The 68,685-nt window shown below is 50.6% G+C and overlaps 5 protein-coding genes across 10 annotated transcripts; 3 read left to right on the top strand and 2 right to left on the bottom strand.

Moving 5' to 3' along the window:
- The first annotated feature begins 8,578 nt into the window (after positions 1-8,578).
- PRELID3B (PRELI domain containing 3B) lies at positions 8,579-18,201 on the top strand. The gene is made up of 6 exons (XM_030841491.3): positions 8,579-8,815; positions 12,697-12,865; positions 14,024-14,113; positions 14,553-14,623; positions 14,744-14,846; positions 16,387-18,201. Exons 1-6 carry the CDS (start codon positions 8,784-8,786, stop codon positions 16,504-16,506), a joined length of 585 nt encoding a protein of 194 aa, XP_030697351.1. The 5' UTR covers positions 8,579-8,783; the 3' UTR covers positions 16,507-18,201.
- An 873-nt stretch (positions 18,202-19,074) lies between these two features.
- On the top strand, positions 19,075-23,056 carry ATP5F1E (ATP synthase F1 subunit epsilon). Its single transcript, XM_030841497.2, has 3 exons — positions 19,075-19,235; positions 21,325-21,451; positions 22,907-23,056. The coding sequence occupies exons 1-2, from the start codon at positions 19,204-19,206 to the stop codon at positions 21,446-21,448; spliced, it is 156 nt and encodes a 51-aa protein (XP_030697357.1). The 5' UTR covers positions 19,075-19,203; the 3' UTR covers positions 21,449-21,451; positions 22,907-23,056.
- A 3,892-nt stretch (positions 23,057-26,948) lies between these two features.
- On the bottom strand, positions 26,949-28,213 carry TUBB1 (tubulin beta 1 class VI). Its single transcript, XM_030841496.3, has 2 exons — positions 28,138-28,213; positions 26,949-28,027 (listed from the first exon to the last, which is right to left on the bottom strand). Exons 1-2 carry the CDS (start codon positions 28,196-28,198, stop codon positions 26,949-26,951), a joined length of 1,140 nt encoding a protein of 379 aa, XP_030697356.2. The 5' UTR covers positions 28,199-28,213.
- A 13,399-nt stretch (positions 28,214-41,612) lies between these two features.
- Positions 41,613-51,181, top strand: CTSZ (cathepsin Z). The gene is made up of 6 exons (XM_030841744.2): positions 41,613-41,881; positions 42,337-42,500; positions 45,954-46,133; positions 48,217-48,367; positions 48,759-48,921; positions 50,019-51,181. Exons 1-6 carry the CDS (start codon positions 41,739-41,741, stop codon positions 50,127-50,129), a joined length of 912 nt encoding a protein of 303 aa, XP_030697604.1. The 5' UTR covers positions 41,613-41,738; the 3' UTR covers positions 50,130-51,181.
- Positions 50,642-62,017, bottom strand: NELFCD (negative elongation factor complex member C/D). 6 transcript variants are annotated; one of them, XM_030841742.2, is made up of 15 exons: positions 61,901-62,017; positions 57,710-57,825; positions 57,372-57,481; positions 56,423-56,532; positions 56,002-56,109; positions 55,365-55,517; positions 55,010-55,140; positions 54,172-54,337; positions 53,746-53,880; positions 53,198-53,337; positions 52,356-52,470; positions 51,927-52,022; positions 51,708-51,848; positions 51,278-51,407; positions 50,642-51,180 (listed from the first exon to the last, which is right to left on the bottom strand). In XM_030841742.2, the coding sequence occupies exons 1-15, from the start codon at positions 61,985-61,987 to the stop codon at positions 51,146-51,148; spliced, it is 1,773 nt and encodes a 590-aa protein (XP_030697602.1). In that variant the 5' UTR covers positions 61,988-62,017; the 3' UTR covers positions 50,642-51,145. The 6 variants fall into 6 exon arrangements, with proteins under 6 accessions (XP_030697602.1, XP_060140558.1, XP_060140557.1 ...); XM_060284575.1 differs by having other exon boundaries at positions 51,927-51,989; XM_060284574.1 differs by having other exon boundaries at positions 55,010-55,137.
- Between the last annotated feature and the right edge of the window lie 6,668 nt (positions 62,018-68,685).

Genomic DNA, 68,685 nt, shown 5'->3' with positions numbered 1-68,685 from the left:
GGACACACTGTTTTATTTGTTTGGGAGGAGACACAAGGACACATGGTGGGAATGGAAGCTGACGTCCCTGTGTTGTCTCTTCCTAAAGGTTTTCCAACCTGACGCCCAGGGTGAGCAAGCCTGAGCCCACATGTTACCAACGAGGTTGGCCACCCAATGTTCTGGTTTTCACCTTGGCTGCCAATAACCTAGTTTAGTTTTTCTTTCATGAGCTGACTGAACCACCTAGTTTAGGCATCGTGGCAACATGAAAAGCAAACACCTCCCTGGGAGGAGCTACCTGCGGGCCCACAGGTACCTGTGGTCAGTATTACTGACTCCAGTGCCTTGGAAAAGAACCACTGAATACTCCTCCTGGATCCATATTCTAGAACCTTCTACCCACATGCTGTGAAGCTACTCAGTGTGGTCCACAGTATCATGCGGTCCTTCTCTGAAGGGCACTGAGTCTCAGTGATGAAATTATGTATTTTTTAAAATGGTCCAGGTCAGTCATTATAAGATGTTTCATGGCAAACCACTGACTTACCTTCCATTCTTCCATTTTTTGTGCTTGTTTTTCATACAATTTCTTGAATGTACATAAAATGTCCCCCTTCTGCAGAATGGACCTCTCAGGAAGACCATAAGAAAGCAAAGAGCTGACTCTACCCCAACTTCTGTGAATAGAATCCAGCAAATATTTATTGGACTTCCCCTTATGTTCAGAACATTTTAACACACCCACCTTCTTACAGAATGAATAGGGGCAACCAGGCGGGTCAGACTGCGATTTCACACATCCCAGCTCTGCTGTGGCTGACCTTGCCACCTCCAGCCTGGGGAACGAGGCAAATACATTACACGAGTTTTGTGTTGTTGTGTCTGTCACTCCTGTCCCCATGCCACAACCTAGTGATGAGAAAACAGTGCTGGCCAGTGGAAGGCACATGTGACAGAAGAGGCACGGCCATCTCTTTGCCTCCTTTTTCTGGCAGGAATAAAGTCCCTACTTCCTTTCTTTACAAGATGTCACACTGGCCAATGAGGGGATGCATGGGATGGGCCCCGAGCTGCCTTGGAGAAAGACAAGATATTTATTCATCCCAGATTTCTGCCCCGACACTCGTTACTGAGCGGGTTGGAACCCCCGGGATTGAAAGAGGTGCTGATTCGATCCTTTGAAACTGTAGTCAGCTGGACTGCTTTCAGGAAGTGGATCGTGGCTGTAATTGCTCTCTCCCTCCGTGTTCATGCTGTTGGCCACTGAAATGTTAGCTCTGAAAGGTCATCCAGATAGGGTCAAGTAAGAATAAGCCACACAAAATGGAGCTTGTCTGAATCCGTCCCAGGCCAGTAGGCGGCTGCATTTGTAATTCCCTGTTTCCAAGGTCCCCTGTGGATGAGGGTACTTGGAAGGGGAGCCCCAGACAAAGCCTAGTCTGCTTCTCGCTTGGTCCGTTTGTCTCCAGCAAAATGGAGGAGACTGCCAAGCTCCACAGCTAGCCAGGAACCAGGCTCCAACGGTCCCCCCCACCACCTTTTTTTAAATTGAACTATAGTTGATTCGTCTTTTGTAAACCTAGAGGGTGGGTCTCAGTGCAGCCTGTCACCCCTCTCTCCCGATGGCACAGAGCTGAGCTATGTTGGCCGTGGTCACCAAACAGCAGGTCACAATCTGGGTGACTTCAAATAAGAAATGTCCTTTATAAGAGAAAAAAAAAAACGGGAAACGCGGCTCCCATCTACGTGCAGGTGGATGCTGCTAAGAGCCTTCTCTGGTCTTCAGATGCTCGGTGCTTGGCTAGAGCACCTCCTTCCATCTTTTTGTCTCCTGATGTGGTCAGAGGAACCAAACAAAGTATCTTACATGACCATGAAAGAAGGACCGCTAGAACTGTTCATCTCAGAGATGCATGGGATGATGACATTTTTATCATCCCAGGAAGGGTTTCTGGCCAGGTTTTATACCTCTGTGTGTGAGAGTGTTTGCAAAGCAGTCTTTTCAGGGTGAAAGCTTTCCGCATAGAAAGAGAGTGAAACTAATTTCCACATGGACCGCCTGGTTATGAGAAGATAGCTCATAAGACAAATTGGTTTAGCTCAAAGAAATGATCCTTAATTTCTCAGGATAAGGAATTACTGGAATAGTCAAAGTCCTCCCAGGAGAAGGGATTCATTTCTTATGATAGGAACTTAGGGATAACTTGGTTAGATGCTTAGGTAAACATAGAGGGGGGGTGGCGGGGGCGGGGTGGAAATCATATAGATAGGAAGCTCTGGACCGTTACCCAAAATCTGGGATCACTAATATGGGAACAAAATTGCATTTGCCTCAAGATACTTGTTGAATTAGAAGTAATGAAAGATTCCTGAGATAAGGAGGTGCCCTTTGTAGACACAAGCAAGTGGGCTCCAGGGCCCGAGGTCCCTGCAGGCTTCTGAGTCCCTCTTGCTTTCTGGTCTCTTTCCAGGCCAGTGAAATCCCCAGGGAACAGAGGCCACGGGATGTTGAATTCCTGGGCTTGTTGTGCAGGTTGCGTCTTTCCCGCTCATCCCGAGGCCACGCAGATTCTGTCTCTCCATCTGTAAAGTCTGCTTGAGTCAAAGCACAAAGGTGAGTGTGTGTGCAAGTTCCCTACCAGTAGGGCTTCCTAAAAATGCCTCAAGCCCCACCTCCCCTCCTTCCACCTCTGCCCTTGTTTCTCACCCTGAGTGCCTGGGCATCTTCCTCCTAAACAATCACCCTGAGTAGTCCCAGCTCTTGAGGTTTAAGAAAGCCCTCGTTCTTAGTGTACAGTTGGTGCCCAGTCAACCCACTGAATCCACTTACAACCAGCAGCAAAATTTCATAGTAAATAACGAAAAGCAAAAATTGTAGCTAGGACTTTACCCTGGAAAATGAAATATCAAATGACACTAGTAAGTTTATAGACACACACAGGCACATATATACATGTGCATAAATGTAGTGATACATATATATTATAACATATATTTATATATATTATGAGACACATACACACACAGTTTAGGTTAAAATTGTAACTCCATGCAAATTCTTATACATAGGATGAATCAAGTGCTGGGTTTTGCCATCATTTTCCCCACCAAACTGGAAAAAGCACTACACAATATGTTTGAATTTCACAGCCCAATCACAGTGATGGAGATCTTTGCAGAAATATTCAAGGACTTGATTAGTTTCCCCATGGGTCCCTCCTACTCCTTAGCTATTCAAAGCATTGTCTTATGACATGCTTTGACTTTGGGAACCATCTCTTGTCAACTTTCTCTTCTCAGTTGTTAGCTGCCTTGATTCCACAGGAAGTCATCCACTGGTGGTTTCCCATGTGATGTAGGAGGTCTTGGGGGTCACCTGCTCAACCTGATAAAATCCTGCATCTTTTCCCAGCATTGCCACTTCACTTTCCAACAGTTGGTGGTACATTTTCCGCCATAGACAAGCACTGAGAGACTAACCAGAAGACACCTGGGCTCAACAAGGTCTAGGCTAGTGTTCTCAGCAGGTGCTAAGTTTCCAAGCGTTTGGCTCAGGAATAAATATGTTCATGTTTTGATGATTCTTGCTTTCCAGTATGGCCACAGGCCCTCTCATCCCTCTAACAGAGAAGTTGCTATTGTCTGAGTGTTTGTGCCTCTCCCCCCGCCCCAAATTCATATTGAAATCCTAATGTCCAACACAATGACATTAGAAGGTGGGGGCTTGGGACTTCCCTGGTGGCCCAGTGGTTAAGAATCCATCTTGCGGGCTTCCCTGGTGGCGCAGTGGTGAGAATCTGCCTGCTAATGCAGGGGGACACAGGTTCGAGCCCTGGTCTGGGAAGATCCCACGTGGCACGGAGCAACTAGGCCCGTGAGCCACAACTACTGAGCCTGCGCGTCTGGAGCCTGTGCTCCGCGACAAGAGAGGCCGTGATAGTGAGAGACCCGTGCACCGCGATGAAGAGGGGTCCCCGCTCGCCACAACTAGAGAAAGTCCTCGCACAGAAACGAAGACCCAACACAGCAAAAATAAATTAATTAATAAACTCCTACCCCCAACATCTAAAAAAAAAAGAATCCATCTTGCAATGCAGGGGACACAGGTTCGATCCCTGGTTGGGGAACTACGATCCCACATGCCTCCAGGCAACTGAGCCCATGCCACAACTAGTGAGAAGCCTGCACGCTGCAACAAAGAGCCCACATGCCGCAACTAAGACCCAACGCAGGCAATAAATAAATAAATATTTTAATAAATAAATATTTTTTGAAAAGAGGGTGGGGCCTTTGGGAGGTTCCCAAATGGATGAGATCGATGCTCTCACAAAAGAGGCCCGAGACAGCCCTCTTGCCCCTTCCACCAAGTGAGGCCGCAACGAGAAGTCAGCAGCCCGACCCTCCTGGCATCCTGATCTTGGGCTTCCAGCTTCCAGGACTGAAAGAAAGAAATTTCTGCTGTTTATAAGCCGCCCAACCTGTGGTATTTTGTTACATAAGCCTGAACTGACTAAGACAGGAGTCACAACTTTGTACTTAACATTGCAGCTGTGGACACGCACACACAATACAATCACAAGATCTATACAGAGTTCCACCAGCACAGAAGCAGACACAAAGCGTTGGGCCGAGCTGGGGAGAGGCACACCTGTGAGGTACTCGGGGTCAGGGGAGTATGTGCAGCCTCAAGACATGAGCAAGAATCTTTAGGGCAAATGAGGGGAAAGCGCCTTCTGGACAGAGAACACCACGTGCAAAGTTCAAGGGTGTGGAACGTGTGGCCTGTTGAGGGACAGCTAGTAATCGCTGTAGCTGTAAAGGTCAGGTGAGTTGGCGACTGGAAAGACAAAAGATGGAGTCCAGGCAGGTAAACCTGTCTGATCCTAAGTCCAGATTCTAAGAGCCTGTTAGCCTGAGCCCAGCGTTTCTACGACGCTTTTAGAAATGTCAGTAGCGTTTCTACTGACGCTGAGGGCCGGCACTTTTTTGATGTGAGGAACTGGCTCTGTCCTGTGTCCTGTAGAGTGTTTAGCAGCATCCCAGCCTCTGCCCACTGGATGCCAGGTGCACCCCCGTCCCCAGCTGTGACAACCGTAAAGGTCTCCAGACATTGTCATGTGTTTCTCGGAGGAAGTCGCCACTGATTGTGAGCTGCTGGTGTAGTGTCAGCTCCATGATTGTAGCGAGGGCCTAGAATAGGTGATCTGTGGCTATTTCTTGAATAAATAAATGAAGGGAGGAAAGGCAAAAAGGTTGGGAAGAATGTGTTCTCTGAGTGCAGAGAAATATAGAAGAGGATTAACGATGAAGAAGCTCACAGTAAATTCAGAGACAAGGGTCATGGCTGAGAGGTTCAGAGGAAGAGGTCGGTTTGGAGTTTGAAGAGCACAGATGAGGGTTAAAGAGCAGTTAAGAAGCTTGGAAACTGACCCCAATATGAGACACACCCACTCCTGAAGTCTATGTAAGATGATGGAGAGGCCACAGGCTTACTGTTTTGCTTTAATAGTTACGTGTTGAGTGAAAATCAGGAGAGAAAAAAAAAATTTTTTTTTGTATTTGTTAAAAAACTGATATAAGAAACTTAGGTAATAATGGAACAGATGGTATGAAGACAGGGCAAATTGTGAAGATGGCATGAGAATGACTGACTTGGGGAATTAAAGGCGCCGGCGCCCAGCTGAAGTTGAGGCACGTAACTTCATCTGCTTCTCCTGCCAGGCCTGTCTCTGTGCCCCACGAACGTGGCCCTGCTGCCTCTTCACTTCCCAGCCCCTAATGGAGGCCCTTCAGCCAAATCCTGCTCTGCAGCCCGGGAAGAGGCTCCACCACCATCTCCTAAGAAGGAGCTGCCTTCACGGCCATGGGCCTCTGCTCTGAACACCTAACCCCATCCCACCTCCGCTTTAAAAATCTTCTAGTTTTTTGTGTTTGTTTAAATTGAAGTATAGTTGATTTACAATGTTGTGTTAGTTTCTGGCATACAGCAGCGATTCAGCTATATATAGATTCTTTTTCAGAGTCTTTTCCATTATAGTTTATTACAAGGTATGGAACATAGTTCCCTGTGCTGCACGGAAGGACCTTGTTCATCTTCTAGTTATTGTTCGCCTTGTGTTTTGGCTCCTCAGCCAGTTTTGAAGTTTCTCGATGGTAGGAATCCCATCTGCATTCTCCCCAACGCGCAACCCAGGCACAGGGAAGGGCGTGAGGCTCTGGGGATTGTGTGTCATCCTGGTAAGTAAGTGTCATAACAGCCAGTCACCGGGGCTTCCTTGATGGCTCAGTGGTTAAGAATCCACCTGCCGATGCAGGGGACACAGGTTCAAGCCCTGGTCCAGGAAGATCCCACGTGCCGCGGAGCAGCTAAGCCCATTCGCCCGTGCGCCCGCGCACGACAACTACTGAAGCCTGCGTGCCGAGAGCCCGGGTTCCGCAACAAGAGAAGTCACAGCAATGAGAAGCCCGTGCACCGCAACGAAGAGTAGCCCCCGCTCTCTGCAAATAGAGAAAGCCCGTGCACAGCAACCAAGACCCAACACAGCCAAAAATAAGAACAAATAAATAAATAATTTTTTTAAAAAAAAGAGCCAGTCACCTAATGACTGCTAATGACTTGCCTATTTCTGTGAAAGGCACAGTCAGTGACACAAGGCTTAGGTATCTAAAAACCATTCATTTGTTTCCTCTGTGTGTTCCTGTGTGAGTCTCCAGGAGAAAATCTATGTAAAGTCCTGCTCTCCAAACCCAAGTACAAGGTCGGTGGTATGACTTACACACAGAAGAGATAGTTGGGCCTAGATCTCCAGCCTTCCATGCCCCCATCCCCACCACTCAAGCTGTCGATAGACTGATATAGGATGGGGGGGGGGTAGCTGTCATTTTCACAACTTTAAAAAACAGAAATATTGAACTAGGGGGCAGAATAACATTCTCTAAAATAAACAGAATAGGAATCCTGGACGGTGAACAGCTTCACGGAGCTCCGGGAATAGCGGAGACAGGCTGTTCTGTGCTGACGGTTCCTGAACCAGTGTTTTTAACACCCAGCGACATTAACTTCTCAATTGAAGCTAATGACATTAACTTCTCCGTAATCGAGGCTGAGGCTCTCTCAGCAGCCCGTAAAGCATTACCTCCCTAAGAATCCCCTCTAAGTACTGTAGGTTTTGTTTTTAAAGTCCTAGGTACCACAAACTGCACTTAGCAACTACCCAAGCATATTATTTCCTTCCTGTCCAATGTAATTTTTCTTTCTTTATATAAAGGGCCTCGGCTATTTTGAATAATTATCCTCCTTCCTAAATTAACCTGGCTTTTATTTGTTTTTAGCAATCAAATGAGCTAAGAACAAGAATGAGGCAGTGCTTCGAACTAGCTTCTAGGTAACTAGATGTAAAAATTTTCCTCCACAGCCATCATTTAAAACGGCAAATTTTTCTGTTAGGGGGTACAGGTTGTGGAGTGTGGTGGGTACCAGAGAGAGAGGCCTTGTCCTGAAAGCGAGGCCAGTTTGTCCACTGGACGAGGTTCATCTCGTGATGTGGATGAAACCGCATGCCATGCCATCCTGCCCCCTCACGTCCTTCTCATTCATTCATTTACGCAACACCCAGAGATTATGTAGGTGCAGGGGGATTTTTCTGGACAAGTCTGGCAAGACCCTCCCTGTCAGGCGCTTACAGTCTAGTGGCTGTATGATTCCAGTAATTCATTCATTCCGCGAAGAATTATTATTTCATTTTTCAATAACCATTGAGACCTTACTGAGAATCATTATTGAGCAAGGCAGGCAAGATCCTTGCCCTCAAGGGCTTACATTTGAGCGGAAGTTAAACAAATGAACAGGATGATCTCAAAGAGTGAGAAGTGCTAAGAAAAATGCAACAGGATGTGTGTCAGAGGAACTAAAGTTTAGAGGAGCTGCTAAGGAAGGGTGATAAAGGAAGGGCGGGGGCCACTGACAGCTGAGCTGAGAGCCATCCTGTAAACCCCGGGCCAGCTGGCTTTCCACCTGTTCCATTGAGCACTCGTGCTTCCTAACTACACCCTCCACTGGGCACTAAGCGCACTGTCTGATGTTAGCTTCTCCGGTGTACTCTGTGTCTCTTCTCCCCGCCGAGGGGCAAAAACCTCCGGGAGGGCAGGTGGCACGAGCACAGGGCTGACTGCCTGCTTGGCTGGTTGCTTGCTTGGTTGATCGCTTAGCTGGTTGACTATGCACCCTCCACAGCCTGGGGTGAGACAGCAGGTAGGAGGAAGTTTCTAACGTGGCACCATGAACATTTGCTCAACTGAACCCCGAACACACAGGAGATGTCGGTGTAAGAGGGCCGATTGGATCCGTCAACAGTCCTCGTAACGCCAGGCGAGCTCGGGCCAGGCGGGCGGACGGGCTGGCGGGCGGCGCGCGCAGGACCCAGCTGGGCCCGGCCCAACTCTGCCCAGAGGTCGGCGTTCCCGCCGACGCCCGCGAGGGGGCGGACCGCAGGTCGCGTGCCGCGCCTGCGCAGCACAGCTCCCGCGCCGGCGGCCTGGAGCGTCGCCCTCGGAACTGCGCCGGCGCGGTGCGCCTGGCGCTAAGGGGCGGGGCTTCGTTGCGCCGCGCGCAAGGCTGGGGCAAAACCCAGGCCGGGATAGGGCGTGGGGCAGCGCGTCGGGACGTCCCTCGCGTCGGGCCCGATGGCGCGTGCGCATTGGGCGGCCGCCGGGGAGGCTGAGGGGCGGGGCCGGGGCAAGAGTGGCTCCTCTGCCTCGCTGTGCCCTATCGCCGCCCGGACACCGCGCGGGCCGCCGGCATCATGAAGATCTGGACTTCGGAGCACGTCTTTGAGTACGTTTGGGGCGGGGGCAGGTCGGCGGGGGGCATGGGGTAACTGCGGGGTGGGAGGGCAGGCTGGGCCCGGAGTCGCGGCGAGGCCGGGGCGGCCCTCAGGAAGCTTCCAGGCGTCGGGCCTGGTGGGGGGAGCTGGGCCCGAGCGCCTCGGAGTCCTGGGGGCGGGGACGAAGGTCACGACCCTGGGGACGCCCCAGGAATGGGTACCCCGGAGAGACGACCCGTCCGGGAGGGGGCTGGGGAAGGGGCCCTGGCGGCCTGCCTCCCGTGGACGCTCTTTTGCGGGGCGGGGGCGTCGTCGAGCACGAGGTCCCTGACGGCACTGGGGATGGGACGGGCGCCCCGTTGCCACATGGGGCCTTGCAGAGACCTGTGAGTCGTGGCCCCGAGGATCGTGGGCTGTCGAGAGGCTGGTCGCTCCAGTATCTTCGGGTGGAGTTCCTTGCTTCGGAATGTGGACTTAGGGCGAGCTCAGGCGACCGCACAGCGGACCTTTTCCGGCAGCCCGTTGACCTGAGGAGTTAGAATTTACGGCCTTGAAATTGGAGTCCAAGGTCCAGCACTGGCTCCAACAAGCTGTGTGACCTTGGGTTTACGCATTTTCGTCTGAGACATGGAAGACGACGACGGAGGTGTCGTCAGGGCCTGACAGCGCTGAGATGTCTTTGAGGCCATGTTCATTAACATCTGTTGGTTAGGGAGAAATGTTTGGTAAGGAAAATAGGCCTTACACCAGTTGGATGTTGGGAATTAAATTCCCTTCTGGTTCCATGATTCATTGTACAAAAGAACCATGCATTTATTCGCCTGTATCATTTTTGCCTGAACAAATTGTTGATCATTTGTCTCATCACTCTTTATTGACTAATCTTTTTTCTTCTCACCCATTTGAAATGCCACCTTCCTCCTAAGACGCTTGTGATTTATATTTTAATCCATTTCTGAGCTATCTGTTCTATCCCAGTGGTCTGGCTGTTGTTGCCACACTGTTTTAATTTTTTTAGCTTGGCAGTATGTTTTAGTTTATTTCCAGGGCAATGTTTAAAACAAGTTGTAGGCTTTTCACACACTCAGTGAATCAGACACATGCAGGAGTCCACTGGATCCTGGAAGGTAGAGAATGTTAGAATCGGGGCAGATTTCTTTTCTCCCTAATGTTTACAATCTTTCTGGGGGAAAGAGCCTAAGTTTGTAGACTTTCCAGTGTTCTTTAACCAGGTCACATTCTTCACTACTCTGTTTCAGCCGTTGGGATCATGGATGGTTTCTTCTTTGCAGTTCTCTTCCGGGTTTAAATGCTTGAGAAGTTCTTGGCACTCCTTAGAATTTTCTTCCTTTACACTCTTCTCCCTAGCTTGTTTCCTACCCCTCCCCACTCATTTGGCCCTCTTCTTTAATGTTTTCCTCTCTTCTTACCCTTCAGTGTAAATGTTCAGTGAAATTCTGTTGTTGGCCTTCTTGCATTTCATCAGGGACTATTAGTCTTTCTCTTTTTGTTGCACGTTTCTCTGAAATTTGATGAAAGCTCTGGGACTGTCCTCGCAGAAAATAGACATATTCACATAAATGCTCTGCATTTCCTGGGAGAAGAAGCCCTGATCCTGATTCTCCCCAGATAATGTGGACTTTTTAATCAAGGTCCCAGCTGATACACACATTTCTGGCACCCAGATCTGTACCTTGGGCTCCAGTCTTTCTTAAAATCCTTATTTTCAGGTCTTAGCAGGGTATCTCTACTCACATGTCCTGCAGGCTCTTCAGACTCAGCATCCCCGAAAATGAAGTCATTTATCTCCCCTCTCAAATTTTATGCTTTCCCTGTGTTTTCCATCTTAAGGATGTTACTAACTAACAACATCTAAGTCATCATTCTGAGTCTTTCCCATCTTTGATTTTCCAGTGCTTCCTTCTGAGGCCTAGCATGTAGTTGGCATCAGTTGAAGTCATTCATTGATTCCTTCAACAAATATGAAGGCCCTCTAAGTGCCAGGCACTGTTCTTCGGATTGGTTCCACTTTGGTAACTAAATCAAGACACTGTTGCTGCCTCGGTGGAGTTAACAGTGTTCCCCACCTCGTTTTATAGGTGAAAAAATTGGACAGCTCACCAAGCATGACCAGGTTCTACTGACTGACTGTCCTTTGGGGCCATCTTTGAATGTCTTGCAGTGTGAAGTCTTTTCACATGATTTCATTAATTTAGTTAAAGTGAATTACTGGAAGATGGTTAATTGTAATATGCATCCTTTGTGATTTTTGAGCTAGTCGTGTTTTATAGAGCAGTCTTCGTCCAGGCTAAGTCAACGTCAACGTTTTCAAGTTGGCTCAGAGAGGAGAGAATGACTGACTTAGAAATAATGCATAACCACCCCGAAGCCTTGCAATTATTAATTTTTTCAAGGAGGTGGGGGAAGAGATAAGTGCGTGGAAGCCACCTCCCCATGGTATATGACTAGATGGAGACAGGGAGGTGTTCATCCGATTCTCATTTTAGATAGTCCTCGTGGTAGCAGTGAGAGTGCTTGGCCCATCACTTCTGTTTGTGGGGACGGTTTAGCTTTATGAAGTAGCCCCGCTTACATACCTGCAGCGTTTGCTGAATACGGCTTGAGATTAGAACCAGAACGGGGCTCATTTCTGTGTAACGTTAGAGCAAAAGTGAGGGCATTGCGAGCAATGTTACTGGTTGTCCAGGATTTTGCAAAATGAGTGAGGCTGAGATTTTCCTTTTGTCCACGAAAAGTTGTCAGGCTTAGTTCTCTGAAAAGTTGAAGTAGATTACTGCCTACTTGTTTTGCTTTTGTTTTTTTTAACATCTTTATTGGAGTATAATTGCTTTACAATGTTGGTGTTTTGCTTTTCGAAAAATAAGAAGTCATGCTGTGTGGTTTATCGGTAAGTGTAGTTTGAAACACCGTCTCCAGGTCTTGTCTTTCCTTTCAGTGAAGACGTGTAAGATCAGTCGCTTTTAAGGCTCATTGTAGTTAATGAGAAGCCCATTTGAAATGGCTGTCTTTGGTACAGGCATGTTGTCCAGATAAGTTGTGAAGAGAACAAATGCACATCGCATTTTGAATCACCCAAGTACATGCACTTTGACGACTCTAAAGATGCTGCGAGTTCCGTGGTATTATTACCATCTCGATGCTAGATGGCAAGCAAATGCTTATTAAGAGAGAATATTAGAGAGTGGCACATTAGGAGCACCTTAAAAAAACATTTTATTGTATTGGGTGACCTTTTCAAAACAGAAATCAGAATCACTCTTGAGGAAAGTAATGGATAAAGATTGACTGGAGGGGCCAGTATTCTTTATTACCTTATTAGAGAAGAATACATGTTTAATATTATGATATTTAAATCAGTAATGCTTTGGATCTTTTTGTAATTCCTATGAGAATTTGTAGTGCCTATAAGTTCTTTTGCTCTTGTTACTTCTTTATGGCTTCACAGAAGTGGGGTCAGACAAAAGAATAAATGGTATAATAATATTTTTTGCTGTTTGTTTCTGTAGAACATAATTGTAAAACACATTTTTATGAATCAGTAATTCTTAGAAACAAAACTTACATGTGAGAGTGGACACTGGTAAGTGGACAAGGTGACTGAAGAACGGCCCTGTAGCGCCCTGTAGGCTATTTTAACCTGGGCGCCAGCTCTGCCGCATCACCTGTGTGCTGAAAACATACTGAAATCTGCACATGTTCAAAATGCAGACGGAGCCTCCCCAAATCATCTTTCAGTCAGCGTTTCAGAAAGTAGTCTTCCCTAGGTAAATTAAGTAAAGTTTAATTGTAAAGACTAATTGGATGGGTTATAAGAATGGTTTCATTTATATGCGTATTTTTTAATGTTTGATTTTTTTATTCCTGTCGGCAGCCACCCATGGGAAACTGTTACAACAGCTGCAATGCAGAAATACCCAAACCCTATGAACCCAAGTGTGGTTGGAGTTGATGTATTGGACAGACACGTAGATCTCTCTGGAAAGTTGCACAGCCATAGACTTCTCAGCACAGAGTGGGGACTGCCTTCTATTGTGAAATCTGTAAGTGTGTCTTTATTCCTGAAGCAATGTGACTGCTGTAGAGAAGTTTTCAAAACCACATTATAATTTCAAATAGGTTGTGGGAGCCGATTCTGAATGTCATTTTTGCATCAGTTCAAATTGTATTATAATAAACTTGAGTTATGAGTGTATAATGAATTGGAAATATTATTACAGTCTTCATGAAGGCACCCGATAAAACCTCCTGAAGGAAGCCAGCTAATGCTCTGCAATCTAAAAGTTTTATTCTGCTTTTCCTACTTTGCCAGCAACTTAAGATGTGGAAGCAGTGGTCTGGTGCTGGTTGTTAGCTGACAGTTGCTGTGGTCAGTGGTGGCCGCGCCTGTTAAGTGAGGAGCATGGTCTCACTTTGCTGCTGCCGTGTTTGTTCCAAGATCTGTTGCTTCTACCTGTACGTTTAAAAGCAATTCTATGCCCTTGCAAGGGAGCAGGCTTTAGTGAGCCAGTTTAACCAGCAAGAAAGTGGGCTGCCAGTTTATCGTGATGGGAGAGAACCCTGGTATAAGTGGACCCAGTTGTCTGTAGAGATTCTTTTTCTAGAAAGTGGGCCACCTCAGAAAAGTAAAGTACACATTTTCCAACAATTTGCTTCCATTGCACACACCACTGCACTAGATGGTGCGGACGCAGAAATGAGCACGGCTGGGATTGGCTTGGGGTCGGAGCACAGGGAATGACCCTGGATGTGCTGTGTTATCTTCGTCGTGAGGTGGCTGGTTTTCTGTCTGGAGACCGGAGCCACTGCGTCCTCTCCCTTGGGCTGCGCTAGGAAAACACTGACAGACACTCCAAACCTCTCCTTTCTCTACATGCCCTGCTTCCCGAATGTTCAGGCTCACTGTTCCACCCTCAACCTCGGCAGCTGCCGAGTCCTGCCTTGTACTCCGTTCGCTCTCCGCGGGCTGGTTGCTAATCGCCTCTGCTTGTGTCTTGGGCGTCTCATCTCCTTCGTGGTGTATGAAGTCCTCTTACCATTAAACGGGCCTCCTTTCTGACCTTTGTTGCTTTCTCATGTTTTTTATGAAAACAGATTTTTGGTTCAAAATATTAACACATTTTTACCTTCAAATAAAATATTGATACACTTGTTAAGAAATCCTTCTTCCTCTGATTACTAATTCTGAACGTTTTACTTAGCTTATTGGTGCAGCAAGAACCAAAACATATGTGCAAGAACATTCTGTAGTGGATCCCGTAGAGAAAACAATGGAACTTAAATCTACTAATGTAAGTCTGGACTCCCTTCTGTTTTAATTTTAAACTGTTTGGCTTCGTTTTTTCCTCTCTTTTGTAGTTGGTACACAAATGAATGTATGCTCTTCAGCCTGGCTTAGGAAATCAGTACTGAGATGCTGCATCGTCTCTGCCTGTTTGCGCTTAGCCTCAGCGCTCTAAGGAGCCTGCCTGTTATTTCTAGGAGACGGCACTCAGTAAAGTGCACTTGGCATCGTGTGCATGTTATTACTATTATGATGCTTTTGTCAAATGTATTATTTTTTTAATAAAAAGGAAGCAATGAATAGTGAAAACTTCTTTTTACACTAATATCAAAGTGGTTTACTTGCTGCTGTTTTGTATATTTAGCTAGCAAGGTTTTGGTTTGTGAATTAATTTTGGAAATATTTTTGGTTTCCAAGATGATTTGACTTTTTTTTTAATTCTATAGATTTCATTTACAAATATGGTTTCAGTAGATGAGAGACTTATATACAAACCACATCCTCAAGACCCAGAAAAGTAAGTGAAAAATATTTTAACAAACCTATTTTACAGTGTGTTTTAATTTTTTAATCAAATATTTCTTTGAAAAATGAAAATTAGGTCATCCTGAAGCTGTGTAAATGTGTTTTGTTCCAGAACTGTTTTGACTCAAGAAGCCATAATTACCGTGAAAGGGGTCAGTCTCGGCAGTTACCTCGAAGGCCTGATGGCAAGCACGATATCGTCAAATGCCAATAAAGTAAGTAAGGCTGCTCCCCGCTTGCTCTTTGTTTTGTTTTCTGTTTTTTCTTTGGGGGGTGCAGCGCAGGCTTGCAGCATCTCAGTTCCCCACACCCCCTGCGGTGGAAGCGTGGAGTCTTAACCACTGGACCACCAGGGAAGCCCCTCCCTGCTTGCTCTTACTCCTGGGTCTTGTTTCTTGGAAGCGCTGTCCTTGTGAGCTGACTCTGAGCCACTGCAGTGCGAGGTGATGTGGGCAGTTGCTGGCACGGGCTCTGGGGTCCAGCCCACCTGCCTTCACGTGCCAGCTGTAACTCTGACCAGCCTTTCACCTTGGGCGATTAATTAAGCGAACCTCTCTCTGCTTCAGTTTCCTGTCTGCGAAGTGTAGATTAATCACCCACCTTACAGGGTTGGGTGCGAAGAGTGAATGAGATAATATGGGAAGACTGTAGCCCTGGGCCCAGCATGGGGGAAGTGGGGGAGCCATGTAGCAATGCGTCACTGTTGAAAGCATAGATTCCCAACCTTTTTTTCATTAGCTCCCTTCACGCCCAGGTCCTCTGTAGATATTTTTCCCCTAATTACCCCCACCCCATGAAATTGTTTAATACTACAGATTATAGATATAGATAAATGGATATACGTCTGTGCTTTATACGTGAAAACAGTGAGATTTTTCTCCACTGCCCCCCAACTAATTTTTGCCTGATTGAGAATGATTTAAAATAAAGTAAGTTCAGAGAAAGAGATGCCTAATGTACTGTTTTATAACACATGTTTAATATAATCGTTCAGCAGTCAAAAGATATTCATAGATGCCTTCTCTGTGTCAGGCAGAGTGCTAGGCTAGACTGGGGATACAGCGGGGAGCAAAACAAACGTGGTCCCTGCCCTCGTGGAACTAAGAGGAAGGCGACATTAATCATACAAAACGTCATTAGGAAAGGAAAAGTACAGAAAGGTATGACAGTGTTTAATGAGTGTTCAGTAAGTGATGTTTCTGCTGAGTTCTGAATGAGGGGTGGGTAGGCCGTGAGGGGCCTGCTAGGAAGCATTCCAGGCAGAGGAGCTGCGTGTGCAAAGGAGGCCCTGAGACCGGAAGCAGGAAATGCTCCTGTTCTGTCCCTCAAGGAACTGCATAGGGTCCAAGAGAGTGGTTGAAGTGGAAGTCAGGGACCAGAGCCTTCAGAGCCTCATACAGGATTTTGGTTTAAAATATGGACATAAAAAGAAAAAAAAGGAGTTTGACCTCACCCCGAAAGGGGAACCATTCTAATCATAAATAAGTAAAACACCACTGTCATTTAATTGTAGATTCGAGAACATCTTTTGCAAAAATATAAATTAAAATCAGTATATAGATCAAGCCAGTTTCTCAAGGCATTTGATATTTGGTAAATAACGTTAGAGAAAAAAAAGCAAAGGTAAAAACAACCTGTCCTGGTGAGGTTTAGTTACGCTTGTACCGCTTCTTGTTACTTCCTGATGTGCCGTTTGTTTGACAGGTGCCTTTGCTCTCACTTGGTAAGAATAAACATGTTGGATTTTTTTTTAAGGGCCGAGAAGCAATGGAGTGGGTAATACATAAATTAAATGCTGAAATTGAGGAATTGACGGCTTCGGCAAGAGGGAGCATAAGGACACCAATGGCAGCAGCAGCATTTGTGGAGAAATGATAATGAAAGTTGATAACACCCAGTTCCCCAGGTCTCTACAAGCTGGCAGTATATTTATTTGTTATTTAAAAAATACAACTATATTTTCGGTAGAATTGTTTTTTTAATAAGCTGAAGAAGGACTGTGTGACTTGATCAAAACAAAGAGGTGCAGTGTTTCTAAATCAAAGGGATTGGCTGAAATTAGTGTTGTCTGAAATGACTGTCTGATTTTGAGGATTCCAGTATTTATGTAAAAATGTAACAATTTTTGAAAAGTACTTGAAAATTGGTATTGGCTGATCAAACCTCCTTAAGGTAGAGTTTTAAAGCTTTTCATGCATTGGAACTCTACCTGTCTTTGGACCAACCCCAGAACCAAGCAGAGCCACCTCTTACATACCCACCACTGCCCTGCAATAAACTTGGAGAACTTGCATGAGGGAACTCACTTTTAAAGGAGAAACTGTATAGTTTTAAAAAGACATTAATTGTATAAAATAACTTGCTCTGCTATAAACCACCATGAAAAATCACAGTGTTTTAATTTGGTACTCAACATTTTTGGAGTAAAAATTATCATGAAAGTAATAACTGACTCCAACGAAAATATATTTTATTGTGTTAAAGAGTACTGTATTGATTTGCCAAAGTTTTGTAACTTAGTAAATGTATTACCTTCCTTGGATCTGTACTTTATGACTTAGTATGCTGTGTTGTGGGCTGGTTATGTTAACTGAAAAAGTAAAGTCATTACCAGAATTTTGCACTACTCTAAACTTAAACAGAAGAACAGCTGTTCACATCTTTTAGCATTTCACATTTGCCTAACTTATCAATTGCCATGTGTCAAAATTGTGGTTCTGTAATTGCTAAAGCATGATATGTCAGGTTATTTGAATATAATTCCTTTTTGAAGTAACTGTGACCACAAAACATCTTTTTTACGTGAAGAGCTGTACATCATTTGAAATTACTCGAATGATGTCTTGATCTGAAGCATAAATCCCAGGGACTTAATGTTTTTAAATAATACTGTGTCACTGCAGGGGATGGGGGCGGTGGAGAAGAAAAAAGAATAATAGGGTGAAAAAAAAGCATTGACCTAAACTAACCAGTATGTGAATTGCTTTGCAGCTTTTATTTATGGGAAATCCTTGCTTTGGATGCCAGTGGGCAGCTGCAATCTGGAAAACAATCCAGTAAATGTTGTGTTGTTTTGTATTTTGTAGCAGGCAATTAATTATCAACCGTTAAATAAGAATACCTTTGATACTGGGAATTGTTGCATACAGAATATTTTTGTTAAAAGGTGATGAGCTCTTGCCTTTATTTCACAGTACTTAAAGTGATAAACTTCTAGTCAGGTTTCCTACAAAAGAAACCAATTAATACATGTACCTAAACCACAAAAATAGTATACCAGGCTATTTGAAAATTATTGTTTTTCTATTTAAAATATTGTTTAGCTTGCGACTTCTTAGGACATTTGTAAAAGCAAGTTAAAGCCAATAAGGTTTTTGATTATTTTTTGTAACCGGAGATGGTTTTTACAATTAAAATAACATTTCAACTAAACAAACCATTGCTAAATAATGATACTTAATAATAAGTTGCCTTGTATAACTTCTGAAAATTATACTTGTTCTGAAAAGTATAAGAATACCCTAATGATAAAAAGATTTCTAAACAAAATTTTATCCTGTTTTTTTTTTACTCTGATCTAATGACAAAATTCTATAGATTTTCACCTTCCAGTGTAGTTACTTTTCGTTAAGTAGCTCGTAGGTAATGGCTTTTACCTGTTAAAATATAAATAACAGCAGGCATTCGAGAGGACTAAACTGGAGTAGAGTGTTCATGGGTTAGAATTAGACTCTCGGATTATGGAGCATATTATCCTGTTTAATGTTAAAGATGGATCTTATATGAATTAAGAAAAACCTTCCTGTTAATAAAAACTTCCTTTTAACTATGATGTTTTTCCTGATTACAATTTCTTTTTAATAACTAAGGAGCAAAAGAAATGCTTTTCCTTGTAAGAATTCACCTAATTGCCGCGCGCTCGAGCCGGCTCTGCGCCGCGAGGTTGAGTCTCTTAAGCTGGACGCGCTGGGCCTCCTCCCCTCCTCCCTCCGATGTCCAGTTCATTCTCCCCGGCCAGGTTCTGGTGCCCCGGGCCGGCCTGAAACCCTAGGGATTGTCGGGGGGCGGCTCGTTTTAACTGTTAACTCGGGGCGAACATGCTTGAGTGTTGTCAATATGAAGGTCTGGACGCGGCCGTCGGGTCGGGGGGGGCGGTGCGCCCCGACACCGACCTCGACGCGGCCCCGAGTCTCGCGCTCCCGAAGCTACGCGGCCGCGCGTTCCCTCCAACTCCCCCTCTTGCCCCGCCGCCCCGGCCGCCGCCGCCTGAGACACTACGAAAGCCCGCGGAGCCAATAGGAACGCGCGGCCGACCGGCCCGCCCGCCCGGGGATTGGCACCCGCGGCCCGGGCCGCGCGCCCCCATTGGCTCGCGGAGCCTGGAGGATTCTGCGGTGAGACGGCAGAGGCCGTTCGGGAAGGCGGGGCGGGGCAAGGGGCGGTGGGATTGGCAGGGCCGGAGCTCCGCCCCTTCCGCTTCTCAGGCCTGACCTTCCGGCAGCCGGCCTGCACGCTGAGCCGCCCTTGACGGGTCCTCGGGATTCGGCCCGACGCGCCCCCTCTCGCGACATCATGGTGGCGTACTGGCGACAAGCTGGACTCAGGTAGGGCCGGACATCGGGAGGGGCGGACAGCTGGGGCGCGGGGAGGTCCGGGGCGAACCGGGGTCGGAGGTCACGCCGGGCGCGACGGGGGTGGGGGTGGCTCCGGCGAGTGCGGCCCCAAGATGGCGGCCTGCGGGCGGGGAGGCCGGGTTCACGGCCGTGGGATGCGGGCGCGCCGGGGCCGAGCACCTGTCCGCACCTGCCGGGGGCGCCGCCGAGCACCTGTGCGCCGCCTTGAACGCGCTCGACAAGTGCCGTGTCTTCCCGTGGACGGCGCTTCTCACCCGCGGGGCCTTTGTCCTTTAAATTACACTCGGTTGACGTTCTAGAAGTAACAGAGCCACATACAACTTGAGAACTTGAAGGAGAGGAGAGAGGTCTCTGGAGGTAACCACGGTCACCATACCTGGCCGTTCCAGCATTAAGGTGGGGCCTTTTAAAATGGCATATCCATCTTTTATTAAATTAGCTCCTCTTGCTCTCAGGTTTCCTTATTGGTAAAACGGCTGAGCCCTCGGTAAGGTGTACAAAGCTCTGCCACAAGGTGAGTGGTGGCTCTTGGGAAGCCAAAGTATGGAACCCACTGGAGGACATGGCTTCTGGCGAAATGGAGACACCATGGATCTAGGTGTCACACCTGGTTTCTTTGCCTGTGCACCCAGTTGAGCCGCTCACCTGGCTCAGGTTAACACACCTTGTTGCTTGACTAGATTAAGTAGCACCTCCTAGTAGTGACCGTCTGTGGGTATGTGACTGTGGGCAACCCAAGTGTGTCCTGACTTTCAAGGTCAAGCAAAGTTTTGTACAGTTGGAAGGATGATGGCCCCAGTCAGAGGGACCATGTATTAAGCACCTCCTACAAGACAGGTGGGGCAATCCTGCTCTCCACACTTTGTCTTTCCTCCTCCCTGCCACCAGTGAGGCAAATACTGTTATCCTTCTGCTTTGTTCCATTGTTTTTACAGAATAAATTAGCCCAAAAGATGGAACAGCGTAAAATTCACCAGTTAGTAGGAGTGGAAGCAAGAATTGGAACTCCTATCTCTGGCCCAAAAAAACAAACCTGAAACATGAGAAAATAGTCAGCAGCTCCCTCCCCTCTGTCCTTCCTGTTTTCAAACAGTGTAAAAAGTGAGCTGACATCTTTTGGAAAATAAGATGTTGATGGGAGTCCATCTACAAAACAGGAAGCTGGCTGTTAGATATTTTGCTGGAATTGATGATGTTCTCTAAGGACTTCTCCGTTTAATTTAGAAACCTTGCTTGGGAAGTATTTTCAATGGCAGGCCTGACAAGCAGAATCCAATATTCGCAGGAAAACCTTTAAATAATCAGAAGTAGAGCCGTTTTAATTCAAAATAGTTTTTTTTCCTTCTTTTAATTATGTATACTTTACCTTGTAAGAATAATAAAAGAAAAAATTTTAAATAGAGAAATGGAAAAAAACCACTCATACCCTCTGTTAACATTTAGGACTGTTTACTGTGCTGTGGGGTTTTTTTCTCTAATATATGCATCTTTTATTTCAAATTAATATGTATTAAAGAGAAAACACTGCAAAGAAGAAAAACCAAAAATCACCTAACCCCAATTAAGACTTTGATACATTTCTTTCTGCTCTTCTTTTTCTTTGTATAGATTCCTTTTGCATTAGTCATTTTTTTTAAATTAATTAACTTTTTTTTTTTTTTTTTGGCTATGTTGGGTCTTTGTTTCTGCGCACAGGCTTTTCATTGTGGTGGCTTCTCGTTGTGGGGCACGGGCTCTAGGGCGCACGGGCTCAGTAGTTGTGGCTCGTGGGCTCTAGAGCGCAGGCTCAGTAGTTGGAGCACATGGGCTTAATTGCTCCGCGGCATGTGGGATCTTCCCGGACCAGGGTTCGAACCCAAGTCCCTGCATTGGCAGGCGGATTCTTAACCACTGCACCACCAGGGAAGCCCCGCATTAGTCATTTTTAAGTTCAGTTCTACAATGATGTACAATCCAACCAAAATGAAAAGTATAGGAAGAAAAACAAAAGCACAGTCACACAGCAAGTCTGGCTGGATCATTGATAATTAGCTTTATATTGTCTCTCGTGTTCCTCCAGCTACATCCGATACTCCCAGATCTGTGCAAAAGCAGTGAGGGATGCGCTGAAGACGGGATTCAAAGCAAACACCGAGAAGACTTCTGGCAGCAGCATAAAAATTGTGAAAGTGAAAAAAGAATAATCTGTAAGTTGTTGGTGGATTTAGAGAAAGAGTTGCATCTTAAGTATTTAGAGAGCTTTTAAAAATCAAAATAATTTTAGTTCGGCCTTCTGTCCACATTTGGTCCATCAGCACATCTAGAAGTAAGTTAGTGGGATGGTAATGTCACACATACAGGTTGTGGAAGCCCCATGGCATCATGAAAGAATGTCATTTCGAGGCCCTGACAAGCAGAAGTAACCTGCCACGTTGATTTTCAGTTCATTGAGCAATGCTAGGTAGAAAGCCATCTTATTTTAATTAAACCTGTTTCATGTGTCTGCACAAAATCAAATAATTCGGAGGATAAACTCCCCACTTTTATAATTGTTACTGGAGTGATGTAACAGTTCAGGAGCATGAAAAATTACAGTTCTTTGAGTTTTTATTTCCCCCACATCTGCTCATGTTCTCACAAATCACTACTTCCCGAACGTAGGGCTACAGGTACAGGCAAGGGTCCTGCTATTTTATCAAGCAATAAAATCGGCAAGACCCTGCAGTGAATACTGTTTGGCTAAATTTATGTTTTCAGAGTTTGGTTCATTTTACTTCTGATGTTGGCAATGCAAAGTAAGGCAGTTTCGTACCGTTGATAAGTTCAGACTTTTGTGTTCCAAACTATTAAAGTGATTTGATCTCTAAACTGCTTTCTTGACATTATTATTTCGAAGATCAAGCGAGGCAAATTACCGGAAAGCTGTTTTTCAGATTTAATTTTCTTGTTTAGCTTTAAAAAAGCTTCAGACCCGCAGTTGCAGGGAAATGTGATAAATAGTAATCCTCTGGCAGCTTGTGGTTATGAGCTATTGTACTTATTGGAACTGTCTCCCCTAAGCACTTTTCATTTTCATTTTGAATTAGTAAATATTTTATTACAAGTCTGGAGATGCGGTGTTGAGCCCTTTTTCTGGGGCTCTCTGTCTGATCTCATAATTCTGAGGAATGAGACCTGGTTTTAGGTTGGGTTGTTTTGTTTTAACAACGAGCTAACTGAGAAAAATCACCCAGCCTGTGCCTGCAGCATGGCCGAGCCAGACTCCGCATCGAACTCCCTCCACCTTGTAATGTCCTTTGGGCCAGGAAGTAGTAGTGTCCAGCTCCGGTAAGCAGAACAGTGACCATTCTCTATCCATCGTGCTGGGGACGCAGCCCCACCGCCTCAGCATAGGGGATTTAGCGTCTTTTAAAGGCAGAGTGTTTCTTTATTGCAGGGAGAGTGTTTGGTTTTCCTTAGCAGGGAAGTGCCTCTTCGGCTAAGGCAGTGCACATGAACCTGCGCTTTTTACAGCTGAGAGCCAGCGTTTATCACCAACCGAGTGAAGGAGATCTGCAGTCATATTATACTGCTCATTATAAGGAAGTTACTTTCCCTATTCGTGTTGGATTTTTAAGAAAACATGAAGGACTGGCAACTTGCTGTTTCTCTTTTCCTCCTAGACCCTGACTACAGCTTGAAATGCTGCATGTTCATGGTGAAGATGTGTGGGCACGTGTTATGGCAGATTGAAAACGATCCCCCTTCGTGGGGGAAAAAAAAACCTGTCTTGTTCATAGATTGACAATGCCAATAAATTAAAGTACAGTTCACTCTTGCTGTTGGTTTTTGGTTTCTCTCGGACTTTTTCTGTTTGGGAACTACCACACCACTGCAGGATTATGATCATACGAACCAGGGCTTTTTAAAGGAGAACAGTGAATTCCCTGGTGGTCCAGTGGTTAGGACTCCGAGCTTCCACTGCACGGGGCACGGGTTCAATCCCTGGTCGGCGAACTAAGGTCCTGTAAGACGTACAGCTGAAAAAAAGAAAAAGTTAAAGGGAGAACAGATATCATATCTAGTGACCAGAGGGATCCAGGAGACATTTTGAAAATGTCTCAAAAGAAAAGGTTCTCTTTTTCGTGACGTAATTGACAGAATTGGGCTCCGTCATTGAGGCTGTCTTGCCCCTTATCTTTGAATTGCAGACGTCATGTCAGAGCAGTGGGTTGGGGTCAGGGGTGGGCCGGGTTGTCTGCTGGCCTCGTCCTTCTGCGCCGGCAGCCGTATCCAGGTGGTGCGATTCAGCAGGCTGAGTGCGAATAATTATGGAAAGCGTAGATGAGAAGAAATGCTAAATTGTAGTATTCATTTTCTATCGTGCACTTCAAAGCTATAGAGAAGTACTATTGTCGAAATTCGCTAAGCACGAGATACTTTTCACATTGTCTTGTAAGTGAATCTTTATATTCTGGGAGCACTTCTCATAGGAAACGAGGCAAAGCCGCTCAGCAACATGCTTACCGAGCTGATGGCCGAGCTGACGTGAAAATCTAAGCTTCTGGACTGCAGGTCTAGGGCATGGTCATGACAGCAGGTCCATGGTGTTTTCACGGCGATTCGTTTACCTATTAAATATTTAGGGTTGAAGAATTGTTGCCAGCAGGGTGTTTTTCTCTTTCTTTGAAACTTGAAGGCACTCAGCCAAGTAAAACCCCAAAGCTTACAAAGTTGCAGAGTTAACTGCTTGATTTTTACCCACTTCTGGACATGGAGAGAGACACTTGGACAGGAAATGTTGAAACACCGGTTTAGCTTCTGCCCCAGGACAGGTTCTCAGCTTGGTACTTAAGCTAACAATAATTTATCACGGCCACTCCGCCATGCCAAGGATGAGGGCAAGAAAACGCCTTTGCTGTTGGCTTCTGGAGAGGACTTCCTGCCCTGGACACTTGACCTACAGGCTTTATCTCATTCTTGGCATGGGGCACGCGAGGAGCTGCAGGGCTGGACAGAAGCAGCCTACGAGCCCCTTGTGCCCTGTGCCTCAGGCTGTTGTCCTGCTCTTTTGAAGTCAAGGCCCCTCAGTTGTCATGCTTCCGGTCCCCACAGTTAAGGTACCAGGAGGCATCTTTCATTACAGGGACGGGAATAAATGGATCACAAGGCCGTGGGGCCTTCTTGGTACCAGGCAAATAAAAGTAACTGATAGGCAAAGGGCTAAATTCTTCCCAACCAATTCAATTAGAGATAAGTCATTCATTCGGGAGGCAAATGGGATAATTAGAAAAGAGACTTAGGGACAGGGCTTGTGGTATGGAAAGGATTAAAAGTCAACTGAGTAAAGGACAGATTCACTGCTCAGTAAAGATTCTTTGAGGCTCTTTCTCTGTGATTAAAAAATCCTGAACCGATACTGTGATGCCCTGCTGGGAGGTGGCAGGACCACTGTGTCCAGACTACCAGGGGGCCCTGATCAGATCTTGTTGTGGGTATTTCACTAACCACCTGAGTGATTTGTGAGGGATTCAGTCTCTTCACTCACGCAGTGTTCTCGTGTGTGAAGTGAAGGAATCAGACAAGCTCTGAAATTCTGATTCCACCGTCTTGGTCTCCGAGAGACCAATGTCGCTGTAGCAACCATACAGCTAAAGGAATAGGCTCTTCAAAATCACAGGGGACAGATTTCTTTCGGTTTCTAGTGGGGTTTTTGGGTTTTTTTTTTTTAATCTATTTCTACCATACGAAAGAGTAGGATGGTGAGATGCATTCTGAAAATATTTTTAACTACTCACATTAATCAGTCTGGACGGTTAGAATTCCAAGAAAAGGAATTTATTTAGTCTGAAATAAAGCAATTTAGCCATTTAAAATTGTATTTCTTTTATTTTAATGATTACTGTTGAGCAAACAAAAATCTTTACAGTAATATAAATCAGCAGGGTTTTTTTTAATTTAGATCTTTATCCTTTCTTGCATCTATTTAATTGCCTTTTCAGGTTTGAGAAAGTGAAAAAAAGTGCTAGAGGAATCGTGTGTAAATTCTTATGTAATCGCAGGTTATAAGTCTTTTTAGCATCTAAGGAAGTTATGAACTTCAAACTAGGAGTCGTTTAGGTGCAGTTCCTTAAATCTACTTTTAAATCTACTTTTGTTTTTAGTGCTTTTTGAACCACAAGTAGAAAGTATTTAAATTTTTTTTTTTTTTTTGTAATTCTGGAAATAGAAGACTTGTCATGATACCAACAGCGAGACAATTTTCTCTTGGTACATGTTTTAGTTATTTCCTCATAAGACTACATGAAAAGAGTGAAGTTTCTCAAAATGAGCTCCTGTCACCCATTCACCGGCTACCTCATTACTGCAGATTACAGAGCAAATCCAGTTGCCTGCAAGTAAATATTTCCTCCTGTCGCCAGCTACCCATGGATCAAATAGGACAGCTCCGTGGTAATTCTAGAAGGCCATTAAAACCCTTGCGGCGCTGGAAGGGATGGCAGTGCTGTATGTCAGGAATAGGTAAACTGTAATTAAGAAGTTATGGATGATCTGATTACGCTTTTGTGTATCTGGTCCTGTTGTAATGTGAGCAGATTAAAATCATGTAATGGTTAAAGCTGCATGATCATGCAAACATTATGGCAACTTCTGCAAATTAATTTGAACTGTAAAAGTTCCCTAATGAGACGATGTCCTCCGTAACTGCGAAGGACACTGCAGCCACCGCTGCTCAATTCCTCCGTTTGAATGGTTGCTGAGCGCGCCTGTGCCCTTTTAAAGAACAGAGCGGCTACAGGGAGCTTTCAGGAGGTGATCGCCGCGTGAAAGTGAAAAGGGCATTTCGAGATAGCCTTTACAAGGAAAACCAAAGATGATGATTAATGAATTCTCAGAATCAAACATTAATAAGAAACTTAAACGTATGTAAATACACCTATGTTAAAAGCCAGCTCTTCAGACATAAAGGCCAGAGGCTTGAAGTTCTCGAGTTTTGCTTGTCGTTTTTTGTTTTTTTGTTTTTTATTTTTTTTTGCCCGGGTATTCGTGGGAAGGAATGCCACTCTCCTTTCCTCCCTTTTGCCCTTTGCAGTTGGTACGTTGAAACGTACACACAGTCTCCACAATTTACTAGTGGACGCTGAAGCCCATTTACCTCTGCGAACCTCCTGCACACCAAGCAGTCACCTGGCATTTCTGGAGGACGGCAGGTGTGAACAGGTGGGCTGCGGGCAGCGAGTTAAGAGAGAACCTGCAGGAAGAGCCTTAGCAGCCCGGGATGCCGAGTACAGATTCCGGGACGCTTACCAGCGTAGCTAAAGCATCTACAATTTAACCTCAACTGCCGTGGCTCCCCGCGCGTTCACGTGTGGAGCCCTGATGCCTGGCGCAGTGCTAGGCATACAGCAAATAGCCAATCCAGATCTTTAAACAGAGGGAGCGCTTTACCATAAGTTCACCTGGCTATTAAAAAGAAGCGACTAGAGTGGGCAGGGGATATGAAGCTCTTCAAGGCTAGTCGGTGCCAGCAGAAGACCCTACTGCCCATCAGTACTTCCCCACCCGCGCAGTCCTGTGTTGAAGCTAATATTGGGTGGCTGCGTGTGGGTCGCGGTGCTACGGTGCAGAACTGGCCGGGGACGGCCGTGGGGACTCACTCATCCTAGGTGAGAACACTGGACGTGACTCCACGCCGCAGCCAGCCTCGCGCAGCTTCTCTCATGGTTAATGTCCCTTATCTCCTGGTTCCCTTTCTGCCTCGCCCCCGACCTCCTCCTTCTCCTCCGGAACTGCTTCGGCATCTTGAAGCTGTTGGTACTCGGACACCAAATCCTGGATATTACTCTCGGCTTCGGCAAACTCATTGATGTCCATCCCCTCGCCCGTGTACCAGTGCACGAAGGCCTTCCTCTTGAACATGGCCGAGAAGTGCTCAGAAATCCTGCTGAAGAGCTCCTGGATGGCCGTGCTGTTGCCGATGAAGGTGGCCGCCATGCTCAGCCCCCGGGGCGGGATGTCGCACACGGCCACCTTGACGTTGTTGGGGATCCACTCCACGAAGCAGCCGCTGCTCCTGGTCTGCACGGCGAGCAGCTGCGCGTCCACCTCCTTGGTGGACATCCTCCCCCGGAAGATGCAGGCCACGGTCAGGTAGCGGCCGCGGCGGGGGTCGCAGGCGGCCATGGTGTTGCGGGCGTCGAACATCTGCTGGGTGAGCTCGGCCACTGAGAGCGCGCGGTACTGCTGGCTGCCCTGGGCCGTGAGCGGCGCGAAGCCGGGCATGAAGAAGTGCAGGCGCGGGAAGGGCACCATGTTCACGGCCAGCTTGCGCAGGTCGGCGTTGAGCTGGCCTGGGAAGCGCAGCGACGTGGTGACGCCGCTCATGGTCAGGGACACCAGGTGGTTGAGGTCGCCATAGGTGGGCGTGGCCAGCCGGAGGGTGCGGAAGCAGATGTCATAGAGGGCCTCGTTGTCGATGCAGAAGCAGGCGTCCGAGTTCTGCAGGAGCTGGTGCACGGACAGCACGGCGTTGTAGGGCTCCACCACCGTGTCCGACACCTTGGGCGAGGGCATCACGCTGAAGGAGTTGAGGATACGGTCGGGGTACTCCTCGCGGATCTTGCCCAGGAGCAGCGTGCCCATCCCTGAGCCCGTGCCCCCGCCTAGCGAGTGCACGAGCTGGAAGCCCTGCAGGCAGTCGCAGCCCTCGGCCTCGGCGCGCACCGCGTCCAGCACGCTCTCCACCAGCTCGGCCCCCTCCGTGTAGTGGCCCTTGGCCCAGTTGTTGCCGGCCCCAGAGTTACCTGCGGCACAAGGGACTCGGTTAGCCCGCTGGGGTCGGGGGAAGGGTGTCGGCAGCAACACACCAGGAAGCGCTCCTCTCTTCCCGCTGGAACCTTCCAGGAAAACCTACCGTGGACAAAGCTGTCTGGTTGGAAGAGGGCCCCCAGTCGGCTGGATCGGATGCTGTCCATGGTCCCAGGTTCCAGGTCCACCAGGACTGCTCGGGGCACGTATTTCTTACCTGCGTGGAAAAATAGGAAGAAGTCAGCCAACTGCTGTTTTTCTAAAGGTTAATGTTTCATCAGAGTAGAACCCTGTGACACGGGTCCAGAAGAAAAGAGCCCTCCCTGAAGGTGTCTGTGATAGAAAGACTGGAAATCGTATCTGGGACTGCAGCAGCGATCACACAGATCTGTAGAACGCTGCAGAAATAACTTTCTCCGTCGTTGTCCATTTTGTTTGTTGTCTTGCCAGCGACAGGGATTTTGTTCCTATTGGAAATGATTCTACTTTTTATTTAAAATCCAGAAAGGGAGAATTCCCCAGTGATCCAGTGGTTAGGACTGCCGCGCTCCCACTGCCGAGGGCACGCGTTCAGTCCCCGGTTGGGGAACTAAGATCCCACAAGCTGTGCAGCACAGCTGAAATAAAAGTTTAAAAAAATTAAAAAATAAATCAATTCATTAAATAAAATAAAACCCAGAAAGGAAGGTCGGGGCCTAAACTGCTTGTGTTGAGTGTGCCCCCCTCCAGTGACCAGAGACCAGTGACCCTCTAGTGGCCAGTCCTGCCCTCGGTCACTCGGGACATCCCCCATCTGGCGTTCCCGTCTCACGGGACCTCCTCTCTCTGCCGCGTCCCTGGGGCTGGTGACGGGGGCCGACAGCGAGGTCCTACCATGGGCCTCGTTGTAGTACACGCTGACCCTCTCCAGCTGCAGGGCGCTGTCCCCGCGGTAGCTTCCGGCCCAGTCGATCCCATGCTCCTCGCCAATCACCTCCCAGAACTGAAAGCAGAAGGAGGGGAGGTCAGTGTCCAGAGGGACCCCGACAAGCACCAGGTCGGCGACAGCACATTGAGCAGAAAGACAGGAAGTGAGGGCTCCTGGGCCCGCTTCCGTCCCCAGCATGGTCTTGGGGGCCCTTTTCCTAACTGCCCACCCCATGGCGTAACGTACTCTTCACCTCTGCTCACCATGAAGTGAAGATTTTTTATGTCAGCCTGAACTGCTTCAATAAAATGTCAACACATAAAATATTAAATTGGATTTTGCTCCTGTTAAATTCAGGCCCTTGTGTACATTAATGCTGTTCTTTTAGAGTTTCTCATCAGAAGTGTATCTCTAGTTTGGCCTTACAGTGCTTCCAGCTAGTAAAGTATAGATCCCATTACGTGAAAATAAACTGAATTCTTATCTGATTTCACAATAATATCCCCTTTCACTTTGCGGATTTATTTTCATGCAGTTTTCCCAAAAGCCCCCCACTAAGACGCCTATGCGCGCTTGTAAACTGTGTGCAGTTGGGTGATCAGGTATTCGCTCAATTCAGAATTATGCGTAGCTCTTCTCTTGTAACTACCTGAGACATACTACACTTCCAATCGCATTACAGTATCTATGAATATAGGTAGGTGCCAAGCTCTTTATATGGAATGGAAACAGTTACTGAGATAATAACCCCTTTTCGTTACCTGAAGGAGCACATAGTAAAGCGCAATGAAAATACATTCATTTATGTTAAAATCCCCTGGGGTGTTTTCCCAACCACATCTTGTAAATGATGGCTCTGATGTGGCCTTGGTCTTATGAACAAGATTACTTTATAGTAAATTATCAGCACTCTACAGGGTGTGGGAAAAGAAAGAAATTTAAGTTCTCTCACAGCACAAATTAAATGTATGTCTTAAAGCTCTTATGGCCCCAAATAATAAGTAGTTGCTGGGCCTCTAACCACTAGACAACACAGTTCTGGATTCAGAGCTGAGACCCTGTCTAGACCCTCCTCTCCCTCCTGGGGTCCTTTCTCCATCCTGTCTTCCAACTTCAGCGCAGTTGGGGCCCATGCCTCCCACGTCTCTGTGTGTTTCAGTTTTGAACGTCTTATCACTCGGCAAGGAAGGGTGACACCTCCTTTGCAAGCGGTCCTTTTCTTTGCCCCGGGTTTTAAACACCTGTATTAAAAGACTTTCATTTTTTCATAGCTGCACTAGTTCCAATAGCCAAAAGTTGGAAACAATCCAAGTGTCCATTGACAGATGACTGGATAAACAGAATGCAGTCTCTCTATAGGATGGACTATTATTCAGCCTTAAAAAGGAAGGAAATTCTGACACAGGCTACAACAGGGATAGACACTGAGGACACTATGCTGAGTGAAATAAGCCACTCACAAAAGGACGAATACTGTTAATATGAGACACCAAGAGCTGTCAAATTCATAGAGACAGAAAGGCGAATTGCGGTTGCCAGGGGCAGGGGGAGGGGAAATGGGGAGTTAGTGTTTCATGGTACCGAGTTTCAGTTTTGCAAGAAGAAAAGCATTTAGGAGATTGGAGGCACGACAGTGTGAATATACTTAACATTACTGAGCTGTACACTTAAACATGGTTACGATGGTACATTTTATACCATTTTATCACATTTAAATTTTTTAAAGTTTTAGTGCAATTAAATTTTTAATGCAATTCGTACTAGTAAAAGTAATTTCGAAATAGCAAAGAGACAGTTGTTATATAGTAGAACTGATCATCTTAAAATTAGGGTTGGAGACCTTGGGCTGTGGCATCTGTTTTTTAGCATTGGCCAACAGTACCAGGTATGTTTTAGAAAAATTTAAGGGGGAAGGAGAAAAACTTCTATATTCCAGAGGATATATTTTAATTATTTCTGCTGCTGGACCCAAAAAACTTTTAGGTTTACCTCTTTCATTTTCTGTTGCATTTGAAATAAAATAGTAGTTGATCTTTTTTAACTTTATAACATAAACATGGGAGGGAGGGAAAGATATCTTAGTAATACGGTGTAAAAATTTTCCCAAGAAACTTTGGAAAACTGTTTTGAGACAAATTCCTGGTTTTAGATATGAAAAGTTCATTGCTAAAGTGATCAGAGTAAAAATGGTTGACAGGTATATTACACACATGTAACCGTCAACAGAATTAACATGAATTAAATTAACCCTTTAAGCCTTTACTATTTCCTGGGTCTCCTGAGCTACAGGTGTCGTTTAATAAGTCAGATACCCACCAAGCGTCTCCATCTGCTGGGCTCCCCGTCCGTCCTGCTAACTTAGGGGATCTTCTGAGTTGGCTGCACTGTGGACCATGGAAAGGCCAGCACTAGTCATTGAACTTTCCTTACCTTGGCTCCGATCTGGTTGCCACACTGGCCGATCTGAATGTGTACGATCTCACGCATCCTTGCTTTGTGCCCAAGGGCAAGATCTTCACAGGGTCCCCAGTCTCTGGGAGAGCCGCCCGTCACCGCTGTGAGCCCCACACAGCTCTGGTCATCGCAGCGATGGGACCAGCTGACCAGGCTACCTCCCAGGGTGACCCGAGGGTGTGTCCAGCCCAGAGGCCCAGCCCCAGCCCTCCCCCTATCATCCTTGTGGAGGGGGAGTTTTTTCCTCTCCCAACACAGAATATTGCCTGGTCATTTCCTAGAGTTCAAGACCAAAGGCTGCCATCGTTCAAGGTGCGTGGAAGTCTGGCACCAGGCCTAGGCCTTCCATGGTGGACTCTGGGCACCAGCGCTGGCTCCGGGCCCCAAGTTGGTGAGACTCCTAGCTCACTGGGGTGACCAGGACCACCTCCAGAGAACTTTCCCATCCAAGCCAGTTGTATTATTAGAAATCCTGTTGTCTAAACACATCGCTTGACAGATGAGGCCACGAATCCCAGAGCATGAAGTGGCTTCACCACAGTCATACATACGACCGCTAAGACGTCTCCCCACCCTCCCTCAAGAACCTGCCATGACTCCCTCGCCTGCAGCCGTGCTTCGTCTGAAAGCCACTGGTGGCGCTGAGGTGACCGTCAGGGGAACACGGGTGGACAGTTTTTATGTTGTATACTCGGATGTTAGTAGAAAAAAATAACTAGTATGTGTAGTAGTAAAATGATAACGAGAAAGTTTGCTTTTTGAACTTGGCCAAATTTGTCTGGGTGACATGGGATTCTTGGGAGTTTGGGAAACCACAGTCAAGACGTAGAATCTGAACTCCCTGGCTTGGGACTTCCCTGGCGGCCCGGTGGTTAAGACTCCACGCTTCCAATGCAGGGGATGCGGGTCTGATCACTGGTGGGGGAACCAAGATCCCACATGCCGCGAGGTGTGGCCATAAAAGTAAAAAAAAAAAAAAAAAAATTAAAACTTAAAAAGATACTTCTAAAAAATAAGTAAAGAAAATATACTCCCCTGCTTGCCATCAAAGCCTTTGCTAACCTGGCCCCAAGCTTCCTTCCCAGCACCGCCTCCAAACTCTGGTCCTGAGAAAGCCTGTATGGTGAGGACTCTGGAAGCCAGCTCCCTGGACGCTGGGCCCTCAGGTTCTCAGCCCACGACTGCTCTCGCCCAGCCCAGTGTTCACACTGGTGTTCACTAGCCCCTCCCTGACATGCCAAGGCCACTCTTCATGCAGAGGCTGCAGCTGCTCTGTCGGGCCTTCTGCCCAGACCAGGGCCTGGCTGCCCCCTCGACCCCCAGCTCTGTGCTTTATTGCCCCTTCGCTCTTGTCACGGGGGGCTCACTGTTTGCTGTTGGGTCCTTTACCAGACGATGAAGTCCCGTAGACCCAAACGGACTCCCAGCCACATCTCCCTGATGCCCAGCAAGGGCCAGCCACACAGGAGGTGCTCAGCCCAGCGCTCCCAGCAAACCACGCCCACCAGCAGCCCCCGGCCCATCACCTCTCACCCCGCACGCCCCAGCCTGACTGTCAACTCCTAAACCCCGTGCCTTTCTAGAGGGCTCTGGGGGCCCATGACATGAGGTCAGTGACATGGGCAGGGAAGTTACTGCCAAAGGACTTTCTGGGGAAGATAGCCTCTAGTACTCCCAGGAGTTCAACCACAGAGCAAAGACCTGAGCTGAACACTGGGAAGGAAACCCACAGGTGGGGAAGAAGGACTTTGTCCCGCGGAGTCAGCAGCAGGACCTCTCCTGTCCGTTGTCTGGTGACCTCACCGGCCATGTGCTGACTAAGAGCCCCGTGTGACTCTGGGTCAGGTCCTGGACCAGAGGAGGAGTTGCTGTAAGGGACACAACTGGGACAATTATGGACATTTGAATACAGACTGTGTAGATTGGATAGTAACAGTGTAGCCATGTTATAATCTCTGAACTCCATCTTAGCCCAGGGGCTATGCAAATGCAAATCCTTGTTTTCAGGAGATATTGCCAGGTATTCAAGGTCACCATGCAACTTTCTCTGAAACAGCTGGGCAACAATAACAACGTGATACGTGGAGAGAGAGGTTAAGCAAGGCTGAATCTTTCCAAGCTTAGAACAAGGTGAGGACTCTGGCAACATTTCTTAGTTCAGAAATTTCTTCCTACTCAAAGCTGAATGACCACATGACCCACACCTGCTTCTGGTCCAAACTTGGCCTCTCCCCAAGGTAAAGAGACGAGGAGACTGTGTACATCCAAGAGGAAGAAATCTGCATGTGCTTAGCAGTATTTTTCACAAATTAAAAAATATGCAGAGGGGAGGGATAAATTCGGAGGTTAGGGTTAACAGATACACACTACTATATATAAAATAGACAACCAACAAGGACCTCCTGTAGAGCACAGGGAACCATACTCAATATTTCGTAATAACCTATGAGGGAAAAGAGTCTGAAAAAGAAAAGTATATATATATATATAGTATATAGATCTAGTGCTGTACACCTGAAACTAACACAATATTGTAAATCAACTATAATTAAAGAAAATACATACATACACAGAATGAACCTTTCGGTTTCCAAGGAAGTCACCCCACTCTCCCTACCCCAGTGCCTTCGCCCCTTCCTCTTCCCTCTGTGTCCCCACCTGCCCAGCCCGCCCTCCCCTGCCCAGCAGACTCCGAGGCTGGAGCACGAGATCAGACCCTGGGGGGTCAGGGACACCCCCCCCTTTTGGTGGCCCCAGAGCTTTAGTGGCAGTTTCCACATACGGTTGTGTTTGCTCATTACTTCTACTCCTGCCTTATCTCCTCACCAGCATGGGAGCTGCTGTGTCGTTTCACCTTTTGAGTCCCCAAAGTGCCTGATACATAACAGGGCCTCAGTCAATGTTTGTTGAGGGCAGACCAACAGCTGGGCGAGTTTGAGCAGCCCTGCTCAGAAGGGCGTTTTCTTAGAGCCGAGAACGTATTTATCCTCGAGTGTGCCCTCATGGGTGGGGCTCGGTGCCGAGGGCGCTTTCCTCCGTCCCCTAAGAGGTGGTCCAGGCTGAAAGCGTAAACTGTTCCAAAGAACAAGGATGTCAGGATCGAACGTGGAGTCAGCACACGAGCTATTTTGGGACGCTGCAGGACACGGTGGGGGGCAGAGCTGCTGGGAGGGCCCAGGGGCTGGCCTGAGGGACACCCTTGATCTCCATGTGTTCACTGCAGGCCAGAGGAGCAGGGCGCAGCGGGCTGGGCACGCCAGCCTCCACCCTGGAGCACGCCTCTCTTGGTCACCTCAGTTTGCCAGGTTTCCAGATGAGCGCTTAAAAGGTTTTTCTGTTAATGGGGCAGCTGGCAAAACGGCGGAAGAAGAGGAACCCTGTTTGCTTTGATTCCAGCGCGGCCAGCAGTGTTTACTCAGCCTGGGCGGCATGTGCTGAGCTTGGGATGCTGCCAGGGGCGGGGGTTGGGGGTAGGGGGCGGATGCCAGGCAGAGAGGCTGCGGCTCAGCAGGGCCCACCTCTCCCCAGACCTGAGCCGTCTCAGCTGGAAAGCGGGATGACGGTCCCGAGGCCCAGGTCTGCGTCGAGGACTGAGCAGCCCTCAACACCCCTGGGCAGGCAGTGTTTTCCAAGTCAGCTTCACAGGATGGAAGGCGGCGATGCAGCTGACTGCGTAGACGCAGCAGCACCCTGGGTCCTGAGCACCTACCGTGTATCTGGCCTAAGCTAGCTGTGGCACACAGAGCCCTCCATCTGGACTTAACACGTCCGGGTAGCACAGGGTGGCTGGACACGCAGCAGGTCTGACGCCAGCCTGTCTCTGCTCCCCTGTCCTTATTCATGAAGGGACCTGCCCCCTGGGGAACGTGCGCCCCTCTGGCTGCCAGGTTAGCGAGAGCCAGTGAGGAGCTGAAGACACAGTGCCTTTTTCAGTCCCCGAGAAGTGGCCCCTTCCCGCCACACAGGTGAGTGTGTGACAGTTCACGCGGGGGGAGACCCAAGGTCTGCTCTCCTGTCAGGCTGAAGGTGACCCCTTGCCCTGAAGCACAGCAAGTGATTAAAAGCGGCCATCTGTGATGAATGACAAAATCATCTGGATCTCCCCTGAGAAGGGCTGTGACAAAGGCAGGTGATGGTGACGGACCCTGAGCGGAGCTTCAGCGGGGCAGAGGGCAGGAGCGAAACTGCCCTGTGCACCAGGGGTGACCCCGCTCGCCCAAGGACACTGAAATCATTAAGTACCAGTGGCCAGCCCTTCGTCGCGAGGAGCCATCCTCAAGAAGATGGGGTGACAGCAAGCCCCTTCCTGGATGACACTCGGGTCTATTATGGGAACAGGACCAAGACGATAAGGAAAACCAAGCGTCATCCAGAAACGCCACATCGGCTGCTGCCACACTTCCCCTGGAGATGACCCCAGTGGCCGGGTGGGGCTCCCCCAGCCCTGCATTCGGCAAATGAATGATTAGGAGAAAAACAAAGTTCTCAGAGAATTCATTGATTTCATCCGCCCCTGATCTTCCACTTCCTAGGGCATCATACTTCCTTGCATAACTTAGAGAAGATGGGTGAATTATAATGTTTGCTTGTGATTCAGAGGTAGAAATTTTTCCAAATGTCTTAGCGAGAAAATGACATCTGAGGAGCCATTAGGAGTGACTCAGCTGGGTGTGGGCAGATCATCAGATGAACTGAGTTCCACTTGCCTGTACTCTGCTTCGTCGTGCGTTCTCTTACTGTAAAAGAAAGTTCGGGGAGGATGAATAAGTAACTGCAAGAAGAAAGGGACTAACTAAAAAACTAGTCACTGTTTTTCACTAAACCAGGCTGCCCAGGTCCACGGAGGAGTTTGAGACCTTCTCCCCATCAGGTGGTCCACTGGACCCGAGATGGTCCAGTGCCGTCTCTCTGGGTACATTGAGAATCAGCGTCCTGGGCTGTGGCATCTCTGACTTGCAGGAGGAAACACACACACAGAAACACATACACACACACACACACACACACACACACACATACACACACACACACACACACACACACACTTCCCGTGAGTTGACGTGATTCTGAGGGTGTATGGAGACGTTAACCTTCTCGGTTGTATCTCTCCCGTCTCCCAAGGTGTGCAGCTCCCGATTCATAATGTTCAGTGGCAGAAAGAGAGATAAACATAACATGTGAAATCAAGCACAAATATATACTTCTTCCAGCTCCGTGTTTGTCCAAGAAATCTCCATTTTGTCTGTCTCAGAAATCCACTCGTTTATCCAACAAATATTGGCTGATTACTATTTGGGGGGCTCGAGGGACCTCGGCGAAGTAGGAAATCCCCTCCAGGAATGAGAGACACACCTGCCGAGTTCCCTCTCTCTGGCCGTTACCAAGTTCTCTGCCACCCATCTCTCTTGATACCTCTTTTAGCCCACCTCTGGGCAAGGGGATGGTTCCTCTCCATCTGGTAGAAGAGACTAAGGCTTGGAGACGGACCCGACAGCTCAAGTCCCAGGATGATGCGGCAGAACCAGAGGTGGGTCGCAGGTCTGCGGACCTCTACATCTAGGGATGACTCCAGGTGTCAAGAGGTGGACCGGCCAGACAGCCTCCAGCTGGGCCTTTCTCCTCACCTCTGGTCCATAACTGGGTCCTGTCAGCCCTGCCACCCAGACAGACGTGCCCATGCTCACGATCTCTCAGCAGGATCCCTCACCTATCACCACCAGCTCACCTGTCCACGACCACAATGGCCTCTACCTGACCTTCCATCCATCCTCCCAGAGCGAGCTCATAGAACACAAAAGGTCGCGCCCACTGCTCTCCAGGGAAACTAGCGGCCACCAGGGTAAAACCGTTGCTCTTACCGCAGCTGATATGTTGTTCAGATTGATGGGAAAAGCCCACGGTCGGAAGCAGGGAGGGAGCCGAAGGAGGCCGAGCGGGAGGGAGGGACGGGGAGGGCTGGGTGGGAACCGGTGCATGACGAGGAGCCCTGCACCTCGAGGGCAGCGGCCTTCGGGCAGCGGGCAGCATGGTCTTAGATCCCAGAGCGCCAGCAGCTGAGAGGCGCGTTTACAGCCCCGGGACCTCGCCCTGCCGCCTTCTTCTCCAACCACCTCTGCTGCCACTTGGTCGCCCCTACCACGGGTGCTGGCCTTCCAAGGCCTTTGCACACACTCTCCCTTCTGCTTGAAAGGTCCAGCACTTTCCATGGCTACGTCCTCATCAGTCAATCCCAACTCACTGGATGGCTAAGAGAACGTCCCAGAGCAGATACGCGAGGCCCTGTCTCTACCAGGCCCCATTTGCTCTGTAGCCAGCACATTCTTCTTCGAGCCTCTGTTTCCACGTGGCCCCTTGCTAGAATATTCGCCCTGGGCAGGCGGGGACTGACACTCCTGTGCCCCCAGGGCTGGGTCAGTGGCGTGGCGCATCCTAGGTGGTCAGCAATGTTTGCCGACTGTCCTTTAGAGTGCCAGCAGACTGGACCAGGTGAAAGGCCCGGGCCGCTCTGCAAGGGCTCCTGGGCCAGCACCTGGGTGGGCTGGACGTGACCTAGCCGGTGGGCGGTGGCCAGCGTGTTCTGAGGTGTTACTGACAGGTGTGACATACTCAGGAATGGGACCCCCAGGAGCCGAGCTCCCCCCCAAGTGAGGCTGTGCGGCCAGCAGAGGGTGTGGTGGCGATGGCATTTGGGGACCACGAACTTGACCCACATTCGCTGCAGAGGGTCAGCGTGAGCATCTGACCCAGTGGCCACGTGGATGGAGGCGAGCCTGCAGCTGGCGAGGGGACCACGGTGCCCTGCGAGCCAGACTTGCCTTCTGTCACCGCCAGCATCTTTAATGACAGATGCGGTATCCAGGATGTGGCTCAGCTCAGGAATGTGGAGCCATAGGAAATGTCTGCAGCCTACCGGGTGCGGGCAAGCAACATGGCACGAAGGAAGGAGAGGAGAGGACTTCGAGGCGATTCCACGGTAAACAAAAACTCACCTTTGTTCTTCTGCTGCCCGTTGGGAGACCGGGCCGGCCCTGGCCTACCTGTAAAGTGTGTGATTTCTTTACTGGGACGAGGGGACAAGTCAACCTTATTTTTAGAAGCAAATAGGCTTTTGCGTCGTGGCCTTGGATCACATGTTCGCCAGGAGACTTTACGGGGCATTAAAAAAGAAAAAAGGGACTAGACTCAAACCCGCCACCCGTGAGCCTTGGGCTGAGTACCGGTCTCTCAACCTCTCTGGAGCCTCAGTCTTCCCACCTATAAAATAGGTGACAGCATCGGATTCCCACCTCACAGGGTTGTTTGGAGGATCAAATGAGAAAAGAGTTTCCCAGACGGGAGAGCCTTCTAGACTGTCATTTGTATCTGCCTGTGGACACAGCCCAGGGGGCGGGAGTGCAGGGATGCCGGCCGGGTTCCCAGGGAGAGGCCTTTGTCCTGGTTTCAGGGAAGGGTCTGAGTCTCAAGTATGCGTTAGATGTGCTCCGCACGGGGACACACAGGTGCGGATGGCCTGAGGGCAGCTGACCTTGGGGCCCTGCCGAACCTCCTCTGTTCCAGGCGGATGAGACAGTCATGATCTGCACGTTGCCCTCACAGGCATGCAGAGCGGTGCCAGGAAGGGACCGCACAACCTGCCGCTCAGGTGCACCTGCTTCGGGGAGAGCCGGGCAGCCAGTCCAGCAGGTTCTCCTCTCCCTCCATCCCCGCGGCGTTTGAATTTCACCTGTGCGCCTTCAGAGACCTCCTAGGGCCAAATGCCTTCGGCTAACAGAGGTGGTCAGGGCTGTGGCCCCCTCCCTCAACAGAACACAGCTCTAAGGGACCCAGTGCGGTTTCAGTGACCCCTAAAGTGACGCGGCTAGCTCACCCCTCAGAGCCGTGGGCCAGGTGGACGTGCATCGGCGGACCACAGCCAGGTTCAGAGGGGAAGAAAGGGTCCAGGGGCTTGGCTCCGCGTTGGACCCGTCACAGGTTCTGAAGAAGCAGAGTGGGTCACAGGAGAACTCATTTACTTCTTCTTGCCTTGAAAGTTGTGGTTTCAAATGTCTGGCCTCCCTCCCCCTCCTCCTGCCCGATTTTCCTGTCACTCTCTGAGTTTGAGCTGCTTCTAGGGCAGGAAAACCCTGCTGTATCACCACCTGTCAACGCTGGATGTCCTATTCGTTTCCAGCCTGAAAATGTCACCGTCCCTCCCTTTAACCTGCATTCTCCAGGGCTGAGTGCTCCCTGACCCCCAAGCCCCGCTCTGACCCTTGCTGCAGGCCCTGGCCTACGGAGGCTGAGTCATCTGGCAGGCCCAGCTCTGCAACCTAAGGCTCAAAACGAAAACAGGGCACCTTGGGCAACCCGGCATCACACCAAGTGCTCTGGGCCCTGTTGACGGCAGAGGTCACAAGCCCATGACGCCGGCCCTGCCTGTCATAACACTGACGCACGTGGACCTCCTTGGAGAATCCCAGGGCGCCTTCAGAACATCCAGGTCTCCCAACACGGCAGGTACCGAAGAGCTTGTAACCCGGCACATGATTTTCACCCAACGTTAGGGATGCAGCCCCAGACCTCACAGCAGTCATCAGAGGCTGGGCCTAGGGACCGTCTGTGTCCCATGTTATAAAACTTGTGGTTGGACTTTGCACCTCTTGGGCCCTGACCGCTTATGGGGACTTGGGGGGCCCCAAAATATTTGTCACCCTGCAATATTGGGACCATTCTGATCGTTCTTCAGCAACTAGGAGGTTTTAGCTTGTTCTTTGGAGGAGACCAAACACCCACCTCTTAGGAAGACCCCACCTGGATGACAGATGTCACGGGGGTCACGGGGACAACCATGCCGGCTTGTTTCCTCATGTGGATGGAGGACAGATTGGCTGACTCACCTTGGCCGTGGAGGAAAGAGGGGTAGGAAGGGGAAGTCCTGGCTGGCAACTCCCTTCCCACACCTGCTACACCGGAGGGAAGGGAAAGGCTTTGGCGCCAGGGCCAGGACACCTGTTCGGGCAAATCAGCCTCTGCAGACGTGGTTTCTGTGCCCCCATCCCCACTGCTCAAACCTGGACGTTTTCTCACGGGATCGGGGTGGAGGGTGGGCAGCTCCATCCCACCTCCTAACCAGGAACTGACTCACAGTAAGGGTTCGGAGGAGCCCACTTTCCAGGAAGATAAAAGACACCTCGGGCTTCCCTGGTGGCGCAGTGGTTGAGAGTCCGCCTGCCGATGCGGGGGGCGCGGGTTCGTGCCCCGGTCCGGGAGGATCCCACGTGACGCGGAGCGGCTGGGCCCATGAGCCGTGGCCGCTGGGCCTGCGTGTCCGGAGCCTGTGCTCCGCAGCGGGAGGGGCCGCAGCGGTGAGAGGCCCGCGTACCGCAAAAAAAAAAAAAGAGAGACACCTCAACACATAGACCTCAATAGGTAGAGGCCGTGTCTATACATTGCCTCAGCAATAGCGTGTCAGGAGCAGGGACTAAGCCCTCCTGGGATTCCGTGGGTGCCCCAGGGCTTCCAAGGGTCGTCACAGAAATGGCTGGAAGTCCACGGGGCAGCCACCGTGGTTTCTGATTGCAGGTTTGGTGTCGGCAGAGGGAAAGAGGGGGTGGGTGTGTGGGGATGCCCATGTCGTCCAGGGAAGAGCAGGGTCCCTGCATCTGAGGACCCTATAGCCAAGGCTGTGGGCCCTAAAGCAAAAAGCCTGGACCCTCTTCTCCCAGGACCAGGGAGGCCATTCTGTGCTCAGCTCAGGTGACCGCCACTCAGGAGGAGCGGGGGGAGGGGAAATTCTTGAGTTACGAAACCAAGGCCCCCAGGGTCCCACTTCTGCTTTTGTTTCTCTGTTTGAAGATGAAGCACTTTGTCAGCAGAAACCTCACCCAGCAGCTTTGGAAGTTGGAAAGTAGAATTAATGATTCAGGCCCACATGAAACCAGGGCACAGTCCTGCGGGGAGACCCCCTGCCCATCCCCGGAGGCCTGGGCCCACGTGGGATGCGGGGAGAGGGGCACCTCTCCAGGGCCAAGGGTCCCAAGAATCCAAGGTGGGGATGCCCGAGAGTGAATGAGGTCTGACGGATGGGAGGCTCGTGGCTGGTGGCCGGGTCGGGTCTGGGGTCAGCCGAGGCCTGGCGCGCGACCCGAGTCCGGGCGGCGGGCCGGGCGGCCGGGCGGGGCGGGGCCGGGTCACCGGGGGCAGCCGCGCGCCCCGCCCCGGGGGAGTGTCCCGCCCGCGCGCAGCCACCTTAAGGGCCGGGCGGGGCGGCCGGGGCGAAGGCTGGCGGAGGAGCTACCGGCGCGGGATCCGAGTTAGGATCCGAGTTGGGATTCGAGTCGGGGTCAGATCGCGCCGGCGAGGGAGCCATGGCGTCGTCCGGGCCGGCGCAGCTGGTGCTACTGCTGCTCGTGCTGCCGGCGGGCGCGGCGCGGGCCGGCCTCCACTTCCGCCCGGGCCGCGGCTGCTACCGGCCCCTGCGGGGGGACCAGCTCACCCAGCTGGGGCGCAGGTCGGGGCGGCTGGGGGGTGGTCAGGGGCTGCCCATCTCCCGGGGCTTCGCGCCCTCTCCCGCCTGGGGGACCCTGCCGCCTCCTTGGGGTGCCAGGAACCAGGACGCCCAGCCTCCCTTGACCTCTGAGGGTCAAGGCCAGCCCCGTTGCTTTGGGGGCGCGCCCTTTCACATTTGCGGGGTTGGACGAGGCGCACCGGTGCAGGAGGCAGGCTAGCCTCGCCGCCCTGGCATTTGGAGCCTCGCTGGCGGAGCGGTCTGGTTCCTGCACTGCGGGGGCGCGTGTGTGCCCTGCCCACTTGAGATTCCGAGCGGGCAGGGGCGTCTCCTGGCTGAGATGGCCCTCTCCCGCTCGCTCTCAGTTTGGGGAAGGGAGAGGGCGCTGGGGAAGGTGCCTGCGCGCCCGACCCCCAGGGGCCCCAGTGCTGATTCCGGTGGTGGTGGTCTGTTCCCAGGACATATCCCCGGCCTCACGAGTACCTGTCCCTATCGGATCTGCCCAAGAGCTGGGACTGGCGCAACGTGAATGGGGTCAACTACGCCAGTGTCACCAGGAACCAGCACATCCCCCAGTACTGTGGCTCCTGCTGGGCCCACGGCAGCACCAGTGCCATGGCGGGTAGGTCGGGGACTTCGGCCCCTCTTGACTGTGGGCCAGGAGAGCCCGTCCAGCTGCCTTCTTTGTCAGTACCGGCAGCTGCAGCCCAGGGTCCTGGGGGCCTGCAGTTCTGTGCCAGGACTCAGCCTGGCATGGGGGGGTGTCCGCGTCAGGCCTAAGGGAGCGGATGCTCGGCAGTCACAGGACTGAAGACCTGTGACAAACGGCTCCCAGGAGGCTTATCTGTCCCGAAGCTTGTGAGCTAGGCTCTTGGGGCTCAAACCACAAACTCACCGAACACCCTGCTGGTGTTTGGGTATGCGGAAGAGAAGCTGCTTTTCAGCGTAGTTAATATTTGAAATGAATGCCAGCCCTGGGCTTGGAACATTGAGCAAGGCTGGCTGTTTCCTCATCTGGGCCTTATCCGCCTGGCTGCAGCGAGGGCGGGAAACCTCGAGGCCGGGATTGGGGGGCGGGGAGGGATCCGAAATCGGCGCCGCTCCAGAAGGCTGCTGGGCCTGCCTTGGTAGGGGAGGGAGGGGGACTTCACACCAGCCTGGGCCTTCATTCAGCTCGGGGTTCCGGGAGCCTGCAGTCACGCCGGAATCTTTCGAACTCCTGCTCTGTGGCACTGTGTTAAGCCAGTGTGTGGCTACCGCCCCTGGCCTATGCTGGACGGCTCATCCCATGTAAGCCTCCTGGCTGCCCTGTGATTGCTCCCACTTTGCAGATGAGGAAACTGAGGCTCCGGCAGGGAGGTCAGGAGACTAGGCCTTTATGGGAGTGACAGCTGGGAGCAGGGCACAGAAGCTGGGCTGTCTGTAGGATGAGGGGTGGGGCTGGCGTCTGGACCCCGGGGCCAGCCAGCTGCACTGGGGGCATCAGGCAGGGCCTCGTGGGGGCCCCGCCCCATCTCTCCTGGGGGCTGGGTTGCACTTCTGGCTCTTCAGGGAGGAGGAGGGTGGGGGCGGCTAGGCTGAGCCCCATTTTATTTTATTTTAAAAAGTGTGTTTTGGCTGCACCGTGCGGCTTGCAGGGTCTTAGTTCCCCAACCAGGGGTTGAACCCCGGCCCACAGCAGTGAACACGCTGAGTCCTAACCACGGGGCCACCAGGGAACCCCCTGAGCCCCATTTTAAGCTGTAGGAGCTCTTCTGGGCAGCTGGGGAGGTCCCTGACCGGGATGGAGAGGGACAGGGCCCCTGGAGAATGTGGAGCAGAGGCTTAACCCCTGGAGCCGCTGGGAGACTTCAGGGGCCCAAGGCGGGCAGGCAGGCAGGGTGTAGGCGGGCCTCGAGCCAGAGGATCAGGGCGAAGGCCTGGCAGGAATGGCGCACTCCCTGGCCTGGAGGAATTGAGAGGGCCTTTGTGGCAGGGGCCTAAGGGTGGGTGGGGGAAGCTGAGAAGGTCACCAGGGGCCCTACCCCCAGGGGAGGGGCCCGGCAGAAGCCTGAGGGATCTTAGGGAGGGAATCACATGCCAAGATTTGCATCTGTAGAGGAGGGCGGGGCCTGGAGGCGATGGCGTGTCCCTGCTCAGAGGTCCGCCCTCCACCTGCTGGAGTGGAGTCTCCTGGGCAGATGACTGCTTCTCCCCTCTTGCTCTCCAACCCCTAACGGCCTCCCTAGCAGCAGGCGTCCTCTTCCTCTTTCACTGAGAAAACAGAAGCCCCCAGAAGGGGACTTCCACGGTGCCCGGCCCAGCTGCCACCTTCCCTCCTGTCCCCGGCCGTCCAGCGTCTGAGCCCCTGGACAAGGCCATCCCTGCCGATGCTCAGACCTGGCCAGCGCTGAACCCCACCCCGTCTCCAGCCGCCACCCCACTTCTGGGCTCCTGGAGGGGCCTGCAGTCCCCACCTTCTCCCTGCTAACCCGACCCCCTCCAGTCGCCTGCCAGCTCCTCGCCAAGGTCACCGGCTCGGGGGCCGTCAGGAGCAGGTCTGGTGGTTGCCCCTGGGCCTCGCCCCGCCCTGTTGTGCTCGATCAGCCCCTCCCCGAAATGCTTTCCTCGCCTTTAGCCACAGGCCCCCAGTCTCTGTCTCACCGGCCCCAACTTCATCCCCCACCCCCACCCCGCTTAACTTCTGGACATTGGACTCCCTGGGACCCTGCACCTGGACTCGGCCTTCACGCCCCCCCGCGGGACACCTCAAACCTCACGTGCTCCTCCTTTCTGCCACCACCCTCACCCCCAAACCGGTTCTTCCCCGGCCTCCCTGATCACTCCAGGAGAATGCTATCCCTCCCTCGCTCAGGCCCAGGCCCAGAGGCAGCCGGCCTCCTGCTTTCCACCCTCAGAACATCGGGCCGCAGGGCTGCACTCTACCTTCCAAGCACCGCTGCGGAGCTGCCGCCTGGTCCGCCTGCTGCTCTCCTGGTGGAGCAGCTCAGACCCAGGCCGGGTCCCTTTTCTGTTCCGCTTGAAGCCCTGCGAGGTTTCAGGCAGATAGAACAAAACCCTGACCTGCCCGCAGAGCCTGTGTCAGCTGGCTCCCTGTTCCGTGTTGGGACCCAGTTTGGACACCAAGAGCTGAAGAACGGGCCGGTACCCTCAGGCGGGAGGGTATTGGGTGAAGCAGTGTCAGCTGCAGGGTCAGCGAGGCCGGGGAGGAGGCTCGAGCGCCCAGGGCGGGCACGGCGGGAGGCTGCTGAGGAGCTTGGGGAGACCTGCGGGGGCTGGAGGGCGGTGCTCACCCGCACAAGGGGGTCCACGGAGGAGCACTGGGCGGTGCGTCCAGGGGCGCTGGGGGAAGGGCTGGGGCACGTGCTGGTGACCGGCCGTGGGTTCCACAAGCCCTGTGGGGCCGCATGTAGAGCCCTGGGGGCCCAAGGGCCTAGGAGGTGACCCCAGGGGTGTAGGGGGCCTGGGGCTGCAGGAGGGAAGGATGGAAGGGGGCGCCTGGAGGGGGCTGCTGTTGGGTGGAGGGCCTGGCCGCTTGCTCGCCGTCATCAGGGAAGGAACAGGAGCAGCTGTGGTGAGTTCTGACCTGGAGGTGGGAACTCGGGATGCGGCCACGAGGTGGGCGGCTGCGGAATCTTCGCTCCAGGAGGGCGGAAAGCAAGGTGGCGGGCCCGTGGTATGGTTGGCTGCAGGGCCCCACAGGATGCTGTCTGTACAGGGAAAGGGGGGCAAGGAGCAGGGGGCCGTGGCTGCCCTCAGCCGTCCCCAGCTGCCCCGTGGGGTGTGTGGGCCCAGGCGCGTGGGGAGTGAGAGTGGGGTCGCCGACTGGCCCCTAGTCTGGCTCCCCGGTGCCCTCGGGGATCTACCAGCCTTCAGGCAGGACATGCCCGGCCCTGCCCAGATGACATTCGTAGTGGGGGGAGGGTGGGCATCGGTACCGGGAAGGGCCCGGGAGGCCTCTCTGGAGAGCAGGGACCCCAGGGAGCAGGGGAGGGCCCTCCAGAGAGGGATGCCTGGCCCCCGGGGCGGCAGGCAGTGGGGTGGGTGCTGACCAGCATGGGTGCTGCCCCCGCAGACCGGATCAACATCAAGAGGAAGGGAGCGTGGCCCTCCGTACTGCTGTCCGTGCAGCACGTGATCGACTGCGGCAATGCTGGCTCGTGCGAGGGGGGCAATGACCTGCCGGTGTGGGAGTACGCCCACCGGCACGGCATCCCCGATGAGACCTGTAACAACTACCAGGCCAAGGACCAAGGTAGGGCCTGCTCATATCTCTCTCTCTCTCTCTCTCTCTCTCTCTCTCTCTCTCTCTCTCTCTCTCTCTCTCTCTCGTGGCCGGGGCCCTGGGAAGGGTGGGACGGAGCTGGGAGCCCCCTGCCGCTGTGTGTCTAGTGGGACGGGGGGACGGGAAAGGTGGGGCCTGGCATCCTTGGTGGGAAGACCAACAAAAAAAGGACTTGGGATCCTGCGTGCCCGGCACCCAGGCCGGGCCCTGGTGTTTGGGTTTTGACGTGTTGGCATTTTGGTGGTTTCATGGCCCTTTGTAAGGGGATCGCTCATCAAGGGAAGAGTGTTTTCCAGGAGCTGGGAGTGGCGAGCAGGCAGGGAGCAGGCTGGCCTGGCCTGCTTCGAGACCCTGGTCCCGGCCGCCTGCGTCTGGGTGGATTTGGAGCCGAGGGTGCTGCACGGACCAGCGGATGCAAGCTGGCCTGGGGCCCTGGAGTCGGCACGGTCCTTTCAGGGTGCTCCCCTTGGAAACCCAAGGAAAGAAAAAGCCCAAACCCTAACCCCACAGTGGGTAGTTTTAAGTCACCTGTCTGAGCTCCCTCGTAACCAGAGCAGAGAGCTGAGACCAACTCAAAAGGCCTTTTGAGACAGGAGTGGGGAGGACGGGGGTGTGTGTGGGGAGACCGGGGGGCTTTTCTGCGCCCCCTTCCATCTGTAAAAGGTGTGCTCAGGCCCCTGTACCTTCTGAAGGCGCCATCCCACGCCCACAGGCTGCCCCCGCCTTGCCTCCCAGGCCGTATTGCCCGGCCAGCAAGCATCTCCCCAAACTGGTCCAGTGAGTTGTTGAAGTGATAGATGCAGCAGGCGTCAGAGAACCAAGAAGAAGAGTCCAGGATGAAGGGGAGCAGGGAGGGCCCCCGTGGTCCTCGGAGCCCTGATCCACCCAGAGCTGGTCTTGTCTGTCCTCGGCCAGGCCCCTCCAGCCCACCTGGGACAACAGGGCCAGATGGAACTCATCGGCACCTGATTGTTTGCAATAAGTAGTCCTGTCTTTTTTTTTTTTTTTTTTGGCTGTGTTGGGTCTTCGTTGCTGCACGCGGACTTCCTCTAGTTGCAGCGAGCGGGGGCTACTCTTTGTTGCGGTGTGCGGGCTTCTCATCGCGGTGGCTTCTCTTGTTGCAGAGCACAGGCTGTAGGCGCGTGGGCTTCAGTAGTTGTGGCTCGTGGGCTCAGTAGTTGTGGCTCGTGGGCTCTAGACTGCAGGCTCTGTAGTTGTGGTGCACGGGCTTAGTTGCTCCGTGGCATGCAGGATCTTCCCCGACCAGGGACCGAACCCATGTCCCCTGCACTGACAGGCGGATTCTTAACCATTGCGCCACCAGGCAAGTTCCAGTAGTCCTGTCTTTGTATTAGCAAATGTGGCCACAGATCCACCTTTTTTCAGGTTGTCCTGGGCATTTGGTGTCCAAGGGACAAATTAAACCAACAGTTTAATCCTCAAGGAGTTTAATGTCTTGGGGAAGGAGCCTGGATAGATACAAAACTATCACAGAAATAGGTAATGTGAAAGCAGTAGAAAGTGGTGCTGTGGGCCAAGGCAGGATGGACAAGGTGAGAAGTAATACTGTCTAGGGCCCAGGAAGGATGCAGGAGACGGTGTGGAGTCTTCCAGATCTAATAGCTGCACTGTTTTTTGAGGCCTAATTATTATACCTTCTCAGACCGAAAGAATAAGAAAATGCTTATTTTTTCCCCAAACGTGGGGAAACAGTACAATCTTATTAAAAGTGAATAATTTAATTACACTCTATTCTCAGCTGTAGAGTATTGTGCAAAGGCCTTTGTCCCGGCTTTCAAGGAAAAGTGGAGCTTTTGAGCACCTACTGTGTGCTAATTAACGTTTCTTTCCACCGAGGCCCGGGGAAAGGCTTTTTGTAACTCCTGCAGCTGAAAGCAGAGGGTAATTAAACACCCGAGGGCAAGAAGATTTCCATTATTAGCTGATGGATGGAGCCTTCAGTTAGACAAGTGGAGGTTGCGTCTGGGCGTGCTACTTTGTTCAGGGATTAACGGGGAAATGGCCTCACGCTGACTTTCCGTGCTGTCCCCAGAGTGTGACAAGTTTAACCAGTGTGGAACATGCACTGAATTCGGAGAGTGCCACGTCATCAAGAACTACACCCTCTGGAAAGTTGGCGACTACGGCTCCGTCTCCGGGAGGGAAAAGATGATGGCAGAAATCTATGCGAAGGGGCCCATCAGGTGAGCTTTGAGACCCCTGCCCGCAGAGGGCGTGCACGCTTCTAGTAAACGGGACCCAGGTGATTTTCACCCCTTTCCTTCTGGCCAACTTTACCCACAGGGCTGGAGACAGCTGCCACGTGAGTTTTCTCAAAAGTAAAGCTCAGTAGCCCATGTGCGCCTCGTAGGATTATTGTGGGGGAAGGACACATCCATGGACAGCTCCCAGAGTGTAGCCAGTGCTCTGGGGCGGCTGGTACAGCTTTGGTAGGGAGGATGCCAGGTGAGTAACTACAGAAGTTTGGGCAGAATCATCAGGTGCGTGTTATTTAAGTTGGATCCACACGGCTCTTCCTAACAATGGTCAACGATGGCTATTGAAAGCGCTCATTCTCTCCCTGCTTGCTCTCAGCTGCGGTATAATGGCAACGGAGAAGATGTCTAACTACACCGGCGGCATCTATGCTGAATACCGCAACAGGGCCTACATAAACCACATAGTCTCCGTGGCCGGCTGGGGTGTCAGCCATGGGACGGAGTACTGGATCGTCCGGAATTCGTGGGGCGAACCATGGGTAAGACATTTCCACTGCGACTCCTCTCACTTGGATGGTTCTGGGGGTTTCGTAGCTGAGAACCGTGACCCTGAGCAGAGGGGCTCCAGGCTGCAGACACGTGGGGTGAGGTCCTCCTGCGCTGCACGGGGGCTGTCCCCGTCCTGTGCCTCGTAGCGCGTTTGCAGCTTCCCCGGCCCCTACCCGGTAGACGCCAGATGCTCCTCCCCGCTCCCCAGCTGTGACATCCAGAAAACGGCTGCAGACATTGACAGATGTCTCCCGAGGGGGATGGGGGCTGAGAAGTGCTGCTTTAGAAGTTTCCATTTAGCTAGCTTTTATGCCTTTACAACCATCTCATTCTTTTTCTTGCCATACTTTCGGCTCTCCTAAGTAATACCGTGGAGTTTCTTCAAAAATACTTTTTGAGTTGAGTCAAAAACCCGGGGAATTAAATTAACTGGCAGAATTTTCGTTTCTAAGACCTAGTATTAACCATTAACAGCTGAAGACACAAATTCATTGTTATGAAATCAGGGATGGTGATTTTTTTTTTTTTTTTTTTTTTTTTTGCGGTACGCGGGCCTCTCACTGTTGTGGCCTCTCCCGTTGCGGAGCACAGGCTCCGGACGCGCAGGCTCAGCGGCCATGGCTCACGGGCCCAGCCGCTCTGCAGCATGTGGGATCCTCCCGGACCGGGGCACGAACCCACGTCCCCTGCATCGGCAGGCGGACTCTCAGCCACTGCGCTACCAGGGAAGCCCAGGGATGGTGATTTATGTCGAAGTGATGAAATGTCAATATTTTTTATTAAACGACTATAAATGGGGATATTAATAGGTAGTCGAGTCATCTGGTCTAAAGAGTCGATAAACATTTTAGTTAATTAGCTCTCGGCAGAACAGGGCCATGCACCCCTCGTGTTGAATATTAACCAAGTTGAATATTTCACAAAAGCTATTTCCGAACAGGGGTCCCAGAAAAGGGAAGGGTCAGCCGAGCGGGTGGCTGGGACGCTGCAGACCCCCCGAGCCTGAGGCTGAGTGAGGAGGGGAGGGGCTCCGTCTACTCGGAGCGCAGACGGGAGCTGAGCTGATGCGTGGTCCCACTCCTCACAGGGTGAGCGGGGCTGGATGCGCATCGTGACCAGCGCCTACAGAGGTGGCATGGGTGCCGCCTACAACCTCGCCATCGAGGAGAGCTGCACATTCGGGGACCCCATCGTTTAAGGCAGACGTCTCCAGAGGAGCGGCTCTTAAAGAGATGATCGCATGAGCCGTAACCAGAGGGGATCCCACCTTCACGGGCACTGGGGTGGTACTGCCGTGGTTTGAAGGAACTGGGGGTTGGCGGTCACATACGTGATGGCCGGTGACGGCCCTGGGCGCCCAGGAGGGACGGCCGCCGCGATGCCGCACGGGCTGAACGCGTTCTGGGGTGGGGCGGGGAGTCGCGGCGGGGGGACGACCCAGCACCTGCACAGGACGGCTTCCTGCCGGGAGGACGGCAGCGCACCATCTACCTGAAGAAGCGTGAGCCACCAGGCAGCGAATGATGTGACCTCCGTTTTCTTCAATAAATGATCTGGCGACTGTGGTCTGTGATGTATTTAAGAGGTGGAACATTTCAGACTTGTCATCACCAGTTCCTCTGTCACCCTGCAGTCAATGGTGGGGCCGAGGGGGGATGGCGATCTCAAGTTGCCCAAGGGATGAATAAAATGCACACTTCACAGCAGAACTGAATCTGAGTGTTTTATTTACACACGAAAACAACATTAACACCGGGACCTACACCTTCCAACCGCAGAAGGGCTTTTTATTTGTTCTCGGAAAATGAAAGCAATTGCAATGATACGAACTAACCAATGGAGCCTTGTGAGAAAACTTAAATCAATCAACTCTGAAAATAGTTCATCTAAGTGTCTCAGTTTCTGAATTTCCACCCCCCGCCCCGGGGCTGACAGTTGGCTACATCCCAAGAGGTGACGGGAACCTAGTTCCGCTACTGGGGAAATACTGTAAACAGGACTTGGGGGCAGCCCTGGACTCACGAGGAGACGGGACTGTTCCTAGTAGCCGTTACACTGCTGACATCTTCCTTTTTAAAAAAGTTATCCACCTCCTCCCACCACAGCCCACTTCCAAGACGCTGACTGGGCCTCTTCAACAATAGCTTCTGGAAAGGGTTTTTCCACAGCGGGTCTCCTGGAATGTTCTGCTGCAGCTCTGGAGGATGCGCTGAATCAGTTCACCAAGATGAAGTTAGACTTGCAGTGAGCTTTAGCAAACGGAAGGAAAACAGGCACTGGGTTAGAAGCAGGAGGGAAACAATGACATCGAAAACTGCAGCCAAGAGACGCTCACGCCAACCCTACCTATAAACTCTGTCACAGGGTCGTGTTCACCTTCTGTTTTAATGGTGCCGGCGATGCTGTCGTTCTCCAGGATAGGAAGGAAAAGCTGCACGAAGTCAGAGGTGTAGGGGGGCGCGATGACGTCGAGCACCTACGGGGAGCACAGCCTGTGAGCGGCTCCGACTACCAGTCAGACGGCAACAGTGCGGCGAGACCCCTCCCCCAACCCCCGCCATTCTGCTTCCTGCCGACAATCTCCGACATTAAGACGCCCAGGGGCCAGGCAGGTAAAACACTGTTCCTGCAGGTAGGAGGTGCCTGGTAGACTGGCATCCGTGTCACTGTCATCACCGTGACTCTCCGACGGCACGGCTCCGGAGTGCGGTACCAGATGACTACATCAAGCCAAGAAGGGCGCTGCCGGGGGAAGCGGTAACCGGCGCGCGCTGACCTCAGTCACAAAGTGGCGAATGAGGGAGATGTCGGTGTCCAGCTTCTCCAGACACTTGCGGATGTAACTGACCACGGGGAGCACGTAGCCCCGGCTCAGCAGGTGCACCATCCTGTCCAGGAGGGTCTTCTTCAACTCGAGCTGCACGGGTGGGGCGACAAGGCTGAGAAAGGGGCCGCCTTCCCGCTGTGCAGCCCAGCCCTCGGGCTGCCCGCTCACCTGCTCCATCACGTCCAGCTGGGAATGCTCTGTCTCGAAGAGCTTCACCAGCAGCTGCAGGACCTGCGGGTGGAGGAGCTGGTGGCAGGTGCTGATCTACAAAGAGGCCAAAGGGAGCCACCCTGAGCGCTATGGCCAGGCCTCTGGGCTCCCTGCCGGCCCCAGAGAACCATCACCAAAGACAGCTCGCGGCTGAGGACGGCGGGCCCAGCACTCGGCCCAGGGCCGGCCAGCCTCTGACCCATTCCTCATCCTTTCAGGGACACTTGATAAAAACGGAGAGATCTGTGGAGTCAACGAAACTAGCTCCTTAAAAGGAAACTCCTCATTTAGAACAGAAATAACCAGCTCCGGAAGGACTGCCTTCTGAAGGCGGGGAACAGACGTGCGAGAGCCTCGGACCGGAGCTGGGAGGTCCGCAGCCCCTACCTCGTCCAGCAGTGCCAGGTGCACCGGGGTGTGGTCCGTCTGCAGCTGGAAGTACCTCGGCTCTGACACAGTCCAGTCCACCCACTTCAGCACACCCATGGCCACCACTGGAAACCTACAGGTAAACAAGGCAGAACGCTTCCTTTACACGAAGTTTTCTAAAGGGCAAACCCCAGAACAACACCAACGCAAGCCAGCCCATCACGTCACTCTACAACGTGCTCTGCCAGGGAGACACGATGAGCTAAGAACAGGCTGACGAGACCAGCGTCCTCTCAAACGCGCAGCTCGAGAACCCGAATCCCACGCTCAGCTGACTTTGGACCAACTTTGCTGGTTTGAAAGGAAAAGACCATTCACGCCACACTCCACGAGCCTGGTGGGCTGGGCTGAAGCTTACCTTTATTTAGCAAAGCCTCTCTTTGTCAGTAGGACAAATTAACGGAGGAAGATTCAAATGCCTAAGAGGCCACCCTGTGTGTCAGCTTTTCTAGTGAATGCTTATTTAAACAGTTGGCGTGACACCCACCACTTCTGTCTAGGTGGTACTTTGTTGGTCTAACTTTTACTGTAAATAGAGCCTCTTCTTCAAGTCAACTGTTGTAATTCTGGTTGGTCTTCCTTTTTCTGAGTCTAATTTGCAAACAGACTTCTGGCAAGTAAACACCTGAAAATTACTCATGCTGCTAGAACAGTTGAAAGTGCTCTCCCTCTATTTACGAAAGAGAAAATAAATACGATGAATAAGTATCTCTGAATCTGTTTTATTTTTTGAGCTTTTAATATGAAAGCTCAAACCCGTCCTCCCCGGAGAGTCAGGGTTAGAAGCTCCACGTGCTCACCTGATACACTGGTAGAGGGTGCTCAGCTCGGCCACAAGCTCAGACGCCCCTTTGTTCTCATTGCAACACAAGTTGTGAACAGTCTCAACAGCTTTCGATGTTGACTTCAGCTCGTCTTTATTGATGCTGACTCGCTTGTTCTGAAAACACATGAAGGCGGTGAATCCCGACGGTGCCCGCGTCCTTGCAGTTGGGGTAACCTGGCCTCAGCCCTCCTCTCTGCAAACCCCCGTCCCTGTCTCTGAAGTGTCCCCGTCACACAGCGAGACCGTCCGTCAGGGAGACCGGCGTCCGTCAGTGGCTTAGGGAATCGGTTTCGTATCTTTAGCCACACTTCAAATTACAGTTTAAATTAGTATCGTAGATGCTGTGCACCTTTCCTTGAGACATTTAGCACTTTGACTTATTTTATGCAGAAACACTAGAAAAGACATTTCTGACACTAGTTGGGCCCGTGATTCCCTGCAGCCAAAATTCCCAAATTACACCACAGAGAGGAGGTTTCTGGCTCCGTAAAAAAGTCCATGAGTTCTCAGAACTGACAGTACCTTCTTCCAGGTCTCCACCACGCTCGCTGCATATGCTAAGATGTGGATGTACTTATGCTTGTGGTCCTGGTTGATCCTGGCCCCTGGTTTAAAGAGTGACTGCATGAACAGGTCCAGGAAAGCTGGCACCCGGATCTGAAGAGAAACACACAAACACACTGAAAAGGAACACAGGAGTGAGATGGCAGGTAAGTCCACACGCACCCATGGCAGGAGGGCCCACTCACGTCCACCACTGCATGTGCTTCAGGGTGTGTGAGGGCCGAGGATGTGATGAGGAAGGACCAGGGAGAGGACAGAAACATTTCAATAGGAATGTGCACTCGCTGACTTCAGAGAATTAAAAGGAACAACTTTCCAAAGGAATATACTTCCGATAGGCACTGAGGGTGTCCCACCTTAAGGTTAAAATGAAAAGCAACTCACGAGTTCAACAGGAGGCGGGTCCATGCTTGTAAACATCTTGAACAGGACTGTGATGTCGGCCGGATTCAGGGCTCCCTTGGACAACATAGCCCCAAGGGCCTGACACGCCCGGGGGTAGGAGGCAGCTGTGCCCAGTGCGAGCGTGATCTGACTGGCGTCATGGCCTCTTGATGAAAAAAAATCGTACATCCCATCATTGATGAGGTGGCGCCCTGTCCTGCCCTCTCCTTCCTTCTCTCTCCTTTTCCTTCCTTCCTTCTTTCAGATTTATGCTTTGAACTGTTGAGGTCCCTTTGTTTTTTCATATTTCTCTCATCCACTGGTACGTTTACTAACTGACCCATGAAAGCAACATTTAGAGCTAACTGGGGAAGAATGCTTCAGTACAGCTCAGAGGCTTCCTAAAAGGAACCACGCACTTCTTAAGTATCTTAAGCCTCCATTAGTAGACAATGAAGCTAATAGGGGCTAGTTTTGTTCTGTAAGATATGGACCACGATCTAACCATCAGACTACTAAAGAGCTATTTCAGGACTGCTGCCATGTGCCACTGATGAATCCCAATATATTGGGAATTCAGGTTCATAAACACACTTAGGTTCGTAAGTACAGTGAATTCAACGATAAGCAAATCGTTTACCAAATATTCATCGAAGCAAAACTTTACGAAGCGCTCTCTTCACGTATTTAATACTAGCCCGACTTTCCAGCTCTACTGGGTAAAAGCAAGTTTACCTATCTGTCACTATCTGTCAAAAACAGGAGGACCTAGAGTCTTCGGTTGTGGACACAGGGCAATGTGGTAGGGGCGAGAGCGAGCTGACAGGCAGCCTCTCACCTCTCCTGGGCGAAGCGCTGGACCTCCTGTGCGGCCCTGCGCACGGCCGAGCCCCCCTGCTCCTCCTGGGCCAGCACGGACATCAGGGCCTGGGCGAACAGATACGTGTGCTCCCCGTGACACACCATCTTCTGGAAGACGGCAGGGAGGCAGTGTGTGGGGTTTCAGGACCACAGCAATGACAAAGGCAGACAGAAGAGTCGGACTCCGACAGTTCTGCACGCAAGTCCCCACCTGGGAAGGTGCCCTGCGCCCCACACACTCTCCACAGTAAAGAGCATTTCCCGTTAGAAGATGCATGGCCCCATGCGAACGGCCTCCTCCTGATCTGAGCCAGGTCAAGTAAAGCGCTTACAGCAAACTCGGGGAGATTTTTTTCGAGGTTTTCTTCGCCTCCGTCCAAAATCGTAGCTAGAGAGGTACGAAGCACTCTAGAAAACACCTCCAGCTGCTGGCAGGCCGTGGACACGCTGGTGATCTCCCCTTGGTACCCTGCGTCGGAGATAAGCTGCAACACGGAAGTAAGCGCACACGGTGCTGGCGAGCCGTGCCCGGCGCCCACAGGAAGGCAGCCGCTGGCCGAGCCCGGGGTGAGGAGGGACGGGCGCTGGGCGCGGGTCTCAAACTTCTGCTCGGGTCCCCGCTTCACCACTAACTAGGCTGGTGGTCCCAGTCAAGCCCCCCACCCTTGAGTCTTCGTGTGTGAGACGGAGGAGATGGACCAGGCGCTGTTAGAGGCTCCTCTCCGAACGCAAGGCTCTGTCCCCTGTTCCTGCCCAATCCTAAAACACAGTCCACTCGATCCCCAAACATACAAAGTCTATGCTTCTCTTTCTCGATGTTTATGACTTACTAAAGTGAAATGACGAAAACCTTTACAAATAAAGCACGTAGGATCTTTTCAAAGGACACAGACCAACAACCAACCAAGTCAAAATCACCCTCATTCATAAATACTTTCACCTTTTCTCAGACTCTAGGACTCTTCCTACCTTAACAGTGAAGTTGAGCATCAAACAGTCTGGGTGGGCTTCAGCCAGTTTGTAGAAAAGGTCTCTCCACGTGGTATGTGCAATCATTTGTTCAAGCCAAGCGGGGGTCTGACAACAAGCAAACAAACAAAAAGCAAGGTAAGAGGCCTAGCTTTCGCCTAAGTGAAGGTGACGTCGTGGCAGCAGACACAGCAAGAGCCCCTGGGCTCCTGGCTCTGCCGCGGTCCCCGACACAGGAAGAAGCAGGCCGCGGGCTGCTGAGGCTGCTTGGTGGCCGGGCGGCCGAGCCCAAGCCCCGAACACCCCCGCAGCGTGTGGAAGCTCCAGCCCTGACTGACACAACGCGCCACACTCCACCGTGAGGTGGAATCAGCAGAGGACTCTAGGAGCTGGAATTAAAAAAGGGAAAAAGGTTCCTCACCTCTCCTTCTTCAGTAAAGATAGAATCTGCTTTGCGGGGGTCGAAATGTTTGATCAGTAAACTCTTCAGATGATTTTCCACAGTTTCCTGAACCTGCACTGGTTCAACACCTGAAAGAAAATGCAAGCCACGAGATGGAAAGTGGCAATCTCTCAATTCACTGTGTTATTTTAGAAAAAGTCGACAGATCAAAAGTTTACGTGCAAATCAGATATCACAGAACTGCTTCTGACCACTTAGGATCTGGGGCCTCTTATAAAAATTAATATTACTCATATTCGATGGTAAGACCCAAAAAAGAGTCCAGGGCGAAACACACAAGGATGCTTGTTTACGTGGAAAGGACAGTGACATCTTCGAAGCCTCGCTAGGAACAAGGACAAATTGCCAAAATGGAAAAACACCCCCCCTCCCCCATGGCAGAACAGAGCAGATGCCAGCCAGGGGGCACACTCATGTGTGATGACTGTGACAGCAGGGAGTCAACTCGTTTACGGGCAGCACCCACCCCACGATGCCATCTGTACTCAGCACAGAGGATTTACAGTGAGGCGCTACTTGGATCATAGTAGCTAAAAGCCATAATCATGCCCAGTCCTAAATTAGCCATGATTTCTGCTTGCTATAATAGACCTCTTAAAGATGACACACTGAACATACGCCATATAATCCTCTACTTCTACAACACGGTAGGGAAAACAGCTCAATGAGAATCACATTTGCGGGTTATCTGTGAACCTCAATTATTAAATCAAAGATAAAAACCAAGCCGATGAAAATGGGTAAGAAGTTCACTTCTTACTGACAGAGGTGTTAAAAACCAGGAAAACAAACAAACAGAAAGAACCAGGAAGACAAAGAAGGCCTTTCCAGTGTATCAGCATGATGATGACCCAGCGGCTCTGTACTGTGTTGGGGGAAGGGCCAGGACCCCACCCCCACACGGCACCTGTCTGAATGAGCCACTCGGCCAGCAGGTTGACGGTCTGGGCCACAGCAGTGTAGTTCTCTGACAAGAGCTGGATAACGTTCTCTGGAGACCCTCCCGCCTGAAAATACCTAGAAAAGAGGAACAAACAAGCTGTGACACTCAAATGGACGCAGATGGGCATGGGGATGGACAGCCGTGGCAGGGTGAGGGGGAAGACAGGTTATTCAGGCTTCTAAAGTGGGGGGACCCCTAGAGGCCTTCCATTCCCGTACCGCATTCTTCTGAATTTCACGTATCAGCTTTTGGGTCTATTACACAACTTTCTCCTCCCAGTGCAAACAACTTTTCTCACATACCTCTTTAGAGTGTTAAAGATGGAGGGTTCCATTATATAATCCCGGGTAGAAAATTTATGTAGGCACTCTTGCTGGACCTCGGCATCATCTTCTCCCTCTCCATAATCCTCCTCCTGCTGTTGGCAAAAAGAGCCAGGCTATTCTTCATTACTACAAATATCCTGCTATCTCACCTTAAACCCGTATAACGCTGTCCATGTCAAAAGTGTTCCACGGACTTCCCTGGTGGCGCAGTGGTTAAGAATCCGCCTGCCAATGCAGGGGACACGGGTTCAAGCCCTGGTCCGGGAAGATCCCACATGCCGCGGAGCAACTGAGCCCGTGCGCCACAACTACTGAGCCTGCGCTCTAGAGCCTGCAGGCCACAACTACTGAAGCCCATGCTCCACAAGAGAAGCCACCACAATGAGAAACCCGTGCACCACAACGAAGAGTAGCCCCCACTCGCCGCAACTAGAGAAAGCCCACACACAGCAACAAAGACCCAATGCAGCCAAAAATTAATTTTTTAAAAAAGTTCAACGTATGTCATTTCATTTGACTTTCATGACAATCTCATGAAGTATGCTGGACAAGTAACGAGTGGCTAAGAAAATGGAATCCAGAATCATACCAAGTGAGATTGTATGGCGACTCCACGCTGGCAAACTTGTGTATGCGGTCATACAAGTTACCGCATCTCATGCAAGACACCTCACCTGGGCATCCATTTCTCTTCTACTGAACAAGGACAACAACGGGACCTACTCCCATTTGGCTGCTGTGAGGATTCCAGGAGCTAATTTTCAGAAGAGCCAAGCACAGCACCTGACATTTGGTATGAGTTCAGTAGGTGTTAGCTACTGTCTTCACTATTACTATTTCATATGTGCCACGCATGGAAGGCTTTCCAACAAAGACTGAGGAAGCGATTCTCAAAGGCCATTTGCTGTCCATTTGCTGTCAGAAAGTGAAGCTCACTGGCTTGCCTCCAATCAGCAGGCCTGCCTGGATACTAGTCCCTGTCCTACACGGCAGCGACCTCAGGCAAGTCGCTGAATCTAAGGGCACAACAGGATGATGATGTGATGACAGAGGACTGAATGACCCCAGGGTCTGTCCAGCTTTAACGCTGTTACCAACAAGCAGATGCTTTTTGAACACTCACTATACTGAGCACTATACAGGAAACCCAAGAAACTGTAAGACAAGAGATGGCTTTTTCTGCTGAAGGAGTTTACAAACCAGTAACTGCCCCTAACATAATGGGGTAAGAGCTAGGCCAGACATCAGCAAACTACGCCCAGGGCCAAATCCAGCCTCCTTTTGTCTTTGTAAATAAAGCTTTATTGGAACACAGCCCCCTTTTAAAAAACATATTGTCTATGCCTGCTTCCCCCCTATAAAATGGGCAGAGTGGAGCTGTGACAGAGACCTGCAGAGCCAACAACATTTACTGTCTGGCCCTTTCCAGAAAACCTTGCCCACCCCTGATGCAGACTTACATCCTGAAAGCAGTGCTCTGGGAGAAGGAATACGATTCCTTCACTATGGAGACCGGGGAGTCTTCTCTTGGACCTTATTTGAGTGGGAGCCTCGAGCAAGGCTTCTGAAGGAAGGCCGGCCTTTGCCCCAAGAGGCATCCTTGGGTGTCTGGATTCTCGGGCTTCTACCCTGGGCACTCATCTTCTCCACTACATCTTCTCCTGGGTCGTGCCACTTCCCTGCTCATGAATCTAGAATCTAGCCTAGATCTCTCTCTCTCTCAAGCTCTAGACTCAAGCATTCAACTCTCTATTCTCACTTCCATTCACATGTCCCACTAGTACGGCAAACTCATTAGATTGCAAACTGACCTCCTCTTTTCCCTCTAAACAGATCTGCTTCCCACAACCCATGTTTTTGTAAAGGACTCCATCATCTCTACCTGTTACCTTAAACTCACAAACCTAGAAGAGGTCTTCAATTTCTGCTCCCACATCCTGCCCAAAGACCCATCAATTCTCCCTCCCACATGTCTAACCAGCTTGGCCCTTCCTTCCCTCTTTCCCTCTGCCCTTCCTTATTTTGGGCACGCTCGCAGTTGCAATGGTCCCCCAGTGGCGTGGTCTCATTCCTTCCTTTCAGTCACCTTTCACACTGATGCCACCATGACCTTAATAAGCCACAAATCTGATGTCTCTTTCTTGCTTAAAGTTTCCTATCTCCCTCAGAAAAGACAGCAGGACTTCACCCTCCCACTCGCTTGCCTCCGCAGTGTCGTCCCTCGGCACTCCCCACTGGCAAGCCGCAGCCGGAGTAAGCTCTCTGCACTTCAGTACCCTTAGCTTCTGTCGTCTGGACTGAATGTCACAGCAGCCTCCTTACACATCTTCTGGCCTCCCCCAGATCCACCCACCATGGGGTTAAGTGAACAGAATTTGGGTCACAGAAATTGATCTTCCACTGTCTCAAAATCCAGCTCATGCCACCCTTCCTGTTACCTTTCTTGACTTTCTTTCCTCCATGAAGTCAGAGTTAGAATGAACGTGAAATGAACATCTAGTCCACCCCTCTCATCAGGGAGAGCCTATCAGAGTCAGTGGGCCAGATCGGGATCATGCTTAAAGTTCCGCAAACCTGAGACTCCCCAGCCTCCTGTCTGTGGGCGTCTAGGCCTGGCTCTGCCATCCCTAACTGCTTAAGCAAAGGCCAACAACTGGAGTGCTCAGTTTATAAAATGCGAATGTAGCCTAGATCTCTCTGCACTTCAGTACCCCTTAGCTTCTGTCGTCTGGACTGAATGTCACAGCAGCCTCCTTACACATCTTCCGGCCTCCCCCAGATCCACCCACCGTGGGGTTAAGTGACTAGACGGCCCTTAGATATGCCCTAGTTGTAGCGCGCTGTGACCGGAAGGCTTCGGTGGTCCGGCTGTTTGCTCGAGTGGAGATGGAGACAAGACCGAAGTGGGACCCCCATGCCTTCATGTATGAGTTTCACGACCTTGGGCAGGTCACTTGGTCCTCCCGTCTCACTTTCTTCATTTTCAGCGTGAGCAGAGTTAACAGCCCACCCAGTATCTTGAGTGTGGAAGGAGATGACGCACGAAAGCACCTAGTCGGTACAGATTTTCAATTAGCTACACCTGACTCTATCTCTCCACTCGAAGCCTCCAACACCCTGGAATGATCCCACACGTGAAGCTTAGAGTGTCACTCCCTGCCCCCAACTCTTGAACAAGTCATGCTTTTCAGCAGCTCTCAAAGGCCCTTCAGAACCCACTGCTTCCACCAGGCAACTAACCACACAGGCCTCCTTTCAGCTCCTGGAACACAGCGCCCACCTTTGCATCCCTGTACCCCGGCTTCAATGCCCTCAGTGCCCCGCCAGCCCCTTTCAACGGGGCACGCCCCACTCCAGGCTTTCTTCCTTCAAAATATCACTTCAGTATGTTCCCAAAACACCTAACCTTGACTCTTGTTAAAAGGCAGGTTCCTAGGCTCCGCTCCAGACCAACTCCTCCCAGGCCCCAGGGGAGGAGCCCGGGAAGCTGGGTTTCAAACATCACTGCGGGTGGGTCTTCAGATGAGAATCAGGTTGGGGTCCCCTGGCCGAGCGACTGCGCCCAGTTCCTACTGTGCAACCCCTGGCTTCTGGGGAGAAGGTTCTGAGCCTCCCTCAGCTTCCACAGCAAACCCCTGAAGGTCAAGGATGGACGATCCTTTCCTCCTCACTCAGGCCAAGGACTGATTACATCAGCCAGAGCGCCCAAGAGTATGGTTTACAAACAGTAAAGCACATGTGCGGAAGTCCAAGTTCCACTTTTCCGCCCTCATGATGCTGAGTTGGATTGTTTTAAAGATTATGGCTACTTTTCGCAGTGTGTGTCTGGGCCCAATCCTCCACCTTCGAGGTGCTGTCTGACCCTCCCGGCGGGGCTAGGAAGTCCCAGGACCCGGCCCCGAGGCCGCCCCAGGGTGATCGGAAGGTCAGATCGGGTCACGACTGGGAGGCGGTGCCCCTGCGGCCGGAGCCCGTCACTGGGGGGGACCGGGTCCTCGCCACGCATCACCGTCCAGTGCCCCCCGAGAGGCCGCGCGCCCGGGGCGGTGGGCGAGCGGCGGGAGGGGGCGGGGCGAGCTGTGCTTGGACCACGCGGCGGGGGCGGGGCCGGCCCGCCGGCGACGGAGACCAACAGTCCTCGTCGGGGGCGCCCGGTGCCCCCCTCACCTGGCCGCCGTCCGCCTCGTCGCCCCACTCGGCCGCGCTCCCGAAGTAGTCCTCGTCCATGATGGCGCCCGGCGCGGCCCCCGCCATCCTCTCCCGCGAGCGCGCGCGCGAGCACGGCGCATGCGCACGGCGGACGGGCGAGCGCGCGCGCGGCCCCGCGGCCCCGCCCCCTGCGGACGCGCGCCTCATCCCAGGCGGGAAGAGCAGGGCCGGGGCGGAGGGGCGGGGCCGGCGCGGAGGGGTGGGGCGCAGAGGGCAGCCTGCACGCGGCAGAGGGAACCACCCGTACTGATCCAGAAGCGCAACCTGTTTGGGCCCCAGGGATATTGGATCGGGATAGAAGTTTGGAACTAGACTCACACGTGGCCTGGTTTCCGGTGCCAGCTCTGGGTCTTTTTCACTGGGAATTTTGGTCCTCTGAGCATCAGTTTCCTCATCTGACACCTGGGCACAAGGGCAGGGCCAACTTATTGGGCACGGGGTTTATGATATCACTTATATGTGGAATCTAAAATAATGATACAAATGAACTTATTTACAAAAAAAAAAAATAGACTCACAGACATGGAAAACAAACTTATGGTTACCAAAAGGGAAGGGGGAGGAATAAATTAGGAGTTGGGATTAACAGATACACACCACTGTATATAAAATAGATAACCAACAAGGACCTACTACTGTACAGCACAGGGAACTATATTCAATATCTTGTAATAATCTATAATGGAAAAGAATCTGAAAAAGTATATATATATTCTGGATCTGAAAAAGAATATATATGTATATACAGGTATAGATATATAGATCGCAGCCACCACTTACAGAGGGCTCATCAGCACTGTGCTTTCATGCATCCCTTCTTTCCTCATCTGACTACTGCTTATTGTGTGTCCCTAAGTGCCTGGCACTATGCTACTCCTGGAGCTCATTGGTGAACAAATCGAACATCACCCTCGCCCTGGGGGAGCCTGTATTCACTTGAGGGAACAAACAAATGAGACAATAACAGAGCGTGACAAGTGCCGGTTGGTATTCTGTGATAATAGGAGAGCCCAACTTTGGCAGTCTCTAAGAAACTTATATTTGAGCTGAGAGCCATATGGCAAAAGGAGCAAAGCAAGCCGGACCAAGGAGAGAACACCAGGAGAACAGAGCTGCTGGACAGAGGCTGGGCGTGTGTCCTTGGAACCCAAAGGCCACTGAGACTGGCACCTGGCAGGCCAGCGAGAATCCTGGATGAAGTGGGAGAGGTAGGCTTGGGGAGGTGGTGGTGGGGAGTTGGGTTTTTCACTGAGGACTCTTCGGAAAGATGTAATGCATTAACATATGTAGAGCACCAAGCGTGGAGCTTGCACACAGTAGGTGCTCAGCAAGTATTAGTCATTATGATAAGGATGAGGGAACTTGGAGTTGGGAATGCAAGTTAAGAGGCCTCAGTGAGAGTTAACGGGGGCTAAGAAGGGGCCGGGGCGGCTGCTGCGAGATTGAGGTTAAGTCCTGAGGATGCAGCAGACTTGGGGATGGCTAGGGAGACAGCCCGGGAAGATGTTCCTGAGACTTGCAGCCTGTGTGCCAGGGGTGGAGCACCACGGAGACGTAGAGCCCAGGGGGCGGGCTGGTTTCTGCACAGGACCCTAATGAGTTCGATAATGAGTTCAGATTGGGTCGTGCTGATTGGAGGTGCCATGGGAACACCCATGCCTGGATGTCTTGCAGGTGTCCAGAGGTGGGAGTCCGCGGCTCTGGATTAAGTGACTCGGCTCCAGCTTCTGTTCACGAGATTAAAGTGTATTAAGTTAATGAGTGTCCCTGCTGTCGGCTTGTTTCAGGGTTCATTTTCATTTGCTTTCTGAAAATGTTGCAAAGAATGGATGGCTGTTAAACTCCCACTACTTTTCCTCTTGGAATTTTTTTTAACAGTACCTGAATTGAAAGCAGGCAAATTAATGTATGTATAACTAATTGCTTCTATGGAATCAGGGATTATTTAACTCACCTCTCTCTCAACCAAAAAGTTACTTATTATTAAATGGATTAACAAACAATCCCTAGTGAAAGCATTACATTCCGTCTGTAAGTAGCAATGATTGAGAATATTGAATCTATAGGTCTTGCCTCCTGAGATATCATTGACCTGTTGTTTTTGAAAAGCCTCATCTAAAATGTCCAAATTAGCTTGCATTACTGAAAACAAGGACTCTAAAGTCTTTCAAGATATTTTCCTATTTCAGAAAAATTCTGGTGGAGAATTTCCTTGGAAATGAGAAGTTGGTTTCACTTAATCCATTCAAGAAATACTTACTGGGTGCCTACTCGGGGTTATGGGCTGTAAACCATAGACGCTGTTTATCTAGTGCTGATGGCAGAAAAGAGAAAAGAAATGTCTCTGATGATAGGGAAAGTGCGGAGAGGAGAGGGCTTGACCTCAGAGAGAGAGGTCAAGGGAAGCCTTTCTAGGGAAATGATGTTTAATCTGAGACTTCAGACTTGAACCTGGAGGACAACAATACAAAGAGGGCACAGTAGAGAAAATCCAAGATGACAGTGAAAGAAAATGACTGGAGAGCAAAGATGAAATGGGGAGGGAGAGACAGAGAGACAGAGATCCAAGCAGGAACCCTATGCCCTAGAAACTTACAAGTGGTTTGGACTTTATCCCTGGGGTAATGGGTAGCGTTGAAAGCTTCTAAACACAAGAGTGACATGTCAGATGTAGGGTCTTCGGAAGGTCATTCTGGCCGCCATAAAGAAAGGGTTTGAAGGGTGCAAAGTGGAGGTTGGGAGACCAGTTAGGATGCTGTGGATGAGACATCCAGGTGAGACTTGATGGTAACTGAGACTGAGGCAGGTGTGGGGATGAAGTGAGTACATTTGGGAGAGGCTTAGGAGGCTGGACAGATAGAATCTGAAGGGTCTTATCCGGTGAGTGTATAATAAACACACCAATATTTAAATTCCTCATCATATAGGTAGTTTCTAGTCGTGCTTCAGCCCACTCCTCTCTGTCTTCCGTCTCCTTCATGCCACTGAACTACACTTGCCAATGTTAACATTTCTTTTGTACCCAAAGAACACCGCTGGGTCTTCAGTCTGTTTGATCTGTCGAGAGTAAATGCACAGGCAGCTCTGGCTTCTTCTTTTTTTTTTTTTTTTTTTTGCGGTATGCGGGCCTCTCACTGTCGTGGCCTCTCCCGTGGCGGAGCACAGGCTCCGGACGCGCAGGCTCAGCGGCCATGGCTCACGGGCCCAGCCGCTCTGCGGCATGTGGGATCTTCCCGGACCGGGGCACGAACCTGTGTCCCCTGCATCGGCAGGCGGACTCTCAACCACTGTGCCACCAGGGAAGCCCAGCTCTGGGCTTCTTGAAACACTGTCCTTCCTCGGCATCGGCAGCCCCACGCTTTCTTGGTTTTCCTCCTCCTTGCTCAGCTGTTCTGTCTCAGACTCCTTCCCCTCTTGTCCCTCTACTTGTTCTCTAGACACTGCAGAGCCTCGGGACTCAGGCCTGGACTCTTCCCTTCCCCACTCTCTCCCTAGGGGATCTCATTCACCCCCATCTTTAAAGCCATCTCTATGCTGAGAACTCAAATTTGTACCTGCAGCCCTCGTGTCTGCTCTCATCCGGACTCGTGTATCTACCGACCCAACTGCCCCTTGACCTCACCCTTAGGCTTCTCCATGGGCATCCCAACATCTCCATTAGCACCCCAAACGTGGTGCTTCTGCCTTCTTCCCCTCTCAGGAAATGGGGCCACCAGCTCCAGGTACCAATACCAAACACCTGCAAGTCATCCTTAACTTCTTTCCCCTCCCCCATGCAATCCAAAGGCAAATCCTGTTATCAGTCCCACTTTAAAAACACACCTCACGTCTCTCCACTTCTCCCCATCTCCATTGCCACCGTCTTGGTCCAGGTTTCCACTAATTCTCACCTAGACACTGCAGGAGCCTTTCTCAGTCTTTTCTCCAAACATCCACAGAGTTTTTTCTTTTTTAATTTTGCTGAATCACTTTATCATAAAGGAAAAAAATCCAAAGATTGCAAAACTCCCCTACTTTTTGGCTATAATTTGTATCCTTATGATGCAAGTAAAATGAACAAATACTTACTGAACTTCTAGATGCAAGGTTACATACCACAGAGGGAGCAAGGTGACCAAGGTGACTATGACCCATGCCATCAAGAAGCTGAAAATTCACTAAGGAGAGAGATCATTTAAATATGAAGGTGAAAATGACATTGGCTGTGACAGAAGTGCTGATAAAGTTTTCCTGAAATCAGAAAAGGAAGATTTTATTTCTTTTTTTATGTTCATATTTCTTTTACTTTTTAATTTAAAAAAATTTTTTATTTTATATTGGAGTATAGTTGATTTACAATATTGTGTTAGTTTCAGGTGTACAGCAAAGAGATTCAGTTATACATATACATACATCTATTCTTTTTCAGATTCTCTTCCCATGTAGGTTATTACAGAATATTGAGTAGGGTTCCCTGTGCTATACAGTAGGTCCTTGTTGACTATCTATTTTACGTATAGCAGTGTGTATATGTTAATCCCAAACTCCTAATTTATCCCTCCCCCGCTTCCCCTCTAGTAACCATAAGTTTATTTTCTATGTCTGTGAGTCTGTTTCTGTTTTGTGAATAAGTTCATTTGTATCATTTTTTTAGATTCCACATATAAGTGAGATCATAACGACATTTTATTTTATTTCTTTTTCTTTTTCCCTCCTGCCCATTTTATTTCACTTCTGACTGAGATGGTTAGGCACTGTTTCTTGGGAGAAATGCTTTTGAGCAGATACGAAAGGGGTAGGCAGAATTTGAGCACGTTGAGATTAGAGGGAAGGGCATTTGAAGGGGAAGGACCAGGAGGGAAGGTGTGAGAAGTAAGGAATGGCTCCGTTTGGTTGATCATAGGAAAGAGAAAAGGGCCGTGGGAGAGAAGGATGGGAAATAGGGTGAGATCGTGGAATGCCTTGAATTACATGCTGAAGAGTTTAACCTTCCTCCTGTGGGATATAGGCAATGGAAAACTATGATAGTTTTTGACCAAGAGTATCCCATGAACAAACTTTAATCTGATGAGAATGATCTAGCAATGGTGTGTACGATTTAGACGGTATACAGTTTTCATCCCTTAACTTCCTTTCTGCTTCTCCAAAGTGACTCACTGGCCACCACAAAGTGTTTGAACACTCCTGTCTTCAAGAGGTGGGGCTTAGTTTTCCGTCTTCTTGAGTGTGGGCTGAACGTAGCTATTTCATTCTAATGAATGGAAGAAAGCAGGGACAGGGTGAGATTCACAGAGTAGGTCATAAAAGGACACTGTGACTTCCATCTTGGTCACACTGTCCCTTGGGTCACTTGCTTTGGAGGAAGATCGACACCAAGGTGTGGGCAGACCTATGGAGAGAACCACGTGGTGAAGAACTAAGGCATCCTACACCAGCCAAGAAAGTGAACTTGGAAGTGTGTCTCCCCCTCCCATTCAAACCCCAGCTGACATCTTGACTGCAGCCTTGCGAGAGACCTCGAATCAGAAACACCAAGCTATGCTGCTTCCCAGTTTCTGACCTATAGAAACAATGAGATAATAAACGTGTGTCGCTTTAAGCCAATAAATTTGGGGTAATTTCTTATGAAGCAAAAATTAATGAATGCAAGTACCCAGAGTGATCTTTTAAAATCAGATTATGTCCCTCCTCTGTTTGATACCCCTCAGCGGCTTCCATTTCACCTGAAAGAAAGACAAACCATTTTCTCACATCTGGCATGACGACAGAGTGGGATCAACAAATCCTGTCTCCCAAAGCTGGACAACACTGTCAAAAATAGTCACTGCAGCCTTGTGCAAACGGACCGAAGGCATTCAACAACCTGAGAAGCGTTTCTTAATGAACATGACCAAGCTTCAGGCGAGAACACTGTGAATCTCTGACATTTTGGCCCACGTGTGCTCATATGCTTGAAAGCAACAAGGGGAATACGATTCACGACTGACTTCTCTTTAGAAACAATGGAGACCAAAGGCAGCAGAATGACATACTTGAAATGCTGACATAAGACACACTGTCAAGCAAGAATTCTCAGTCTAGCAAATATAAAAAATGAAGGTGAAATATATGCATTTTCAGATAAACAAAGACTGAAGAATTTGTTGCTAGCAGACCTGCCTTACGAGAAATACTAAAGGAAATTTTTCGAGCTGAAATCGATGCTAGGCAGTGATTTGAATTCACAAGAAGAGATGAAGAATACCAGAAATGGTAAATATAAAAGATTCTGTAAGTAGATTCCATTTCTTCTCTTGCCTTTTTTTTTTGGCTGCATTGGGTCTTCATTGCTGTGCACGGGCTTTCTCTAGTTGCAGCGAGCAGGGGCTACTCTTTGTTGCGGTATGCAGGCTTCTCATTGTGGTGGCTTCTCTTTGTTGCAGAGCATGGGCTCTAAGCGCGCGGGCTTCAGTAGTTGTGGCATGCAGGCTCAGTACTTGTGGCACACGGACTTAGTTGCTCCGCGGCATATGGGATCTTCCCAGACCAGGGATCAAACCCGTGTCCCCTGCATTGGAAGGTGGATTCTTAACCACTGCACCACCAGGGAAGTCCCATTTCTTCTCTTGCCTTTTAAAAAATATATAAGATTGGACAAAGTGATAATTGTAACACTGTATGGTTGGGTTTGTAATAGCACAAAGGATTGGTGGGGGGGATGAGACCATAATGGAGCAAAGTTTCCAGATTTTACTGAAATTAAGTTGATATTATTTTGAAGCAGA

Source organism: Globicephala melas, chromosome 15 (genome assembly GCF_963455315.2).
Source record: "Globicephala melas chromosome 15, mGloMel1.2, whole genome shotgun sequence".
Classification (NCBI taxonomy): domain Eukaryota; kingdom Metazoa; phylum Chordata; class Mammalia; order Artiodactyla; family Delphinidae; genus Globicephala; species Globicephala melas.
This window is presented reverse-complemented; position numbering and strand designations above follow the sequence as displayed.

Excerpts from the sequence above, each read along its gene's own strand:
- TUBB1 (XM_030841496.3), bottom strand. The coding sequence starts at position 28,198 with ATGGACAGCATCCGATCCAGCCGACTGGGGGCCCTCTTCCAACCAGAC. Across the intron at positions 28,028-28,137 it reads ACCAGACAGCTTTGTCCACG|GTAACTCTGGGGCCGGCAAC; the intron begins GTAGGTTTTCCT and ends CTTGTGCCGCAG.
- CTSZ (XM_030841744.2), top strand. The coding sequence starts at position 41,739 with ATGGCGTCGTCCGGGCCGGCGCAGCTGGTGCTACTGCTGCTCGTGCTG. Across the intron at positions 41,882-42,336 it reads CTCACCCAGCTGGGGCGCAG|GACATATCCCCGGCCTCACG; the intron begins GTCGGGGCGGCT and ends GTCTGTTCCCAG. Across the intron at positions 48,368-48,758 it reads TATGCGAAGGGGCCCATCAG|CTGCGGTATAATGGCAACGG; the intron begins GTGAGCTTTGAG and ends GCTTGCTCTCAG.
- PRELID3B (XM_030841491.3), top strand. The coding sequence starts at position 8,784 with ATGAAGATCTGGACTTCGGAGCACGTCTTTGA. Across the intron at positions 14,624-14,743 it reads CATCCTCAAGACCCAGAAAA|AACTGTTTTGACTCAAGAAG; the intron begins GTAAGTGAAAAA and ends GTTTTGTTCCAG. Across the intron at positions 14,847-16,386 it reads TATCGTCAAATGCCAATAAA|GGCCGAGAAGCAATGGAGTG; the intron begins GTAAGTAAGGCT and ends TTTTTTTTTAAG.
- ATP5F1E (XM_030841497.2), top strand. The coding sequence starts at position 19,204 with ATGGTGGCGTACTGGCGACAAGCTGGACTCAG. Across the intron at positions 19,236-21,324 it reads TGGCGACAAGCTGGACTCAG|CTACATCCGATACTCCCAGA; the intron begins GTAGGGCCGGAC and ends GTGTTCCTCCAG.
- NELFCD (XM_030841738.2), bottom strand. The coding sequence starts at position 61,987 with ATGGCGGGGGCCGCGCCGGGCGCCATCATGGACGAGGACTACTTCGGG. Across the intron at positions 57,482-57,709 it reads ATCTTTAACACTCTAAAGAG|GTATTTTCAGGCGGGAGGGT; the intron begins GTATGTGAGAAA and ends CCTCTTTTCTAG. Across the intron at positions 56,110-56,422 it reads TCTTTACTGAAGAAGGAGAG|ACCCCCGCTTGGCTTGAACA; the intron begins GTGAGGAACCTT and ends GCTTGTTGTCAG.